The 71,303-nt window shown below is 41.4% G+C and overlaps 5 protein-coding genes across 5 annotated transcripts in view; 1 reads left to right on the forward strand and 4 right to left on the reverse strand.

Moving 5' to 3' along the window:
- Positions 1-4,549: 4,549 nt before the first annotated feature.
- On the reverse strand, positions 4,550-9,162 carry LOC311489154 (RNA-binding protein MEX3B). Its single transcript, XM_084546103.1, has 4 exons — positions 8,630-9,162; positions 7,512-8,088; positions 5,906-6,147; positions 4,550-5,801 (listed from the first exon to the last, which is right to left on the reverse strand). Exons 2-4 carry the CDS (start codon positions 8,020-8,022, stop codon positions 4,566-4,568), a joined length of 1,989 nt encoding a protein of 662 aa, XP_084402229.1. The 5' UTR covers positions 8,023-8,088; positions 8,630-9,162; the 3' UTR covers positions 4,550-4,565.
- Positions 9,163-10,427: 1,265 nt separating this feature from the next.
- On the reverse strand, positions 10,428-16,529 carry mbd3a (methyl-CpG binding domain protein 3a). The gene is made up of 7 exons (XM_084547419.1): positions 16,327-16,529; positions 14,982-15,138; positions 13,783-13,920; positions 13,557-13,647; positions 13,296-13,473; positions 11,267-11,422; positions 10,428-11,139 (listed from the first exon to the last, which is right to left on the reverse strand). Exons 1-6 carry the CDS (start codon positions 16,338-16,340, stop codon positions 11,272-11,274), a joined length of 729 nt encoding a protein of 242 aa, XP_084403545.1. The 5' UTR covers positions 16,341-16,529; the 3' UTR covers positions 10,428-11,139; positions 11,267-11,271.
- A 5,667-nt stretch (positions 16,530-22,196) lies between these two features.
- Positions 22,197-45,673, reverse strand: tcf3a (transcription factor 3a). The gene is made up of 20 exons (XM_084546253.1): positions 45,067-45,673; positions 41,811-41,907; positions 41,371-41,443; positions 35,824-35,897; positions 34,259-34,334; positions 33,564-33,604; positions 33,007-33,142; positions 32,572-32,621; positions 31,118-31,214; positions 30,647-30,783; positions 30,377-30,527; positions 30,224-30,279; positions 30,014-30,092; positions 27,670-27,746; positions 27,397-27,567; positions 27,171-27,267; positions 26,903-27,035; positions 26,025-26,263; positions 23,890-24,036; positions 22,197-23,771 (listed from the first exon to the last, which is right to left on the reverse strand). The coding sequence occupies exons 2-19, from the start codon at positions 41,862-41,864 to the stop codon at positions 23,897-23,899; spliced, it is 1,881 nt and encodes a 626-aa protein (XP_084402379.1). The 5' UTR covers positions 41,865-41,907; positions 45,067-45,673; the 3' UTR covers positions 22,197-23,771; positions 23,890-23,896.
- A 3,182-nt stretch (positions 45,674-48,855) lies between these two features.
- map2k2b (mitogen-activated protein kinase kinase 2b) lies at positions 48,856-54,436 on the reverse strand. Its single transcript, XM_084546789.1, has 11 exons — positions 53,468-54,436; positions 53,163-53,373; positions 52,864-53,010; positions 52,057-52,134; positions 51,757-51,808; positions 51,380-51,504; positions 50,876-51,089; positions 50,615-50,667; positions 50,437-50,498; positions 50,275-50,320; positions 48,856-50,158 (listed from the first exon to the last, which is right to left on the reverse strand). Exons 1-11 carry the CDS (start codon positions 53,554-53,556, stop codon positions 50,048-50,050), a joined length of 1,188 nt encoding a protein of 395 aa, XP_084402915.1. The 5' UTR covers positions 53,557-54,436; the 3' UTR covers positions 48,856-50,047.
- Positions 54,437-67,336: 12,900 nt separating this feature from the next.
- The window catches only part of onecut3b (one cut homeobox 3b), a gene marked incomplete at both ends in the record, with an annotated part of 9,877 nt that continues 5,910 nt past the window's right edge, over positions 67,337-71,303 (forward strand). The window contains one exon of the mRNA XM_084546118.1: positions 67,337-68,417. Coding sequence (XP_084402244.1) covers positions 67,337-68,417 — 1,081 coding nt within the window. The remainder of the gene's footprint in view (positions 68,418-71,303) is intronic.

A 71,303-nucleotide genomic window follows, 5' to 3' on the forward strand; every position in this document is an offset into this window, starting at 1 on the left:
GAGGGGAACACACACATGAGCACATTACGCAAGTTGAACCAGATGTTTTGGTTCCTCCGAGTGTCGAGAAGGTCGTAAAGTCTAACGACAACAAAATATCAGCGGGAGTTTAGGACACGTCGTGTTTATTTTTAAATTCTGGCTGAAAAAATGTTGGAAGCTGCGTGAACGCAATCAGTTCGGTTCTGTGTAAACTACACTCACTCGCCAGTTCATACGCTAGTGAAAACAAATTAATTCTATTATAACGGTCCTTCATGACTGTTATGCTCAGTTTATGTTGAAAGGTCGTAATTCAACTATATGATAATTTTCATGTAGTTTGTGGAACTGTTAAAGTGGACTGAATTAAACACTAAAGTGTTTCTGTTATTTAGCCCAGTGACTAAAATGAAGTTGTCAAAATAATAGAAACGTGCCGGTACAACACAATATAATTCAATAGTTCTACAAACCACAGCTTCCAAAATAGTCACGTTAGTCTCAAGTGTGCACCACCCACAGACGTTCGTAATTAAAACCTAAACTCCGCAGCAATCATTCACAACTGGAGAAGCCACTTAGATAAAACATCTTCAACAAGCCCACATGGGTTCATTTTAGATTTGTTACAACAGTGATACGACTGCCCTAAACATCCAAATATCAAGTTTGCTGGGATGTAAGACAGGAAGGAAGAGCAAATTCTCATTTTTGAGAAGCAGGACTCTTTAAATATTTGCCAGTTTTGGAATTATTAATAAAATATTACCTAATTAAATACTTGTCAATCCAGTATTTTCTTCAGTTTAAACAATAAGTCTAAAAATACCTCACTTTGTTGCCCAACTCAAGTCCCTAACTTAAAAGATATTCCATTTATTCTTTTGACAAACTAATGCATTACCTCTACAGCACTTAAAATATTTAAATTCATTCATTTCCAAGAAAGTTGGGACACCACTCTTCATCTGTGGTCTGGCAGGTGTAGGTGCAGGTGTGTCTCTCTACTGCCCCCGTGTGGTGAAGAAGCTGCACATTTCTCGCCCACCAATAAAGACGCCAGACACGAGCTCTAATTTTACAGTAAAAAAATGAAACCAAAAACAAGACTTTATTAAAGAAGCATAAAAAATAAAACTCTTGATACATTTCTCATAACCGCTAAGTCAGCTCAAATCATATGATTATACAATTTTTCCCGGCTCACGGTTAAAAGGTCCATAAACTTTCAAATAAAATATATTTCAATTTTAAAATTTCTTCAATAATTTTCTCATTTTGTTATAAATTGCTTATATGTAGTACACAGGAAATAAGGAAAATAAAAAAATGGAAAATAAAAATAAATTTGAAGTAATAAAAAGGGTCACATTATTGTCTGGGATATTTAGGTAAGCAAATAAATTGTAAAAAATAAAACGTGTAAAAAGTTTTTTTTTTTTTTTTTTTTTTTAAATCTTAAAAATTATTAGCTAATGCCAGGTGGCTTGAAGACATGCAGATGGTTAACTTACAAATAATGATACATGTTCTTTAGAAACTACACTTATTTTCAATTAAGTCTTTTTGCTTTTGAAAACAAGATCCCGATGATTGTATCCAGGGTATATACACACACAGGTCAGGCCTGAAACCTAGTTTGCCGACGTTTTACATTTTGGTTCTGCATACAAAGAGAATTAAAGCAAAAATAGGAGAGCAGAGGCTTGAGGGGAGTCTGACACCCCCTTTGTGGCGCGGCTCTCTTCGCATCCCCCCCTCTAATCACAAAAAAGGTCAGAGGTCACTGGCTAGCATGCCTCAGGAAACCCTGTTTTCAAACCTTTAGGAAGGAAATGGGGGAGGGGATAAGTTTGGCAAAAAAATAAAATTAAAAAAAGTAAAAATCAGCAGTCAATCTGCAACAAATTTGTACCTTTTAACAATTAAACTACTGTACATTAACCCTAACACTCTCTCAATGGCCAGAAACACACTGGTGCAGCACCAGGAAATTACTGTAGACCCATCTGGCAAATTCAACACATTTTATTCTTTAACACATGGACAGTTTAAAGAAGGGCTTTAAGATTGGCCTCAGCGGACACACACACACACCAGTCGGCTGTTCATTCAGACACATTCGCGGCCCTGCATCTGTTCCGAGTGTGCACGAGAAAAGACGGAGCGCGACGAGGGGGTGGGGGTTAGACGCGGTGGTCCCGCAGCGAGGGACGACAGAGGATGAGAACAGGGTTGTCGGATCTACAGTGCATTGGAGAAGTTAGTCTGAGAACTACATGGCCTCCCACCAACAACGCGTTTTCAGTAGGGAGTTGCACCAAAGCACCATACAGGTCCGTCTCGGGGAAAAAGACGACCGGTTCAGCTCCTGGGTAGGTGGAGTCAGTGCACTGCTGCGCTCAACCAGGACAGAAACTCTTCAGACACCTTAGCGGAGCTACTGCCTTCGTCACCATAGGTAGCAAACAAACAGTCGAAACAGCAAATAACATTAAAACTGACTGGAGCACCAAAGCACAGCAGCAACTGCCCGATTATTACCTCATTTAGAGTTACCCTTCATTGCTAGACATTAAAAACCCGTCCTGATCTGTGACAACGTCCGAGGAGGACCGACACACTGCGGAGCCCTGCACACCAACAGGATGTGAATGTAATGGCCGTGTAGGGACAACAAGGAGAAAAATCATAAGAAGCAAAACATTCTGCAGCTGCTGGGATTTGAACACAACGCGTGTCTGGAAGCCCTGGATGACCTAGCTACTAGCTGCCATAAAGGATACGTTGATTCTTCCTCCTGGGTGAGCCTGAAAAACGTGACCATGTGTCTGTGCAGTCAGAGGAAGCCCTTGAGAATTAGTTGTGGCGTCGTCTTTTTATGTTCAGTTATCATGGCTTGTCTCATTCTATGAGCTGATTCCACGCGTGTTCAAAAGGGCCGCCAACATCACACCGACCGACTCGTACGCAGAGCATTAACACTATAAGAGGCAGTTACTGCAAACTCACACTGGATTCAAATAAAAACAGGACACCACACTTTGCCAGGAGTACAGCGCTATATGGAAACGACAGTGTCATCTGAGAGAGTGCCATACAGCTTTGCTGTGAGAGAGGGGTGGAAGACCAAAACCTAACAAAAACAGTAAGAGCTGTTGCTTTTTTTTTTATTTATATATATATTTTTTTTTTTACGTTTTTACTTTTTAGAGGGGCTGGAGGGGTTTACAGTGCATGAAAAGAAACGGATCGATCGAGCCCCTCGTTATTGTTTCATGTGGGAGGAGCCGCCGTCTCTCCTTATTGGACTAAACATTCTCGTGTGACATCAGAAAAGCCCTGTCTTATCCTGGAGATCAAAATATGTCTGTAAGCCACACACTTGACAGTCAAGAGTCAAAAACTAGTAGAAAACACTAAGTGAGCGGGTCTAAGCGTAACAGACACGAGGTGTGAGAGGAGAAGTGTGGATGGATCAGAGCATCGCCTTCCTTTAAGACTGAGAGTGAAGGGTAGAAAGCAGACCTTCTCACGGTGACGACACAGTGATGATGTGAAGTATGAGTGGGCATTATTCACACACACACACACACACACACACACACACACACACACACACTGAAGAGAGAGATGTAAAGGGATTGTCAGGCAGCCAAACACACAGAGACACATTATTCAGTGTCACTGACGGCATGTTTCTCATTTACTAAAGGATAATTAATGTGAATCAATGCAACAGCCACATTTGTAATGTGGTGCAGACTCATCGGACCGGTTACTGAACTGAACCAAGAGGCATCGTCGTTTGGCTTACTTTCTGATGGCTAAATTTTATGTGGCAACAAGAAACAGGAATTGATCCTCCAGAGAGGTCCCTTGGGTGTATTGTTGATAGGTGCCTGACAACACGCCAACCGCTCCGAGCTAACAGAGAAAGAGGAACCTCGCCGCTTCGCGTCACAAACAACAGCATGAGTGAGAGCGGAGGAGGAAAAAGGGGGGAATTCATCGGAACAGGTTGCGTCCTGTCGAGAACATTAAAATCAGGAGTAGAAAAGTGCAGGCCTCATTGACAGCTTCATCGAAAAATATCTGTTAAGTACAAAAGTGTCAAAAGGAAAAGGCTGTGAGAGAGAAAGCAGGCAGAAATCTGAAGAAGCCAGAATGAAGAAATGTCGAGACAGACCGGCAGCCAGCCGTGTGGCCGCTCCGGGTCAAAATGAAGGCCTGAAGAGAGATAAGACACTAGTTTCCTTCCATAAGTTCACCACCCAGACACTGTCTGAGCGCCAAACGTCTGCAGACCAGTTTCAATTCACTTCACTCTGAAAATAAGTCATTGTCATTATTATTATTGTTATTATTAATCTCGACAGTTATCAGCAATAACATCCTTATAGTATCATCATCTCTATTAATGCATTTAATATGGTCCATCGTGTGTGTGTGTGTGTGTGTTTGTAGGTTATTAGTGTGATTCCTTCCATTGTCTCCGCCACAGCTGGTGCCCTACTCCAGTACCCTTCCGGACCCCCCCACCCTCCCTGTGTTTTGCCCCCCTCGCTCCCTTGCCTGAGGCATTAGGAGAAGATGCGGATGCACTGTGTGGTTGGAGTGTGACAGACGGGGCACTCTGGCTCAGCTGACTGACAGATTTGCCCGGCGCACTCCATGCAGAAAAGGTTGTGGCCACAAGGCACCAGGGCTGCCGTCACCTCGCTCTCGAAACACACAAAGCAGTCCCTGTTGACTCCGGGGCCAACGCCGACCAGACCTGCGACCCCAGGGCCGGAGCCACTTTTCAGCCGGCTCAGCATCCCAGAGCTGAGGCCCACGCCGCTGCCGCCTCCCTCGGAGTCAGTGGGCGAGCCGCCGGGAAGGGAGGAGGCCGAGCAGGAGGAGTAGCCAGTCGACGAACCGCCGGAGCTGGAGCTGGACGCTCCAGAAAAGGAGCCGCCTCCTGAATTTCCAGACTGGAGCCAGGAGAGAGTGCTGAGGGGGTCGCTCTGGGCACGACGAGCCAGTGGGTGATCCAGAGGGCCCACTCCCGTGTCCTGAGGCAGGGTTGGAGACAATCGTGGAGTGATGGCGCCACCACTGAGGCCACTGCTGTTGCGACGCAGAGGCTGCTGCTGCTGCTGCTGCTGCTGGGAGGAGCCGGCCGTCTTATTGCCTGATCCACCGTTGACGAAAGGTGCCCAGATGTTGGAAGCAGTGAACTCGAAGCCCAGTTCCTCTGAGGAAGGCAGCCCTGGGGTAGAGTCGCCCCCAAAAGTGAATCCTCCTCCAGCGCTGCTGGAGCCTGTGCTAAAAGGGCTAGTGGGGCTACCTCCCTCGTTGGCCTTCCGGGTGGTGTTGAAGTTGTCTGAGCTCATCCCGCCATTGTGCGTGTGGTAGGCGACTGAGGAGGACATCTTCCGGTTGGACGAGTGGTGCACGGACATGGGAATAGGAGGAGGAGGTGGGGAGGGCGGAGGAGGAGGGGGAGCAGAATGGTGGTTTGAAGCCCTGGACCACAGAGAGGCCCCCAGCCCTCCGCTCAAGGCGCCCAGGCCTTCTAGACTGACATCAGTGCCGTTGGTGTGGAAGTCATTGTCACCCTGCAGGTCTACAAAGGTTCCCGTCCGCAGAGTGATGTGAGTCTCGATCTCCTCTCTGGCTCTGTCCACGTTCTCTGGCATCCCGGTCACCTCAAACACTGGGTCTTTTTCTCGACTGGGCGTCACGATGTAGGTGTGAGTCTGCTGCTGGATGCGTTTGATCGTAGCTCCCTTAGGTCCAACAACCAACCCGACTACTCTGTAGGGAACTCTCACCTGGGTCAATGATAAGAGAAGATGTTTTAGTCAGAAATGTTATCTTTGCTACTTGCTAGAGTAGAACTAAACATAACCTGACTAAGACACAGGGGTCCCTGTACCTGGATGGTGGTCTGTCCTGGTAGGTGTGGTGGTCCGGGCAGAGAGCCTCCTCCCCCGGGGCCTCCAGCTTTGCAGCGCGATGCCCGGATCATAGAGAAATGCTCAGCCGCAGATACAATTTCACGCTTGGCCATCTCCACGTCCTCCCGGCGCCCTGTCACGATGAACACCGGGTCCTCGCCTCTGACTGGAGTCTTTATGTAGGTGTTTGTTTTGGCGCGCAGGGCCTTGATCTTACAACCTGGAAGATTCAGAAGCACAAAGACGTCACAAATTCACTTCAGATACACCAATCCTACAATTATACAATAATAATTAAATCCACTTAAACCCTCAAGATGCTGCACGCTGCTCCAAGTGCCCTCACATAGCATTAGAATAAATTTTATTAATATATATTTTTGTGTAATATTTATTTTTGTATATGTGTACATAAAAACATGGCATATAAAGCTGGTTACATTATTCTGTTCTGACCGAAACTGTAAATTTATGTAACTGTTTCTAAATACATGGAGATCATAATGATCTGACATGTTTGTCTACTGCTTCATAGTGAATCCTCAACAACAAACAGCTCGTAATCGGGACAGGTCAAAGCTCCAGGTGTTTATTGATGTGCCGTTTACATTTTTTTCCATAATCATAACAACACATCAGTGGAGGCAGTGACGGCAGACGTGCAGGATCTTTGTGGAGGCCATGTGAAGCCCCAACATTAAGTGAAAGCCTGCTGCACTGCCTCTGTCATCTCCTGCTCCACAGCGTGCTCTGCTCCTTTAAATGAGGACGCTTGGTTCTCGGCGACCAATAGGACGCACGGAGCGTGATGTCATTCTGGGAAGCAGAAAGCATGGCTTTTTCAAACAAAGAGAACAATGCCGTAACGCTGCCGCGGCTGCGACGGGGAAACCAGACCCACAACATGAGCATAAATTAAGTCTGGGACTCGGGCGGATAAAAAATAAAGGCGAGAAATGGGTGTAAATGGAGCGCGGCGGCTCTCTGGGCGAGCGGCAGCATCGGCAGACAGAGCTGGGTGCAGGGCGTAACACCGCCCAGTCCCGTGTTTGTGCGCCTGCTGCCCCGTTTCAGCCTAAAAATCTGCTCCGCAAAGCCGCTGATAAACAACAGTAAACGCCGACACGAGTCAGAGGCTCGACCTCTTTACTCAAAGATGCCACTTCTGATCTGGGACGAATAAAATCGGCACCTCTCGCTGTATTTCCTTTGTTTGGTGCAGGCTGCTAGACATGTCCAGACTCCCGACAATCTGCCGCTTTGTCTGACCCTCTCCCTCCCCTCCCCCTCTCTCCCTCCCACTCATCAACCACACTCTCTCTCTCTGTCGAGGCATTGACTATATACTAATAAAAACACCTAAATACAGCAGGTACCCCGTTTTAAGGGAGTATCCGCATTATGCTGCCATTAAAGAGACAAACAGCGGGCGCAGCAGGACCAGAGCACCAGACAGTTAAAGTTCAGGGACCCTCCTCTCACCAGGCAGCCACCCAAACAAAGAACAACTGGGCTGCACGCTGCCCCCAAAACAAGCTCCCCATAAACACCTCATAACTCATTACTCCCAGCAGCATCCCTTACCTTGTCTCCCCACTATCTCGGCCACATGCTCAGAGCTGGGCACGGGCACACATTCAGTCATGTTGACACTTCTTTTCCTGTTGCAGAGGACGGTGCTTTGTTCCCCGTGGAGCATGGAGTGTGAGCCGGCCATGTGGTAGCCGCCCGAGCCGTAGTACTCCGGGGATGGAGAGCAGGACGTCGGCGAGTCCCGGGACCCGCTGGGATGCTCCATCATCTGTAGATCCACGTAGCCCCCTCCACCCACGCCGTTGCAGCCGTCGGAGCCCGGCCCCTGGGTCCCATCCAGAGTGTCCACAAGCCCGCTGCCTCCGTTACCGCCGCCGCCCCCACAGTCCACCTTCTCCAGGGCCATGAGTGACAGCTGGTCCAGGGCAAAGCGGAGCGCCTCTTGGTGGTCCTCTTCCCGGGACTCTTGGTCCGTCTCTCGGGGCAAACCTATCCCGTTGTGCTGGCTGCTGATCACCACGTCGTGGTCCATAATCTCGGGGTGGAATAAAGGGCTAGGCATAGTGTCTCCGTGGATCTCACATCAGACCACGGATGCCTGTTTTGTTGGGAGTGAGCTCACCCTCTGCTGTAAAAACAACAACAAAAAAAATAATAGAAAAACAAGAAAAAAAAGTCAACAATTTGTATTTAATTAAACAAAAACGTGAGTGTGTATGATCAGCGTGGGGACACTGATCACAAAACACCACCAGCATGTATTAATAGTGTGGATCTGAGCGCCTTGCTTTGTCTGTTGTTGCTCCTTGTCTGACAACTGAAACCAGGAGGAGGATTGTTTTGTCGGGATAAAGCATGTCCGCCTTCATTACCACCCAATAAAGTATTTCCCAGCGATTATAACAAGAACCTGTGTGGTGCTGACTTCATACACACCCGGGCGTGTTGATTTAAATAAAAACAGGTAAATAAAGTGAGGAATATAAGGTGTTGTTAGCCTCAACAAGCAAGGCTAACAGGCTAGCTCCACACAGTCGGCACTCAGTCACGTTGCCGACCCCTTTGTTTGGGAGCACCGCGGTTAGCCGCTTAGCTCCGCTCTGACAGTCCCAACTTGTGCCGTGTTTATTTTCAAAAATTAAACAAGAGCGGAAAACACACAAACTTACTTTATTTGGCCTTTTCTCGACGAGCTCCTCTCTTCGCTTGTCGCCTGGTTCTTGAGGGAAAGAAGAAGAAGCAGCCAGCAGGAGGAGGAGGAGGAGGAGGAGGTGGTGGTGGTGGTGGAGGAGGAGGAGAGCTAGCGGGCTAGCTAACTAGCAAGCTAAACGGGGGGGCGTAGGAGAGAAGGAAAAAAAAAAAAACGTTTTAAAATCGAAAAGAGGGTCCGTGTTGTTTTTTTCTACTCAAGTAGAGTCAAAGCATTTTCACGGGAGTGTCAGTGGGTCTTCATTGTCCGCGTCGTCAGGGAAACCGTAGCCGAAACCCAAGGTTAGCGGGTACCTTTTAGTTAAAAAAACAGTGATTCTCGGCTCTCTGCTGCTGCTGCCTGACCCCGGTCGGTCCGCCGCCTTTGTCTCGCCAGGCGCACGCCGCTCCGTCTCCCGCACACGGCACTGACGTCACCCGCGACACAACAATGGGTTCAAAGGCCACATGCAGCAGGAGAGGAGGACAGCGTCAAGCCTCTGACACTGTTATTGTGTCTGTCAGTCTGCAGGACCCCCCCGTCTTATTTCATCCTTTAATGCATGTATTTTTTTTTTTTTTTTTGTGTATCCTGAATTTTAATGGCACAAAATATGTGGTCATGGTTGGGTGTGTTCATCATGGCTACCAATGAGGTGTTTGGGGGGGAGGTCCAACTATGAGTGATGCTTGTGCACCGTCTGCAAGCGTTTGTTTTGTTTTTCTTGGTTATTGAAATATCTCAAATCGTCTAAATGCTCTACACATACCTTATCTTGCGCTACACCCAAACAGAAAGCATTTAAACGACAGGTTGCTATGTTCTTAAATTTATATAATGACAATGCTCATGAGCCTATGTGTGCAATCACTTGCCAGCTCATTAGGGACACCTTAACTAGGTTAAGGTATTCTGGCAGGTAGATGTTGATTCAGCTGTGTTTTCATTTTAGAGGCTGTGGTTTGTAGAAGTATTGAATTCTATTGTGTTGCACTGACACGTCTCTTATTATTTTGACAACCCCATTATATTCAGCAGGCTAGGCTTAATAACAGAAACACATTACCGTGTTTAAATCAAAACAGTCTAGAGGCACCACAAACTACATGCTCCAAAATGATCACACAGTTGAATTACCACCTTTCTCACACCATTTTATCATAAACTGAATATTTCAACAGTCATGAAGCTAAGATTTAGGACTGATCTCTTTAGATGTTCCTCCCATCCATGGCTATTAAGATTCCTTGCAGGCTTTCAGTGCAGGCATCTTAACATTTAGTTTTAAAAACAGGGCAGGGTGCATGTTCTCCCTGTGCCTGCGTGGGTTCTCTCCGGCTTCCTCCCATCATCCAGAGACATGCTCATTAGGTTCACTGGTGATTCTAAATTAGGTAGGTGTGCATGTGAGTGTGAATGGTTGTCTGTCTCTCTGTGTTAGCCCTGAGATAGACTGGGGACCTGTGCCGGGTGTACCCCACCTCTCGTCTGATGACAACTGGGATAGGCTCCAGCCCCCCCATGACCCTTCACAGGACAAGCGGTTACAGAAGATGAATGAATGAATGAATGAAACTGGACAGGGTCATTTTGGTTTGACAAGTGTTTAGCTGTTTATATTCCCTTAATCTAGAAGACTATTAATTTTGACTCGCATACTGTAGGATCTCCTTACAGCCAGCGTATATATAATAGGAACAATAACTTTGACTATGAACTCTATCAATGTACATGTTTGTAAAAAAATGAAAGAATAAAGGCACACGCAACACCATGAATCACAAAAAGAGCTGCATTTATTTGACGATGGTACACAAACAAGAATCTTGTAATGAGGTACGGTACATCAGCATTGTATTTTTTGTGTTTCTCTCCAATGTAGTTGGTAAAACAATAACGACAATTCTTTTGTCAATTTAAACACAATGACTTCAAAACCATGTAAACTCAAGTTACTGTAAGAAGAAATATGAAACTGTAAAACCATAACTCGTTCAGTAATTTACAGCCACAGGAGTGCTGTGTGAGTGTAAAAAAAAAAAAAAATACTGCAAATTACTACGTTTCCAAACATATAACACACCAACTACTGTGTCAGTAAAATATAAAACAACAGGTTCTGATACAACAATTCAAAATGAACGCACTCCGCAACACCAACTTATACATTATAACACACGTCATTCACATACACAAGGTTTGAGTTTTCAACATTGAGCTTAACCAGCTGTTAACTAAATGTAACACTGCATTGTATGGAGCACCATCCACAGCTGTCAGACATTAGTCGAGGTAAAAATGAGAATGGAAACTCAAAGCACCCTTTCAGGATTACACATGTAAAAAAATAAAGACTACTGTCTTTGTTTAGGTTAACAAATTTTGCAGAGTATCTGCATTTAAAGTCTGTTCGAGTGTATACAAATCTTCATGGAGTCATTTAATTGAATATTTGAAAGATTTTACAGACAAACTTCATGTCAAGCGAGCCTGTGGGAGAGACGATAAAGAGATGACTGTGACATAATAAACTGAAGTACATTTATAATCCAGTAACTAATGATTTTGTGAGGAAAGCAAACAGAAGTTCATCTATACTTGAATCACTTCAGTGTACCTTGGCTATGATTGCTCCTCGTCCACCTGCTCGACCTTCTCCTCTACTTTGTCGGCCGCTGCGCCTGCAGCCGAGTCCTCTATGTGAGCCAGCATGTCGGCCATAAGAGCTTCCTCAAGCCGCCTCCTCACATTCTGCACCAGGTCCTCCTGCTTCCTAAGGGGCACAAAGGGAGAAACACTATAACTAATGGTATGACGTCTTTTGTCGCTTGACTGTTGCTTTTTCTTAATCATCTTCACGCGGAGAAACACAAAGTCATGTCTTCTGATGGCCACAGATACTTCAAGCAATTAAAAGTCAGGTCAAAGTCTACTTTATTGTAACTTCTGCCATATGTGCAGCACATACAGAGGATTGAAATCGTAGTAAGACACGTGGTGCAACAAGTTAAACATTAAACTAGAAATATCTCAGATAAAAAAGAAGTCAATAAATAAATAAATATAACAACTAAGGAACATAACAGGTTGAAGTGAGTCCAGTGTTGCATAAAGTGACTGCTGACTGCTGAGTTTGATCAACCACAGAACTTGAAGCCATTTCACAATCAGTACAAATGACAACTTTATATACACCGACCAAGCGTAACATTATGAGCACCTTCCTAATATTGTAGGTCTCCCTTGTGCCTTTAAAACAGTTGTGACTCATCAGAGAATGGACATGGGCCTTCTGAGGGTGTCCTGTGGTGTATCTCAACAGAATGTTGTTAGTGGGGGCCTTTGGGTCCTATGGGTTGAGGTTTAAAGAACCCTGCACAATGTTTTGAGGGCCAAAGCACTATTGTTTTGGGAAATGACCTGTACTCATTTGGTTCGATCAGGCACTGTTATGGTCCTTTAACAGATTCAAGAACATCATAAGACATCGTCAATACATCCATGTGCACGACCAAGGAGCTGTGTACATAGTCCACATAACATTTTGCTGTTTATGCAGAAAACTGTGATCTGAGCCGTCTCCTTAGACTTTAAACTCTGGTCTTGCGCAGTTCTGTGTCTGAAGGCTTGCAGTTTAGACAGTGATGGAGGACTGAAGCTGCTGTGCTGCTTCCTTTATGTGGCCAGTGTTGAATAAAAAGACATAACAGTTCACTCTGGACCACTGTCTTCTGAGAATAAAAAGCCCAGGAGCTATTCAAGTTAACTGCACATTAACAGTTTGGTGTCCCTTCTTCTTTTTATATACTATATATGGAAATGTTTTCTCAAATTCTGTGTAGTCTTATTCAATTACACAAAACTTACAGACCGCTTTAGTATGACCCACAAGATTTCGCAAGAGATTTTTTTTTTTGGTGTGTGTGTGGGTGTGTGTGTGTGTATGTGTAAGAGCCTGTGTTTTTTTTTTTTTTTTTTTAATCAGTCCATCATTAAATAACTGTAATGAAGCTAATATTGCATTTAGCGAAAATTAGCAGCAGTCTTTGCAGTGGCATTATATGGACAAATGTATGTAAGATTAAATAAAGTATTAGCGTACTGAATTGTCTTAACTAGTCTTTTCCTCCAGGTTTTGACCAACTCTCTCAAAATAATTTTAAATCTCTATGGTCTAAGAAAATCAAGGGCACAAATACTGGATTTTAAACGGTGGCAGTACCTGTGAACACAAATAGCTTCACATGCTACGAGTTGTCTGAGACGTTTTCTCCGTCAGGTTAAATTCAGTACAGAACAGGCGAGCGACTGGTGTGTGTGTGTAGTGGGCTTGGGTGGAGGCGGCTTTGGGGAGGGGAAGGCGGGAGGGAGGGGAGGGATGTGTTCGGGAGCAATAGGAAAAACACAACGCAAGCCTAACGTTGTTTGAGACGTGTAAACATATTTCTGATTCCTTATGAGACCATGGAGGAGTAAATTAGACCCTTGCGGGCCGCCATGGTATTAACATTGTATGGGAAACCCTTACATGCATGCACCACGCTCAACTTAAGAGCTGATTCACACCTTTAATGGCTAGTAAGAGACAAACGTATCTCTGATACTACAGCGTCAGCGACAAAGCTACAGAGGTGTAACTATCTTACCTGATGTCGTCATCGGTCACCACGAAGGCTTTGCAGAGAGGCTGTGTCGTGTTGAGCCAGACTCCAGGGTTTTTCTCCACCGCAGCAGTAAGCTGTCCGGTGATGGGTGCAGGGCTGGTGTGAAGGGCGCTGGCGATCGCAGACAGCAGCGTTTTGTCTGAACACACAGGCCCAACACCTGATGAGAGACAATAAGGGCACCACGGGTCAGCTCGTGTAGAAAATCCTTTACTTGAACTATAGATGGTAGACATGTTTTACCCTGTAAGCCTTTGGGAAGATCCATAGTTTTCACCAGTTCCTCTGCTATATCAAATGCATTTAATCCGCTCAACTTCCTCTCCCAGAACAACTAACAAGAGAAGCAAAACAAAGAAGGGGAAGATTCTTGTTAATTTTTTTTTGGGCACAATTTCCCCAAACTGAACATGTGATATATCTTTATATTGCTCAAATGCTAAATATTTTACTGATGATGCTGGCTTACTTGTTTTGGTTGGTCCACAGCCTTCTGAGGGTCCGTCTTCACCTTGTTGTTGGGATGATTTGTCACCTTGGTGACTGGCTGCTTGAAGATGGATGCCGTCTGTCGAACTGGTAGTGTTGTATTCAAGTCAGGCTTGGCCTTTAGGAGAGACAACATCATGAGTGATTGGGCAAAATCATAACCACCCTTTCATCAGTTTTCTACAGTGTGTGAATGTGTGAATGGGGGACATAATAATGAAGTGGATTATTAATAGAAGAATAGTTAGAAGAACAGAAGAATCGTCTCTTTAAGTTTAACGACAGAGAGAAAAGGCTGTAATGATGCCAATTTTGCTCCGCACTGACTACTCCTTGTCGTAAAGTCTTTGGTCAATCATAAAAAAGTGTCTGCGGGGGAGGTTTATGAGTCAATGAGGCAAGAATGAGGTCGATGACAACTCTGAAATATCTACTACACTCAAATTTTAAGACATAACATCATCTGTTTACAATCACCTAGGAAATTATATTACTGTTCAAATTCAAACTAAACTAGCGTTAAGAATCTAAATGTATTACTAATCACAGTAAACTTTTACTATGTAGGTCAAAGTGAATGAACAAACGAGTGATTCAGACTGTTTGCATAACACACGTTGCCAAGGCGATTCATTAGTCGTAGTTTTATGGCAAATGCCGCGCGGCTGCTGGATATCTCATGATATTTTAATGGTTAATGCTGGAGGGCATGTCAGAAACTATGTGTAGCACACAATGTGGAAGAAGGTCACACAGTGTGATGAGACCCAGTCTGAGTTTTTGGTCCATTTAATTAAACTAACTGCATTGGGTTCAAAACAAGGGCTTGAGTGTGTGGCTAAGGCCGTCCAGAACTTAATTAATCAAGAATATTTGGCAGATCTTCATGAATTTAACAGAGCTTCAGCAGGTTTATAGGGAAGACTATGAACAAAATTCAGTGTCTACGTATAAAGCAAATTCAGATCAAAGACACGAGACTGAAATTAATCTTCCCTTCAACATTAAAACCTCAAAAGGTCTAATTAAATGGCAGATTAATGAATAAATCTAAGTGAGACGAATATCTCTTACATGCATCGCAGATAAATTAATTTTACCGTGTCCTGAAATCACTGAAAGAGCAACATATTAATTCTCTTCAAGCACCACACAAAAAAAACAAAAAAACAATCTTACCCTGATGTGATGGTTGTTGTCGTAGAGATTCTTGTGCCTGCTGCGCTGCACGTTGTTCAGGAGTGAGCGTCCAGCCCGTGAGTGGCTTGCATTCACATCAGTGTGGAGGCTGCTGCGGAATATCTGGGGCTTGCTGAGGATACGCTTAACAGGCAGACTGGAGAGGACGACACAAAAAACTCATCAGTGGAGGCATTAAATTACAAACATTAAATTAAATTACAAACAGAGAACAAATAAAACTCTTTACGTGACAATGTTGTGCTTAGATATAGCTATAGTCACCTAACTAGATAGATAGATAGATAGTTTCTTTATTAATCCCAAACTGGGAAATTTCTGTAGGATAATCTTTGCTGATCTCACAGCAGGGAATAGTATAGAAACACAAAATCAGTAGAAATTGCAGTAGCAAGGACATGCCGGTGTGCTTGGTCACTAACTTCAACATAAATGCCAGGACCCAGGTTTACCAGAGGAACACGGCATAGCAATGAGATCAACTGTCACGTTACCTGTTGGTGGTTTTAATGTTGTGGCTGATCTGTGTATGTGGACAGTTCTCAGTGGCCAAGCTGACACTGTTGCACGGTATACCAACACACATTCATTTAATGAATAAAATAAAAGGTAAGCTGTCCCTTCCCAATAAGACGTCAGTCACAATCAGTCTTTATTGACGTGATCAGTCTCTGATAGATTTATTACGTATCCGTGCTGGGCCAGTTCCATTAAGTGTCACAGTAAGACACACCTGTGAACCAACACACACACACACACACATGCTTGACTTCACCTAAGTGGAACGCAGCCATCATTAACGCACCTATGATTTTCGTGGGGTCAAAATGTCTGACGTAAATACAGCTCTAAATCTAATTAACAGGCTCCTACTCGAGCCTGCCAGAAAGTATGTGGATTTAAGTGACTTGTAAGAATAGAAATGAGTGGTGGGTTGAATGTGAGCGAACATATTCTCCGTCTTTTAGTCCAGGAAACGTGTAAGCGGGGGGTTTCATAGGTGTATGCGGAGCGGCCCAGCGCACCTCAAGTCAAGCGTGTGTAAACAATGAAAGTTAGCTAGCTAATCAAGCTAGCAGCGACACCGGGACGTCACCGTCCCACAAACTACCGTACAAACGATTAGTTCTCATGGCTGCGAGTTCCCAAACGTAATGAAATCAAAGCAATACAAACAATTTGTTTAGCCACGGCGGCAGCATTGTAACTAAACGTCCTGTTCATTTGCTAATGAGTGTTTCCTAACTGCAAATCGCATGTATGCATGCGTGCATTTCCTCATCATTACAACAACTCCTTCCGCCACACATTTAAAAAGTCCCACCTCTTTCTTTCCATGGTCCCGGTTGCCTCGACCTGCTCGCCGGTGGTTCTGGCTCATAAAAGACGATAAGCCAGCAGCTACCTGTTTATTATTGCAGTCATGAATTTTCAGTCCGATTAGCTGTCGATGCCCAATGTCTGTCTGTCTGTCTGTCTCACTGTCAGGACCTTTACGACTGTAGATCACTCCGCCCCCAGCCTCGTAACATTAATGAGCACTGTAATCCATGCGCCGCGCTCCGGGAAACTAGTCCGAGAAGTAGTATTTCCATTTTGTTCTGATAAACTGACCAGTACCGGTACTTTTAAAACTTTATTCATCTACCTCGAAAGGTGACTTCTGGCATGATAAACATGATTTAATTAAACTTATTATATAAACTGCGTAAAAGTAGATTACTGTAGTTTGGAGCAGCTACATTAAATTGATGCTTTAACTTTCGTGTATCATTTATTCATGACAGCTTCAAAGCAGCATTAAGCACAAAAAGTACTTGAGATAATTTATAGATATTCATTCAGTTTTTCTGCATTAAGCCATGCACTTTTTATATAACTTTCCCCCAGTATTAATACTGCTAACAGAGTCACTGCATTACTACTCTTCACAGGTTTGTGGTAATCCCATAATGCTGTGGTAACATTTACTTGGTATAATATGATGAACACAAGTCAAAGAAGAATCCTCACCATTTAAAATCAAGTCATGCTCAGACTTTCCACTTTATTTAACCATTCAGGCATTTGTTTTCATCAGTGTCTGCTGCCTGTATTTTTAATTATGGGATAGATGCACTACTATCAAATAACTATGTCCATTGTGATTCTGATGCAAGCTGGAGCCATATTCCCACTGATTCAGGCTCAAGAGACTTTAATCTGATTTGAGGAGGCTGACAATATTTAAACCACTGCAAGAAAAACAATTACACAGGACCATGATACATCTCACATACTTTACTTCTCCTCTTCGGAACAGAATCAAGAATCAGGTTTGACCCACGGAACAGATGATTACAATAAATACATGTCCTCTAAATAAGCAGGAAAGGAAAAGAAATGTACATTTATGATCCGTTTTCTTTTTCTTCCATTCTCACTGGGAGAGGAACGTTGAAATGCCGAACCCCGGTACATTTCAGTGGATGTTGGTGGCGAACAGTTCAATGTTGACTGAGCTGCTGGGTCAAGATGTTGAGGTCCAGTTTCCCCGTCATGCAGTTGGAGCGTGGTGCAAGGTACTGGCTGCAGCAGTCCACATTCATCATGTAGGTCTTTGTGTGAAAGAAAAAAAAAAAACAAGACAGGGCCGACCTGGAAGATAAAAAGTTGTTTTAAGATTAAGCACCATTCAAATTCAACCAAGACTCTGTGTGGCCTTATTCACGTATATGTATAGGTATAAACAAAATACTTTCAGAGGTCAAAGCTTTTTCAGGTTGACTCATTACAGGATGCTACATATAGTCTTAAAATAGGTCACTGTCCTTGATTCTGGTCTCACGGCACCTCTAAACTGTCTAGTCTCTGATTTTTTACCATTTCCACAGTATGCCTACAGCATGCACATACTGTATATGAATACAAAGCATGACATACTTGTTTCATTAGTGTTGTGCTGAGGTGAACTCTTAAAATCATTAAAACTTTCAACTCAGTAATCCCTTTTTAGAAAAGCTAATAATTTAATTTAAAATAGGACAAAGAAACACATCACTAAAACTGAGGAATTTGAATCCAGCTGATGTTTCAAACAAGTTCAGACAGGAGCATGTTTTCCTCAGAGTTACATAACCTTTCTCTAAGAACTCTTTGGGAAGCGAGGAGCTCAACTATTCTTATTTTGAAAGTTGAAATGCTTTCACATTCTTGCTTCATGTAATATTTCAGCTGCCCAACAGTCTGGGGTCTCCTCTGTTGTACTTTTTGGTTTCGTACTGCAACAAATGTCTTCAGTGGGTGACATGTCTGGACTGCAGGCAGGACTACATTCTACTACAGAGCCATGCTGTTGTATTGCAGAATACGGTTTGGCATTATGTGCCTGAAATTGCGTTTCAGCTGCATTTGTGGACAAAGAAACACGCTGTGTTCACTGGAAATGTTTTTCAGAAGCATTTGAGTCCATGCAGTGACTTCCACAATATAAGCGTTGCCTTTTTTTTATTTTTTTTATGTAGTGATGCCAGAGAGCCTGGATGTCACAGTCTCAGCCTTGTCCAGTGCACGCAGATATACTCAGAATCATTTAACCGCATTATGGACCATAGATATCAGAGATGTTTCACAATAAACTACCCTGGTTATGTACATTCAAGTAAAAAAAAAAAATATGGTAGTATAGCAATATGACATTTATGTGTGTTTAATACTACAGACAGCTAGAATACATTTTATGTTAGGAAGCAGAAAATCATGTAAGAGTTAGTCTCGACTTTCTATGATCCTTACCTCACATGCAGAAAGGATAATATTTAAAGACAAAGAAAACTTGAAAAAGCTTCAGCTGTGAAGGATATCAAGTAAGATGCTTTGCCTTTATTCTTAAACTCTTTGATCATGCAGTCTTTCACAGCACAGTAGTGAACTCATCCTCAAATTTACCATTTAGCCTCTCCGTGGCGCCCTCTTTAGACCCAGTCATGGCCATTAACCTGATCCTCTGTGAGATTATAAGATCTTTTTCCCCCGCTGTTTTGTTAAATTTTTTGTGTTGGTGGTAGCCAATTCAAAATGAGTATATAATTTTTTTAAAGACAACGACATTTCTACAATTCACCACCAGATTTGCCGTCTGCGTAGTATTTTCAGTGAAATGCGGAGGGTTATGGGATTTTGTTTTTATTTACATTTACACAGCCTTTCCAGATGTATATTACAGTACCAATGTGAACAAAGGCATCAACATAGTGAGTGGATGTAGTCATGACTGCCTGACTAAAAGTCAAACAAAGTGTAAAAGAAACTCCGACTGTAAACGAGTATAATGCTTGGCCTTTCCTCGGACTAACCTGTCTCCCTCTATTCATCCTTCTTGAATTTGCCGTTGATGTAGGGGACGTAATCCAAAATCACCCGCCAGTCTGTGAAGTGGACCAGAGCTACACCTCCGGTTGTGCCCCAGATAGCCAGAGTAGGGATCCTGTGTGGAAGAGAAAACATTCAAGACTTGTCCATTTTCCTTTCATTCAGCGTCCAGATGGACTTTTCAATTAACCACTTCAGCTTGTTAAAAACAAATATTCATTCTACGATTTAAGTGTTGGGTAAAAACATAGATCTGAGTGCTGTTAGAGGTCAAACTGTTCTTTGCAGAATAGAGATACTAAACATTAAGAACTTGCTGACTAAGAGAGGAATGTTGAACCAATCTGAATATGACATGACTTACATAAGTACATTTAAATTATAATAAAAATGTATGGGTCACTTGTCCTTTTCCATTTCAGATTAATTAGATTTCCAGACTATGTAAACATTTAGCAACAGTAATTTTGATACTAAACCATACTCTCGAAACAGAAATGTTTAATGCAATAATTATCCGTTTTATGTGCAATGACATCAAATGTTATCCAGTGAGATCAGGTAGTTAGCTTGCTAGCTAGTTGTTTACCATGTACTCTAATAGGTAACAATGATGAGAAATTTACACTTTTTCTGGAGTGGAAAAATAAGATTAACAAATAAAAAGGTAACACGAACTCTGTTTGAAACATAAAACGTTTAATATTAGGTATCTCCAGCCAATAGTTAAGCTAACAGGTAGCTAAAGCCAGCATGTCCCTCCAACTTTGACCTCGGTTAGGCTAACAGCTAATGTTAGCTAAGGACACACTGAGATTGTGTTAACGAAAGGTCTGAATTCTTTCCACATTTTACCAGCGATATGGTATTAAAAAATCTTACCATGACTTGAAAATGGACACATACTTCTGTCCGATCACTTTACTGATCATTTTGGCTGAAATATGCCCTTCTAGCGGAGGACGAGCAGCTTTACAAAGCTGAGAAGAGCTTCCGAGTTTCCTTGGCGAGCTACACTTAGTGCGCATGTGCACGGAGCACTTCCGGTTATTAGTAAAGTAAAAGCTCATTAACAACAAATGAAAGATGGAGAAACAGCATAGCAAAACGTACGTGAGGAGGAAGTATTGGTAAGAAAGTGGCGATTCATTTGATGAGTGAAACACAATTAAAAGAAATTAACGGAAATTAATCTTTTGTCCAGCGGCCCTGTTGTAAATTAACTTGCTTGCTTTTATATAGTGTATTTTCCTGCACAGATGCATCATTGTTAATATAGCACCTACTAATAAGTACAGCCTTCCAACAAAGCTATGTTGATGGGTTTCTAGAAGTGTTTTTATTTTATTATGTCTTCGATAGTACAATGAAGTGGCCATGTGTCATTAATACAGTGGACTTTCAGCTCTTTGGTGTCCCCTAGCGGCCCAGCTAAGACATGGCAAAATACAGACAGCCCCTAAAACCACCTCGGCAATGCACGCTCACAATGTCTTCTTCCTGTCAAACACGCGTTTTCCTTTGATGCTGGAGCTTCACAGTTCAGAGTGGTGGATGCTGAACAATAAAATACTGTTTAAAAAGGTCAAGTTTGTTTGAACACGTAAAATCTGAAGCAGGATTTGGGATTTAGTCAGGAAACCATTTGTGGACTAAACTGAATAAACTTTGAGATTGGGCTTCCTCACAATGTAGGAGACATCTTGTATCCTGGAATTAAATAACAGAAATAAAAAGACATCTTTATAGATTGAGGGAAAGGTGTCAATCTTAAGAACATCAAAGCGGGTAATTCATTTGTAAAAGGAGAAATCATATCACACACACACTACCATTTTATACATGTTTTAACACATTTGAAGGGGACATTTGTGTAGATCCTCATTTCATCCTGTGAAAGAAATACACTACAAAAGGCAGGTTTGTTATTAAAAATGGCACATTTATTGCTACATTACTGTTATATACACAACAGTTCTTGATATCTACTTTATATATAAAAAATAGGAAACTGGAGGCACTTTGAGGACATAGCCTACATAGATGTTGTCCCCAAACATGTGTGAAGACAGAGAGATAGATCGCCTGTCATGGAGGACAGAACAAAAACTTTCAGGTGCATGTTTTGATACAAGGTTACTGCACAATATCTTTCATGTTCAGAAATAAAAGTCTTCAGTTGAAATTTTCCATATCAGAGAGAGTGAGAGACCTTTTTTTTTTTTTTTCCTGGGGAAAACCTGGAGTAGAGAATATGATATTAGGGGCCAGTCCACTGGGCAACATTTGCGATTAAATGATAAATACTGTTACATATCGATATCAGCTGATGACGATGAAGCTGATAAGGACATATCATACAGCTGTACATACGTAGCGATGCGCATGGAACAAAATTATATTGAACAAAATCAGAAAATAAAAGATTTTAAGTAGTTTTCAGCATCAACGTTGTTATTAGTCAACTTACATCTCATGACACACACTGAAGCGGTCGGCGTCACAGAGTGTAATTCTTCATTTTCTGAGACACTGACAGATGTTACTGACGTATATATGCTTTTACACATCTGTATTATAAAAGGTACAACCTAGAATTCCTTAAATGCAACATCATCCACCATGTAGCAAAGAAGTATTCAGGCACTGGTAAGTAACCATTATCAAAACTCCCAAAGTCAGGAAAGTGACTAAGGCCACCCTTGTTGATTCAGTTTATGCTTCACGTCATAATGAAACAGTGAATTATGTTGCAGATTGTGCAGACCACCCCTCCTGCCTCTTCCTCAAAGTAATCAACCAGCTCATTGTAGCTGGACATTAGGGAAAGGAGAGGGGGGTGTGCTAAAGAAAAAAAAACATTTAATTTCATTCAACTCATGTAAGAAAAACTGTCACTATCACCAGAACAATCCAATTATAATTGGCCCGACAGGTTTGTGTTGAAACAGCGATGACTTTCAAAAAGACCAATATCACAACATGTGATGTTACAGCCAGAGAATTTAGTCATTTTTAACATTTTTGAGCACCTGGCACCAAATAAAACACCTCACTTTGTTCCTGGAATCTAAACTGAATCGTCTTACATTTAAACAATGTAAACAAAAAGAAACAAGAACAAAACTCTTACAACTATCTTACAAAGTAAAAAACAAAATAAAAAAGCAATGATAAATCCATTCTACAAAAGGAAGATCCTTATAACAGGCTCCAAAATTGTTCCAAAGGGTGGGGGTGGGGGGGATCAACAAAAACACCAAACGCTCAACACAGAGCAACCAAAACAAGTCAGTCAATGGCAAAAGAGTAAATTCTCCAAAAGGTAGCAGTTAACACTCGTGATCCCTTTCAATACTCTGTTATTTCTGTCTGATAGTAAAGTCATTTACTTCAATACAAATTGTTCTGAGACTTACATGAATTAAGTTCACTGTGCTGTAACAGCGTCTTTATGTATGATTGGATCTGGTTGTATTTGAGTCACTGACCACACGGCTGAGACTCAGAGCGACTGAGCCGGACGACAGCCTCCCAGAGGAAGGGTCGGGATGTCAGTGTGTGCATTTGATTTCAAAATCACTGTGGATCCTGGATTGAGTCACGTGTCTGTGTCCGTGGTGGGTCTCTCTCCGGCAGTCTTTCCATTCCACTTGCATGGCAGTGACAATAACAGATGTACAGGACTTTGAGAGGTAAGACTGAGATCCACGATTACAAAGAAGCAAAAACTAACCCACTACATATGTGAGTCAGTGACCGTGGCACCAACTCAGCCACTGAAATAAATGTGAGAAATACAGCCTGAATTACCAGCATTTCAAAAAGAGGAGTCAGCTGTCTGCCTGCCCAGACAATGGCTGAATGTCTCCAAACCTTACCTCTGTACTTCAGTCATCATATGATGGTTGTTATTAACCAAACACTATGTATTAGGCCTGTTTCAGACATGATTAAACAGGGTTTGTTCAATCATAATATCAATCCTCCGTCTTGAAGAATGTAAGACCTCCTTTTCTGATGGGAATGCCAATAATAATCCAACGATACAAATCCTACCTTTGCCCACATGAGCAATTGATCCAAAAGTGTTATTTGATCCAAACAAGTTTTGCTCCCAACATGTAAAGCAATTTTTTAAAATGTCTTACAAAAACATTATCATAAGAAGTTCCTTATGTCCAATTCCCAACGTCTGCAGACCAGCGTCCTCCTTTCAAGGTACTGATCAATAAATCTTTCTTCTCTTTTTGTATCAGTGTGCTTGTTGTATTCATCGTCAGGAATGTGGCCACCTGCTTTGTCAGTAATGAGGTGTGTGTGCGCGCGTGTTTTCCAAAAGTTGATTGACACACACTGAGATGCATGACAATGATAGATTAAGGCCACGTGTTCTAAGGGCTGTACAATCAACAGGAACTGGAGAAAGAAGGAAAAGAAGTAATTAATATCCTTCCATAAAATAAGATTAAAACAATGCTGATCACATTATCCTCCAGGAATCATAAACCCTGCTGCACAGATTCTGTAGACTGACCTGAGAATTACATATGGCTCACAGGGTTGTGTCCATCGCCTCCTAGAGCGGGGTGACCCCCACCAAGCTGCATCTGGGGGTCCACGCCCGACACTTTCTCCTCCTCTCTCCTCTTAAGGCAGGCTGCCTTTGGGTTCAAATTACGCTCTTTGAAAAAAACATAAAAGTGAGATATTAAAAACAACAAAAATGTGACAAAATGAATCCAAAAAGGGTTTGTGAGTTATGAACATACAAGAGGTTAGGCTGTTGAAGAGGACTAAAACAAGAAAAAGGAGAAGCAAGACAGGAGAATGAAAAGCGGAGTGACAGCTGCAGGTGTTTGGCAGTAAAGCAGGGATATACTTCCTCCTGTTCTCCTTTTTCTTATGTGATAAAGGCAAATAGAAAGCCAGAATGGATGCTACAAAGTCAATAGGAACGGAAGAGAGTTTCCTATGCGTAAATGACTGGTAACCTTTGTCCAGGTTACCAGTCGGCTGGCTGTTGAATCAGACCTTCTTGTATTTGCTGACCTACCTCGCACCTGCTTCTCCAGGCCTAGTATGACCTGGACGGCCTGTTGCAGGATGACAAGCTTGGTCTGGGCCTTGTCGCTCTGCAGGTGGACCTGACACATTCTGCCCAGCTCTCTGAAGGCTTCATTAATGTCACGAACTCGCACTCTCTCCCTAGCGTTGTTAGCAAGGCGGCGCTCTCGCTCCCTCTGCTCCTTCTCCTCAGCGGTCAGGTTCTCATCAGTCACAGAGACAAGGCTGTAGCCAGGAGGAGAAGCGGGGGTTGGAGGGGCTGGTTAACAAACCCAAATCACAACCCTAACTGAACCTAGGCTGGATGTTCTCACTAAAAGCTGCAGTTACACTGGTTCAAACCAATAATATTGCTCTCAGGTTCTCACATTTTCCAGTCAGAATCCTTGTTCTTTGGAAAATATCTGATATTTTAAATACATCAGTGTTGACGCAAACTTCAATCGATTAAGAGGATCTCAGTGGAGCGGGGCTGTGTCGCAGGAGAATAAGCGCAGGAGTGTGCATTCTCATCTAGTCAAATTTAAAATGGTCTGGGCTGAGGAAGCCCAATGCTGAAGCAACCAGCATGACCAGGACTAAAACATTAAGTCTAAACAACCAACCAAGATATTTTCATTGGTCATTTGGGTCCAGGATGGAAGTTGAGGGGATACAGTGACTGTCTAGCAGAATGAGAGAAGTTACGACAAGTGAGACAGAAGGTGAGAGAGAGAGAGAGAGGGAGAGAGAAAGAGAGGAAGCAACACCCTCTGCCAAATGCAGAAACACAGAAAAAGGCACAGAGAAAACACAGGAGAGACTGGAGGCTTCACATTAAATACATCAGTAGCGGATGTATTTATCTGAATGTCAGGAAGAGTAGGTCGCTGTTGTAATCTGTAAAAGGAAAACGAAAGAGGACGGGGGGATTGAATGGTGAAATGGACTGCTTGATACAGGACTGCAAATTTGAAGGCTTAAAAGGCTGGAACATGCAGCACGAAGACACCGCTACACAGACGAAGGCAGGTGAATACACAGAGGATAACAGGAAGCTCTGCTTTTATGCAAAAAAATATGCTATGAGTAGAAGGTTATAATACGGACACTGAAATGAGGCATTTGAAATTAAAATGGTTTTATAGTATAATAAAAGAATAATGAGCGAACAGCGAGAAAGGCAAATAAAGGTGTTAATCGAGTCCAAAGGTGAGGCTGACAGACATGTAGGCATTTTCACAGTGGAAACAGGCAGCTAGTTGTAAGTGAGGCAACATGTAGCGCTTTAGAACAAATAGCAGTCCTGTATGTGTTACCAGATGTTTTAAGATGAACTGGAGAATGGGCATATCTTAAAACAGCCACACAGATTAACTTCTTAATCCCATGTCCTTCACCATTTTAAGACAGACTCCACGAAGTAAAATCACCCATATTACACAGGTAAAGTTGATTTACCAATGTAAGTGGACTACAAAGAAGTACCACAGTTAAGTCATATCATCCACAAGTATTTAATGATCTGAATAGTAGGACATGACAGAAGCTGTAAACTGTGTGGGAGTTTTACTTTGTAAAGAGGCCCTTCCCCTCCACTTCCTTCCTCCCTGGACACCCACTGACCTCGGACTTGCTGCTCCAGGTTGAGTATAACGTTAACGGCCTGTTGCAGTATGATCAATTTGGTTTGTGGTTTCTCATTGCTCATATGGAGCTGAACCATGCGGCCCAGCTCCTTAAAAGCCTCGTTGATGTCCCGAACACGTAGACGTTCACGGGCGTTGTTCGCCATCCTCCGCACTTTCTCCCGCTCAACCTTAATCTCCACTGGTAGATCTTCATCGTCTTCCTCATCATCCAGACTAGTGAAGATGAGGAGGGAAGGAAACAACAGTATGGGTACAGTTCACTTGTTGTATGCACAGTATGCCCCAATCTTCTAACGATAACAACAACCCAGACTAATTAGAGCGAAAGCCAGTTGCAAGTAGCTTCGCTTTTTTGCACAAACCAACCCTTGGATCTCACACAGGAACTGAATCTGCAGCATTTCTACCACATCTGAAGAATTGTTAAATTTAAGCAATACATTACTAAAAAGTAACTGCTTCCTAGGTAAGTCTTTGTCCTGGCAAGAAGACAATCAGGTGATATAATTGTCTATAATCCTGCATTTCCACTTTTACTTTAATTTAACAAAGTACTTTTAAAAACAGAGATGTAACAGCTTCATTCCAATTATTCCTACTTAACAGACAAGGAGTCGTTTAATATTTCAATAAAAGGAGATTTTGAAATTATGTAAAATCACTAATTGCTTTTAGGAACATTCAAGTGTTAAAAAAGCTTAAAATAAGCTGCAATATACAAAATATCCATGGCATTCAATGGTAATGTCTAACAAATAATTTCCTGATACAGATACCGATTACAGTTCAGGATGACATTTAATGAACTCTTACGCATTAGTACATGTAATATTAAAAAAAGATTTTGGAAACCTTGTTCGAAGGTGGGCCTTCAGGTCTTTTCTCTCGTCTTCTGACTTGTCTGTAAGGGAGCAGTTCTCATCGTCCTCCTTGTCCTCTCGTTTGATAGCAGCACCACTGGAGCGACTTGCGTTACCAGGCTGGCCTATATACAGAGTTCATAAACAAATTTTATTGCATTTATTACATTTTATAGAACACAAAAAAAGTCTCATGGTGACAAAGTATTAACATTCTTTTAGATACGCAAAATAAAGAATTAACATGAACACAACGTCACCTGAAAAGCCTTCAGGCTGAGAGCCTGACGCCGGCCCATGATGCAAAAGTCCTCCACTAGAGGGCAGACCAACGGAGTCCTCATGGTGACCGGACACCTTTAGGAGAACAAGTTTGTAATAGAATTGATACAACTGCAGCAAAACAGGTAATACCAGTCGTGCGGTTTACTTTTACTTTTACATGAAAGATCAGTATTTTGTGCAAGGCTTATCCATAAAGCTCACCAGTCCAGACATACGACTGGCCAGTCCAAGTGCTGCACTGTTGAAGGCCGACGGTAATCCCAAGCCAGAAGAGAGTAGATTGTGCATTTCAGCAAGTCCTGGCCCCCCATGTCCACTGGCGTGACGCTGGAGAACATTGATGGCTTCTTCCAGACGGTCCTCCATTTTACTCTGCAACAAAGAGCAAAGAACAATGAATGATGAACAAGGTGATGGATAAATGAGTGTAGCTCTCTGATCTTTCACATAAAAAAATTAGACAAACTGACTCACCAAAGACTGAATTCCACCCTCAAAGTTAGGTGACGGTGTAGCCTGGCCAGAAGACCGATTCCACTGGGAGGCAGAGCCTTGACAAAAGGAGGAGGATCCCAAGATTTAGTCCGAAAATTTGCCAGAAAATTTGTACTGGATTAGCCAGGGAAAGCAAATGGTCAGCTTTTTATTTCTAACTCACTAACAGAAATGATTGAAGCAACTGAGGTTACTGTATCTGACATGCTAATGACTGACACCATAAAATGTACTGTAGGTTAACTAATGTCATTCTCTTAAACAAAAGCAGCTGGTGAGGCTGAGGTTTTACAAGAAATGACAGTTTGACGTAAAGATTTTACAGCACAGCAGAGTGAACAGACACACATAACCCTAATCCAAGACACAAGATGGTCGCCCTGTATTAGTCTCTGACAGGCAGATATTTTTCAACAGACAAATGTTTGTAGATGTATCCGTGCTATGCTCTGGAAGAATAAATAAACAGGCATGGTTGAGGTCTGAATACTCAGACAAAGGTCAGACAAAGGCTGTCGCACACAACCCACTTAAGCTGAATTCTCTTTTAAATCAAATGACAGGAAATGCAGAACGGCCATCTCCTATGGGACCCAGTTACACTCATCTACAGTTTGGAGAAGTCTGGTCAGCAGTAGTCTTTAAAGAAGCCAAAAAGCTATGGCAAAAAAAGCCTGTTACACAATCGTGCTCTGGACTTATAAGTTAAAATAATGTATTATTTGGCTCAAACAGAAAGCAGTCTGTTTGCACAACAGCTGATGAGTGCTACTAGAGTGAGTGTCTACAGGCATTCTGTGGACAGAGCAGAAAATTTGGCTTGATCTTTACCAAACTCATTATACAGGATGAAAATGACCCTAAACAAGAGTCATAAAGAATCATCTTCAGCCAAAAGAAGAACAAAGAGTCCTGGAGCAGACGGTTTAGCACCTGCAGAGCCTTGACGTCAACATCATCAAGTCAATCTGGGATAACCAGGAGAGACAGCCTAAATCCAACTTTGGCAAATTCTCCAAGACACCTCAACCTGCCAGTAAAATATATCAAAAATCTGTTTGTGATGAGAACTGGAACCGTTTTAGAAGGTGGTCACGTCATACACTGATTTGGTTTACTGATCTCTGTAACATATTAACAGATTCACAGCATGGCTTTTGAAAAATATTTACATAATTTCACACATGCTTAAAATCTTTTCAAAGCTCAGTGTATGAACATAAAGCACTAGATAAAAGACTGATTTGACATTGTTAACATGAGAAACTATTGTTTCATACAAACTACATGGGGACATGAATCAAATGAAGAAGATACAGACACATTTGTGAAGAAAAATATTTCACAGTCCAACAGTTTCATCACTGTGGTAATCCTCCAGTCTTGTGGTGGCAGTATTTGACGTAGTAAGTGTGTGATGAGCTCACACGTGGACTCAAATAGGGAAGTGACTCCACCCTCTTTTTATTTTTACTGTATTTTCCCTTCCTCTCTCATAAGTTATATTTGGGTGGTGTGTGTGTGTGTGTGTGGGGGGGGGGGGGGGGGGGGGCGTGCGCGTGTGTGCGTGTGTGTGTGTGAAAGATCAAGTGAAGGTTAAGTGTGTGGATGCATATCACTATATTTACAGCAAGCCCAGAGAAAAATATCATTGTTTGTGCTGATTTTAAAAATTGCTGCAAGGTTTAATGAAGACAATGAAACAATGACAGACGTTTCAATAGAAACACGGACATAAAAGCAACGTTTAGTACCCTTTAGGAGAATAGGTGACACACTTCTTACGACTAAGTTGCAGCCAAATCAGATGACCTAAATGTCAAGATAGTCTTGCATGCCAAACTTATCTCGGTACTATGTTTGTACAGTGCCAGCACAAGAAAAAGTTTTGAGTGAACTCATTGACCCAGGGGAAAAAAAAAACCTTCAATCATAGAAAAAGGATTTCTGTTACACCTGTCAATGTATCTAATTAGATTGGTAGTTGGGAACTCCACATCACCTGAGTCCAACAGATGGGAAGATAAATGCAAGGCAGTGTACTCATCAGGATGTAGTTAACACACAAGAAAGATCCCTCAACACACAGAAATATAGAATTATAATGTTATGTATTACTTCCACTATTAACCCAATAGATGGAGCTACACTGTCACTCCCAGCTAGGCTGAGTCAGACTGAAAACAATAGATTTTTCAAAGATTTTATCGCCCGTCCACAGAAAAACACAGGAAAGACTGTGGGTTGAACAAACAACATTAAACACTAAATGGCCAGCTGACCTTGAGGCCTCAGGAAAAAATGACTACAGCTATTCACTCACCTGATACAGCCTGAGGAGAGCCAGACGGAGTGGAAGGGGACGGAGGGAAAGTGTTGCTGTTTGTGTCTGAGGGATAGATCTGGACACAGAATTTTTTTTATTTAATTTTTTTTTTTTAAATTAACATGCAACCTATTCATCTATATTCTTCATGCTACATAATGACAATCGTATACAGAATAATATGTACAGTATTTTATTACTACTTACAGATGCCAGTGCTTTTCCAATCTCACCCGAACTGCCAGGTACAGGGGCTCGATTAGCTTGACAAAAGGAAAATGAAGAATTTCAGTTAGAGTTCAGCTATGTAACAACGTTGGAAGGAAACATATTCAGCACAAATCGGGAAGAAGGATTTACCCATAATGGTTTCAGAGCCAGTCATGGGGGGTGTGTGGCTGGGGACACCAAAGCTGTTAGAACCAGAGTGGAAGCCAGCAGGATGAGCCCCGTTCACTTCACTGCCATGCAGGGGGTAGTTTTGGGGGGAGAGGGGCAGTGGCTGCCGTTTCTTGGAAGCAAAGACAACAAATAATTTGAATTGAGAACTTGACAAAAGGCTTCGGTGATGCATTGGTCGAATGTGTGTTGATGTTGTCAAGAAATCTTAAGTGTGAAGGCAGAGCTCACCAGTCTGTCTTGGGGGTTGATGGCAGTGAAGGGACCATGCTGGCTCAGATGAGGAGAGTTGCCCAGCATGGCAGAATAACCAGGCTGAACCATCGACCCGGCAGAGCCCCATGGATCGGAGGGCGGGTGGAGGCCTTCTGTCAGGGGACATCCAGCAGAGGAGGGGGGAAGCAAGAAGAGCGGGGGATAACCAGCCACAGGAGATGAGAGGACAATGAAGGCCACATATGAGACATGTCACATTACTGTGATGACTTCATTCAGCCATGATGCACCATTCAAGTCCCCGCCATCCCAGGGTGCTCACTTAACATGCAACTACAGCAACTACGGTTCACCTGGAAATCCATGAGGTGTGATTCATCCTTACATAGACAAGGATTTAACTAAATTGCCTTGGTCGGACCGAACTTAACAACTCAACACAATAAACAAGGGGAGAGCCTGAAGGGAAATCTTGTTTCAACTGACCTTGCATGTAGAACTGTGAGTAGACGTTTCCTGCCTTTGAGGCTGAGTAACCAGCATTGTCCCGGTGAAAATCCTCTCCTGAGGGTGATACATAAACCTACACAAAAAAGACAAAAACATGACTCAAAATACTCTGCACAGAGTCTGATAAAACTACACAAGTCAGTTTCCTATACAATGAATCAAAATGTTGCATGAATGCCATGTTGTGCCTTTACATGGAACTTTTCCTTGGATCCTTTGAGCTTAGCTCGGTGGGTGACCAAATATATATTTTATAAGTAGTATCTAGGTCTGGCTGACTAGAATTTTTAAACCAACAACAGAACATACGTGATTAAACACATCTCTTAAAATGATGGGTTTCTTCCCAAGCTGGAATCTATATTTACAATCCGATTTTACTACGTAACTGAATAAACAGACTATTGCAACATTTCTGCAGATTCAAGCAGAGAACAGTTTCGATGTGCTGTGGGCTTTTAGTGTCTAACATTTCAGTGAGAATTTTACATATTAACATGCTGAGAATGGTTAACGGATACATAATTCAATCACTCTAACAAAGTAAGATGTGACCATATAATAGGAGCTGCAGTTACACTTGGTATATGTTAGAATAGGTACAAAAAAAATACTGTTCTGAACCACCACATCTTTCTCAGTCAATACTATTCTAGATGGAAATCAAGAATCAAACTGTGTCTGAAGAAGTCAAATCCAAATGGACTAAAGTTTTCTTCTGTAATTTGATCAAACTGAGAAAAAGGAGAGGAAAAAGAGTGGAGAAGAGAAGAGGGAACGGAGAGATGCACTCCTAATTACTGAACCATCTGCCGAATCCTGGCCGGCAGCCAACTCCACTGGCAGCTGGGATAGAGGGATGGGGGAGGGAGAGAGAGAGAAAGGAGGGAGGGGGGGCTGTTGTTCATGGTGGTGGAGGGGGAAAGAGAGGGAGGTGGTGTGAGGTAGTGGGGATGAGGGTGGGGAGGGGGGGTAGAAAAAAATACGGAAATAAGGTGCCCAGAGAGTGAGAGTGGGAGGGAAAAAAATGAGGAGGAGTAGGAACCATCAAACCCCAGTATGACTTCTCTTTAGGGATCTAACGAGGATTCTTGGCAGAGGGGAAGAAATGTGGCCATAAAGTAAAAGGCCCACAAATACAACACACTATAAATACATACTGCAAATGAGTGACTGGGTGAATGAGTGGCTTTTTCCCCCTGTAGCTTTTTTTTTTTTTTTTTTACTTTGGTGTTGCAGATGCACAGCTGTACGAGTTGGAAGTGTATGTATTGCAACTATTATACTGCTCTGCGAGCCAGGGAGAGGCTTCAGATGCCAAATGGAATGTGAAGAGGGGTGTAAAACATAAAAACATGGGCTCCCTTGGCCTGAATGCAAGGCCTGAGACACATTACGGAGGTGAAGCATTTCTGGATGTTAGTACTCACAGAGGAGGGCAGGCCAGGGGGCACCTTCCTGATCTTTTTTGGCTGTGATTCTGCAGGGAGGGACACAGAAGGAAACCATGTAAGCCTGCTTACATTAAAAAAAATAACTTACATCAGCTTTACAATTATCAGCAAAGAGATTCTTCTGAAGTTCTACTCAAAGAATGTATCCATCTGTCTTTGTGACTGCTCATTAATGCCTAATCAAAAGATAATCAGGCAGACGATATTAAATGGCTATTCTCACTGAGAACTCAGTGTTTTCCCTTTCTCTTAAAAAGAAGAAGTGAGACTTTTTAAAACCACAGGAGAACTGATGGCACAAACTTAAATATAAATCAGAACAAAGGAAACTGCGTGAGGCAAAATGTGTGACGACAGATTTATCTTATTACTTTTCCACATTGTGACTGAAAGAATGATTTGTAATCTTACCAACAGGGTCCTGTGAGGGTCTCCTGCGAGGGTTGCTCCCCTCATAGGAGGCATAAAACTGGGAGTTGGACTTCACGCCAGATGGGGAGAGGGCATCAGGACTGGGCATGGGCATCTCACTGGGCATAAAGCCCGGCTACAGAAATGTTCAAAGGGAAAAAATGAACCACACGCTCAAAAACGGATTGTTAAAAGTAAAACAATTAAATTATAAGATTGGTCAAGAAACAAAAAAAATGACCAAGAAAAGGTATGACGCAGCAACAAAACATACAGAGCTCAACATTAAGGCTTGTATGGGGCAAATGAATTGTTTTCCGGGGTAACTACAAGATCAAATATGAATCACATCCCACATTAATAATTCCTGTTTATTAAATTCTGTATAGCGACCTAAATACGTACTGAAAACTTATAAAATTCATAAAATGAATCATTTATATGTTGACACAGGTTGGATGCTTTTAGCCATTTGTTCGTCTGAATTCTGCACAACGTGAAATAAGTAAATTTGTCATTTTTACATGCATGTCAAAAGGTTAAGTTTAACATTTTACCTGTGATCCAAATGATGAGTATGGTCCTCGTTCAGCCTTCCCTGTTAGGAGAAAGAAATACATTGTAAAATCAGGTTATCACCATGAAAACTGGGCTTTTATGCCAATATTAAATCACGATCTGGTCATTCTCCACTGGGTGCCTCCCATCTGTTATGTGAGTATATAGGATGATGTGTGGTATTTATGGCTGTGGACAGCAAAAACACAACAAATTGACCCATTATAAATGGTTCAGGGGCATTAGTGCCCAACTTCAGCCCCCTCCCCTGACAGTTAAACAGAGGAGAGCTATAGGCCACTGTAATCCCAAGGGAGAGCCTTGTTTGTGCATGGGTGCCCTTTATACCCCCAACCCCTCCCACACTGAACACACAAACAAACCCCTCCTCCACATCCTCCCTGATTACCCTACTCCCTTCTTCCATAAATGTGGTTTCCCCTAAACTGGTACATTAGTGTTTAACCTATGAATGGCTGCTCTCCCAAACAAACATTTCATTGTTCTGATTCAGTCACACAGTCCATTGATATAAACTTGTGTACTTCAGCCAGTACGTTCCTCTATCATTACGTCCTGTTATTAGCAACACTGGCCCCAAATTTCCCCGATTCTCTTTGGTTTGTAAAAAAGCTGATGTGAAAGTTGTGGTGTCTATGCTTCAACAGCTTGGTTCAATTTAAGCATGTCTTACCTACAATCCCTGATCCATACATGGGGGCAGAAGGCATGCCCTCTTGCTCACTGTAAAGACGTTCTTCTGCGTAACTCTGAGGGAAAGAAAGCATAATCCGCAGGGACATAAATATAATCAAATAAATAAACATCAAAGCAACTATGTAAGAAAATAAACTCTTCAGTGTTCATGTGAGTGGACCAATAGCGATTATCTAACTTGGACATGAGGCCCTGTGCCAGACCTAGTTTTAAGAACAGCTGTTTTGGGATGAAAGAGTGGAATTCTTCAGTAGCTAGATTTACTATAGTAGCACTAGTAGAGCAATATAGAAACCTATAAATCACAAACACAAGTTATTCTTACTTTGCATGTGGTTTATATGGAAAAATGTGTTTACTATAGGAAAATGACATTTCAAATATGGATGGAGGGGCATTTTTCTCATTCATTGGTTTCCATCAAACAGTTTATATAGGAATTATCAAATAAACGTAAAAATACTTGTGAAAAAATTAACAAAATGTACAAAACACTGTAAAAAAAAAATTCTCTAGGCTTGGCTGAAAAGAAATCTGAAGTGCAAAGGAAACCGTATATAGATTAGCATCAATTGCTCCACTGTGGAGACAAAGAATGGCAGGAGGCAAAAATATCACATAGCTGACAACTAAGAGGAGCATTCCTGAAATAAATACATAAGCATAAATAAAAAATTCCACCAAGTTTACCATATGGCATTCCACTGAGATTTTAGTGGCATCTTTTTTTTTTTTTTTTATCTCATTATGCTATATTCTTCTGTACTGGTTTACTGGCACATGACTAGAATATATTCGTTTTTATTTTCTTTTCCAGATTTTTGGAAAATTACGTTACAATTTACACTACATTTGGAAATAAACTGAGTGCCACAATTAAGCTGTGAGAAAGACTTAACAATGGGATTCTTCAGATTTGTAGCCAGTCGATAACAATATGACTATACAACATAAGTTGTTCATTTGTTTTTATATAAGTTGTGAAAATAAAGGTCCCATCTATAATGTCAGTCCTATAAAGTTTTTCCTGGAATTGTACCTCCTAGACATTTAGGAAGAAACATGGCTGGCTTTGGCCCGCCAATGCCTTTATTACACTAAAATATATGGTAATTAAAATGGTTTTGAAAAATTTTCCAAATAGCAATAGCAATAACAGGCAATTTGGCTGCATGTTAGTTAAATTAGTATGAATCTTGACTGGAACATAAAAGATTCTTGAGCAAACAAGTGAACTAACATTACCCGGTGACATACAAACCAAGTATTGATAAGATGGTGATAAATCATAGCTCCCTCTTTATAGACAATCATCACTAAACTGTATAATGACTATTTTCTAGTGCACACCTAAAATCTCAGCTGTATGAACCTAAGGGATCCGTGGAACAACGTCAAGTGTAGAATACTTTTTCATACTAGTATGTCAGACACTGTGTGTGAAAGGTGCACATATTGTTCAACAGCAACAACATGACATCTGTTCAACAGCACGACATCTGCAGGTCTGGTTTTAATGTAGAAAGTTAGAATAAACCGTACCCTTCCCTGGTTGAAAGATGGACTGTTCTGTTCTCCTGGTCCCCAGGGACCGGACCCGCTCCTCTCATCTATACCTGGAAGACAAAGAAGTGAGTAATTTCTATTAACCACTAAATGACAACACATTCTTAACACAGATTTATGCCTTGGCTTTGCAGGAAATATCTAACTTGAGAGAACGGTGACCTGCTTTAATACAGGTTTTTCAGGCTGCTCAAAGTAACATCCATTGAAGAGCTTCACTTCACAGCTCAGAGAGACAGCATAGTGACAGTGCTGTCACATAGCGTGGATATGAGCTGTAGGAAGTTTGAATAATTAACACCCAGTATGAGGCTCCCAGAATCACCCTCGACATTCTTCATTCTCCCACTCTACTCCTTTACATTTTCCATGGCAACAGTCATTCATAGCCCATCTATTCTCTCACATTTGGACTACAAGTTTGCCTTAACACAGACTCAGGTCTCAATCTGACGTAGCTGACACGCGTTATCCCTGGCCAGAGTACTGCAGCTTTCAAATAGGTGAATGTGTGATTTCAAGGATTGGTGAAGCAGAAATTCTTGCCCGTCCCCTTTCTCTCAATCTCCTCTCGTACTGCAAAACAGCATCTCTGGGGGAAAGCTGAAGCTTAATTGCATGCTGATTTGCATAATTGTGCATATTAATGAAGCTCGGCTCTATGAATATTCATATTTTTGTTTTGTTGTCTAATTAAAAAACGAAGGGGGGAGAGGGGATGGGGGTGGAGGCGGGCTAGAATCATGACAGGATCAGCAGTAGAACAGAATGATGGGTCCACAGCGCTGAGAGCTGCTAGATTGCCGTGACAACAGTGATCTATACGCGCGACACCAGCAGAATAAGAGATGAAGTAGACAATGTCTTATAGCCTCTCTATGGTTGACTGTCACTCTCCATGTCAATCAAAGATGATAAAGAAAATGCATGAAACACTTGTATCTGCTGTAAGTCATCAGTACCCGAGCTCCAGACGAGAAAAGGCCTCAGTTCAAGATTTTGTATTTAATGCTTCATTACGCTTTTGTGCATATCAAGTGCATGTAAACTAACAAGATAAAAAAAAAGTTAATTTCATTTCGAATATTCAAGGAGCTTAAAATACAAAAATCTAATTTAAATGGGTCCATTTCATTGATCACAATTGGGTACACCTTTCATAAAACATACTCCACAACCCCTTTTTCACTGTGTGACAGATGTTTCCTATGATTTTGTGAACAAATATAATGGAATCTAAGGATAACGTGGAAAAATAAAGGGAGGATTAACATATGGATATATTTTAATGGTAAAAGAGAAAGTAGACAAAATATTAGAGGTCTTCCTGAATAACTTACTACTGTATATTAAGTCAAACATACTCTCTAAATAACTGATACTAAAGAAATAAACACACAAATGAAACACAAATTAACTGTGGCTTTAACCACAGAATTAAAACAATAGAAAGAAGGACACACTGTCTGAAAGGGCCTAAAATCCACGTAGCTGCAGTTCAACAGAAACAGATATAAAAAAAACAGGCTGCCTAGTCATCTGCTGATTTCCATCATCTTTGTCTCCTTGAGTTGTGCGTGTGTGATAACTGAGGAATTTCATGTGGATAGACTAATATGTGTCCTTGCCGTTTGTAAAATTACATTCATGAACATATTTAAATCTGTAACTGACCACAGACTATGACTTTAACACAAGTTCCTTGTTTCTGACTAGCATTCAGACCCATGTTCTTTTTAATGCATTACATTGTTTTTCACCGTATTACTCCTTCATACTATTTGCATCCATTTCCATAGTTTTTGCTTCTGTCCCAGGATCTGTGTGCAGTTCATAATGTGGTGTTACGCAGATGACACTGCTGTTACAGTAAGAATCATCATCAGCCTGTTCAAAACATACCGTTCAAAATGGGCTGAGTGCAGCTTCCTTTACAACCGTAAATACAACCAAATGAGCAAACAACTGAATGCGTCACTGAGAGGCATCTCACTGACAGCGTGCACACCGTATTCTTTAAAACAGTGCAATAGCACTAATTTACAAACCACACTTATTTGGATCGGTCCAATCGCAGCTTTATTTGAGGAAAAGGTGTGACTGAAATGTGATACAGAAAACCACTCAAAATATGATGAAAACTTTGAGCGTGAGGAAGATCATATCAATGGCTGTCAAGACAAGTGAACTACACAACACCGAAATACATTTCTAAAAAGAAATGAAACAAACTTGATTAACTCCAAGGCTCTTTTTACAGAACAAAATTTCATTAACACAATGAGAAAGGCCACAATGACGAGAAAACCATGAGTAGGCACGATTCAGACAGACTACCACAAGTGGAACGAGAAAATAAAGAGAAGGGTGAGTAACATCAGACAAATTCTCTGGAGAACACCAATGCACTTCTCCTCCCAGCATGCAACGCCCCTTTAAGCATGGCTAGTCTATAATTACACAGGAAGAGATACTGGAAACAGACAGCCAGCCTGAGTCATAAGCTTCATGAGCAAAACCCAGGCACATACATTGACCAAACTTGCAGACATGTCTTCGTTTTTACAGGAACGCTGCCCCGGGCACCTATAACCGATTGTGTTGTTTGTCTACACAACTTCTTCCTTCCCTTGGCAAAGTGAGTCACACAGACACAAAGCATGATGTCAGATAAAATCTCAAGAGAGTCAACACTGTTAATGAAATACTGAACAATGTACAATAACACGGGTCTGGCTGTTTTAACCTGTGAGTCACCAGAGACTTCTCAAAGCCAACAACATGTGACCCTAACTCACTAACATAGCACAGCTTGGATAACATTTGAAATTCTCCCTCTCTATGACGGCTTTAAAAAGCAAATCTACCTCAACATCCTTTAGCTTCTAAAATTCCCTAACACATCTGTTTGAAAACATTTCATGCAAATTATTTTACCTCCTCCCCTTCTGCATTTCTACCCATACCAAAGGTTAAAAATACATGTTAGGATTTTCAGTTTCCATGTACCAAAAAATGAAAGTGCACTGAAAAATGTGTAGTGAAAGGGACTGAAGAGACATAAGACCAGAGCGAACATATCATCATCACTGAAGGCTCTCAAAGGGAGGGCTCCCCACAGCCACACATGTTAAATCTCCACATACCCAAAACCTCAACCATACTGGGAAAAAGGCATCTAACTGACTCTATACGGAAAACATGTAGCAGCTGCTCCACGAAAAGGCACACTTTGACCAAGTCTGGTTCTTTAGAAGGAATCATATGACTGCATATCTTCAAGAAAAACAGTGAGGATTTCATTACCAGCTTCACTGCGTATAGACCAATATGAACTGCAAGATCATATGCGTTTTCATCTTAAATTATTCCTTAAACCACCGTACTACCTGTATATGTAGCAGGTTTACTTGACTGAGGACAACAGTACAGCCCTGTGCTAGGAGGAATGGTTTAATATTTTAGAGAATTGACTTTCTTTATTTTCACACAGGAAAGGACAGACAGCGATGTGGCAAAAAAAAGAACAGATGGAATTTTAAAGCAATTCATTTAGTTTTAGTGATGACAGATGAAAAAGCTTTTGTTGACACATAGTAGGCAGGTACCAAGCTGAACAAATATCAACTCTGATGTGAAGCAATTGAGGCAGCAACCAATGGGAGCAACTGATACAGGTGACTGACATATGACACAAACACAGATTTCCCTAAACATTTACTGCTAGGAAAAATATTTATGACTTCGGTTCCTAGCACCAAATTCACGGTGCTGATTGCGGACTTGGAAAGTCAGGTGAACCCAGATGGAGCAGCAGCGTTGTTAACAGTATTTCCTTTCAAATAGAGAGCGGTTATGGCAAGAAGAGCTAGTTCTTGGCAGTCCATAATGTCACTTTATGTTCTGCTTCTTTCACTCAGAAACATTTGGGGTGGGAAATATACAAGAGCGTTACCAAGGCAACCGGAGCCTGAAACGTCCACCAACAACCAACTGTCATCTAAAAAGAGACGGTCGATGAGCAAATGGCTACAGCGGACAAGGCTTGAGACTAAAACGCAAAAGGACAAATAATTTAGTTATTTCTTGATAAATCATCTACAATCTAAGCCCAGCAGAGTTTATTCCTACAGCACAGGTTGACTAATACTGTGTCAGAGCTGATGGGTCTGAAGCTGTTTAACAGAAACCTTTTAAAAGGTTTTGTTAGGCATATTTTAGAAGTTTGGAAAACTCTCCCCTCTTCTTCCAGTCCTGATACTAAGCTACATCCAACTTCACAAAATAGACTGAGATGGAAATTAACATTTCATATTATTACTAATATGCCTGTATGCAAATTTACTTCCCTCTCCACATGTACCACTGATCCTTATTCTGCTAAAGTATGAACAAATACACTTAGAATATACTGAGTGTATGAATGGACAGAAGAAGATGTAGACGGCAAAATTTGTATTCTTCTGTGTAAAGGAGTAAAGTCCAAATTTAAAACTATAAAAGGAAGATTGTTGAATTTCACTGAATGCATTTTGGGTGACTGAAGAACGATGCCACGAGCAGCCGTTGGATTGATAACATCTAGGTCTCTCTTTTGTAAGCACACACCTTGCCAATACAAAAGAACATGTAAGTGGCCCTCAAGTGAATAGATGAAATAGAGCCCCCCGTACCCCACCCAGCCACTGAATGCCTTGTTCTTTCATCTTAGCCTTGAATATCCTGTTTCGTTTCTATTGCCAGCTGAAAGACGTACTGCACTTCCAGAAATACAAGGACGTCAGGGGGAGGCTCATGCAGAGCAAGTGGATTTGGTACAGTAGGAATAGAGGTGGACACATGTTTAAAATGTATAGAATATGACAGTTTTATAAAGGCACCATTAGCACCACAAAAAAGATGGAAACTGATCTTGAGTATTTCTGAGACTGTTCGCTGACAGTAAGCTTCATGCTTGTCTTAAAACTGACTGTAAAGCTGATGATTAGGATGGATAATAGCTGCAGGTGAAAATGAGTTATGTGGAGGAGAAAAGTAGGGTGCGAGATTGCAGGACGAGGGAATACACTTTTTCACAGAGTAAGCAGAGGAGATTAATTGGGCTGTTCCCAAAACCCCCACCCTCTGCCTTTGTCCTTAAGTGATTGAATGGCAACAGCTGAGAAGGTGAGGGAAGGGACACCTGCAAGGCGAGGATGAGGAAGCGTAGGGGAGAGATGACGCTTGATCTGCATAACATTAAATAAGATGGCAATCATTCCAGAGGTTTTATCCAATAATCTGAAACCCAATTCATGAGAAAAGGAGGGCAACAGGAACAATAGCGAGACATGAGAAAACCACACACTGCCTTTTTTAAGGTGAGGAAAAAAAATAAGGTCACTATTTCTCACCAGCTTTAAGTGAGGGGGAAAAAAGAAAATGTGTTTTGTGTTTTTATTGATATCTTAATAAAAGAAACCCAAGTAAATGAGTAAAGGCAAACACAGCAAAATTATAAAAAGTTATTTTGGTGGGTCTTACCTGAACCTCCAAACTGACTGCTGGCGAGCGTAGTCGGCCGGTTCTTACCATTTGAAACTGGAGGCTCAAACATCTGAAATGAGAGGAATTGGACTGTGAACCAACCAATGGAATTAAGTCTAAGATTAATTTTTTTTTTTTACTTGTAGCCTCCACATTTCTGCAAACGTAGATTAAGTGATAATTCAACCTATCCTATCCAGTGGGCACGAAGCAAACTGAGCATAACTGCTTTGAGTGATTACTAATATGAATGTTACAGAACAACAACAACAGCCTCATAAAAAAAAAAAAGGTGGCTGATGTGCTGTGCTGTAACCACAGATGCCATTCAATCATATTTCAAACTACTTGAAAACCATTCAAGAAAGTCAAAGTACTCTGGGAGCAAAAACGAAGTTTACTAGAGAAATTCAAGCAAATCTTCAGAGAAATCTTACCGCGCTAAAATCCAGCAAGTCGTTGAGCTCCTTGTCCGTTTCCACTGCAGCCATTCTCTGCTGCTGTTCACTTGGCCCTTTCAGTCTCAGCAAGCGACTACAAAAAGAGGTCACGAGAGTTTTGGGTTTATTTTGCCTTTTTGTAAGATGGTGCACCTCAATTCTGATAATGTGACACTGTTTTAAATGGACTATTAATCTCTTCCATGATATCTAATCAAAACTAAGTAGAATGATACGGTATAAATATAAAAACACTACTTATCTTCATACAATTAACAACACAAAGTTAATCACTGGTTTACTTGTACAATTATGGTATTATTTTCACAACGTTGTTCATCATTCCCATTACCTGCTAATATATCAGGAAAAAATCAATGTCCGACATCTTGGTGGCAGATATTGTCACAACTAGTAATGAAAAACTGATGAGGAAGAAGGTTGAGGTTGTATTTAAAATCTGGCTTCTGTTTTAGTCAGCAAATTTAGACACAATAAACAAAATCTACAGCTGCATCACCAAGTAAAATCTTCTGAGCAATCTGAGTTAATTTGCAGAAGATACACAAACATGACCTACACCACCACTCTGCATTTCAGGGAGTGTTATTCAGGCTGCAAAATTGGAGCGCTTACAGTACGTGTACATCATAAGACTGAATTACCATTCAACTGGCACATCCTTGCCTGTAACAAGCAGCACACTGGCCAAATAATGATGAATTCAACCAGTTCTAAGAGTTTCCTTGGTTGCCCACATCTAACGAGGGTGACCATGGTTCAGCCACAGGCCACAGTGCACTGGTTGTTAGACAGGCCCAGGGCTCAAGCTGCTTCCTCCACCTCAAAACCCAACTTGCTCAAACAGCTCTTTTCACAGAAATTTAGAGAGTGATAACATGACATGCTGGACTCTAAAATAGGCAATGTATAAACCAGATTGTATCAAAGCAAATGCAGGCCATGTGTGGAAAAACATCTTTAAAAAAAAGCATGATTTTTTACGCGAAGTGCGCAAACCAGCATCAGTCGCAATAAAAACACCACTTAAATCCGGTGTTTATTCAGAGAGTGGTGCTGTAAAACAAATATACATTACATTTCTTTCAGCTGCTGCAAGCCAGGGCCGCTTTTTCCCTTAGCTTATGATATAACATCATTATTTTTGAGACATGGCGCTTTACAGAATATGTAGTGTTTTAAAAATCTATGTGGCTGTACATGATTTCCATTACATGTGTAAATGTATACAAGGTAATCAAACAATAAGAGTGCAAGCAATGTTTTCTGGAGTATCATTTGATGTCTTGAATCTTGTTCAGTAATCAACAAAAAAAGACAAACGTTGAAATCTATTTCAAAAAGAGAACACATGTCTATCACCAACAATGACATGAAAGTCACATATCTGGAAAGTTTTCACAATTTAAATACACTGTAACCACTAACTATAACCTCAAAAGGAGTTCAGCACTGAATCAACACCTGATCATTTTTACGGCATGTGTTTGCTTTTTAGTCTATAATAACACACTGGAAAATGGGAAAGCTGTATCATTTTGAATACTGGCATATACTCATATGGTTGTGAAAACAAATGCAATCTAATATAACAGTCTTGCACTAAATCTTAGCTTTAGGTTTTGTGCATTTGTTTAAAATAACAGCAAGAGATCTACCTGTGTTTTCATGTTGGAGGCCGGGTTGTGTAGTACAATTGAGTTGTCCTTGGTTGTACTGACACATGTTCGTAATATTTTGAAACACTTTGTGTTTAATTCAATCCAGTTCAATGGTACCACAAAACTACATCCTCCAAAATGGTTATGCAGTTTAATTGCAACCTTTCCTCCGCCATACGCGGAATATTATAACACTCATGAAGGGGGTTTTGGTGCAGGATGTTACATTAGAAAGCATTTGTATTCCCTAGTGTACCAAATAAACTGGCCAGTCGGTTGTATATCATTTTACTTTTATATAAATAACAGCAATTCTGTTTTCACTTTGTTAAAAATCTAGGAAAACCATGATAAAATGGTACAAATATTTACTAATACAAACACAAAGCCAGCTGTACCCCATTCTTAAGGCATGTAAGGATGCAAACACTGGATTGAGTCTAACGTAAACGCATTGTAAATAGTGTTACAACAGCTAATAGCAAACACAATTTTTAAAAAGGTGCTATTATCTAAAAAGGATAACTGCAAATACTTAAACTACTACTTAGAATTTCTGCCTCTGAGAGAGCTGAGGTCAAAATGGGGGATAAGTGCTTGGCCCCTCCTAACAAATGGAAGTTGCTTGTCTTGAACACCCCCCACCTTTGGCCTACGCGTTTGGAGAAAAGTTTCACGGCATAAAAAGCTTTACAACAGCTCATACCTGGCAGGCTGTGACCGACATCCTGTGTTTTAATGGCTCGACGGTGGGTTTAAAATCCTGCGGGACGTTTAAAAGGACCTAAAAAACCTGTTGCCTGCTGCCTCACGTCGAGCAGCAAAATGAGACGCCGAAGAAAACAAAAGACTCGGGCCACCAAAGTTTCAGTTGAGTGGTCAAAACGCGACTAAATACAAATAAAGGCCCATATGTTTTACAATAATTGCCAAAAAAGTGGTTAAGATTGTATGAGGTTGTGAAATAAAAGCTACAGTACAATTGCTTGTTTTTTTTTTTTATGGGTAACGGTAAAAACCGTTGACGGGGGGTTAAAATTGTAGCAAAACCACCCTATTTTAACAATGTAATTTAATATAACTGCACAAATTACAGGTTTACGCCCAATTTACTGTGACAAAGACTATATTAATGAAATTAAATGTTAACAGGAAGAGAAATACATCGGCATTTTAGCCCCGGCTCGTAATGTTATAAAGAAATAAACAGCCGTTACATGGCTAACGTTCAAACATTCATATACATAACGCGTACATGCTAGTGCTACAGACAGTAAAATCCCGGGGGAGCTAACTCAGTCTGGTAATATGCTAATGTGCCGTAACGTTATAGCCCATTGAAGTGAACAAAGAAGTCTTTTCCATCACACACAAGCTACTATTACTCAGTAATAACACTGCAAGCTCGCCGAGGCCGAAGGGACGAAAATCCAACACCCCGCTTTTCCCGGCGGTGGCACTCCGTACAACTTGAACGAGGCGCTAAAAACTTGATTATTACTGCGCTAACAACGTGACAAACAACTACCGTTTGACGTGCATGTGCTGCTTATAAATTCGACCGCATTTACCTGGAATCAGTAATGTGGCATCCAACGGGGAGAAACGAAGGACTGGCGAAGAGAGAAAAACAAAGTTAGGGATAGGATCCTTCCCCCCGTGGTCCGGACTGAGGGCTTGGTGAAGATGAGCAAAGACAAAAAAAAAAAAAAAAAAAAAAAAAAAAAAAAAATGAGCCGCTCCTCTGCCGCTTCGTCTCACTGCTATCTTCGTCACGAAGCTGAAAATACGGCTTTCGCACGAATCATAACTCTTATGTTACTCCGTTTCCTTTTTCTTAGAGAAACTGTAACCATTTCATTTTCCAAGTAGACATTTTAACAGCCTCCACATTGTCGGTTCCAATGGAATATCACTCCGCAGCACAGCCTACGGGAGGACATGGACGCTGAGACATCAGCGGTGTCCAATTTCAACTAAAACGAGGAAACCGACCGCTGCATGTTTCGCCAGATTCCGTGCTGTTGCGGCGATTGTCGCGAAAGGCACAAAATGTCAACGTTTCGCAACCGCGACCGAAAAATACAATGTCCCGAGCAGCAATTTGCGGGGATCTATGTTGAGTGGCGGATGAGGACAGCGGAAAGCCCAACAGACTGGAGCAGCGGTAGATGGAACGATAATATCTGGGGGAGGACCAATGGGATCCGACGAAAATTTGATTGGCATGTGGGACGGCCATATGTGTTCAACATCAACCTCTAGGGCAGTCTCACTTTGCCTATGTTTTTTTCTCTCTCTTTTTTTTTTTTTGGCATTTTAATTTGTCAAACATTGCATGAGAGCTACAAAAAATGTCAGAGAAGAGAGTCCGTGTTCATCTGCGTTAAACAAGGATAATACTGAAAGAAAGTTTCTCTTCATTGGCGACTGGTTTGAGTTCATGGCAAAAAGACACCAGATAAGAGGTGACCTTGCTGTGAACAAATCCCTCATCAAACTACAGTCATCACAACAAACTAGATGTATGATCATATTTATAATCTTACAATATTAAATTGATTCAAGAGCTAAATCATTGTGAAAAACTATATAAACATACTAGAGAAATAGTTATATTTCCCTAACCCTGTTTGTAATAATTACAATCTTGCAATATTTTATCTTGCTTTCATTATCTTTCCAGCTTCAGCTTGGTGGGGAGGTGAAAAAATGCCTCCTTTCGTGTAGAGTGCAAAAGTGGAGAAAAGCAATGGTGGGGCTACTTCCTTTTGTCAAACAGAAATCAAAAGTTTGCAGCCCAAGGTGGTGTCTGATTCTCCAAAATGGCATGGCTGGTGTCGTATATGAGCAGTACCTTGGTGGTTAAATAAACCAGACTGCAGTTTGTGCTACCTTTGTTTTGAGACTTTCTAGAGAAAACCTCAACTGGTTCAAGGGAAAACAACCTAAGTAACATCTGTGCTGGCCTTTACGAGAAAACTCAGCCATCCACTTTGTGGTTCACACATACACATGCACAGCATGCATTGCACATATGCAACCCAAGCACACACCTGTATGTGATTAACAGGGGGACTGGTTATCATGCTATCCTTTTAGAACCAAACGATCATCAAAAGCTTTGCCTTTATAAAATCCTAATTGCAGCATACACACGCATGACGTTTTCATTTAGAGAATATCTCTTCTCGTTTTTTTCCCCTCAAACTAAAAGCATAAAGATTTACCACAGAATTGTTTACTTAGCCACAGGAAAAACAGTCTATTCTTAGACTCGCATTGTTAAAGGCAGATGCACTTCAGTGAGTTTAGGGTACAACTCGGCTGTGGATTTTTGCACCAGCGTACAGAGCATTCAGTGAGAGTGAGCACATCAACCTCATTATGACAAAACTAGTTTCATGTCACAGATTCGACGTCGAGCTCCTACATTACACCTGGGGAAAGGTGGCGTATGTTTTCGCATGGAAGTGATCGTATCACTGCTCTACACAAAACATCAAACATTGTTTGGTTTGTTGCCTTTTGAAAAGTAGAACGAACGGGATTGAGGCAAAACAACATCAAGGTTGTGTGGTAGGGTGCAAGACAGAAACAAAGGCTATATTTAGAGTGGAACTCCATTTTCCTAACCCCAAAGTGTGTACCCTCCTCTCCACCCACTCTTTCTTGGGCTCTCTCTTCTTCTAGACACAAGCTCTAAGGCTTTGTAAGTGGGTTACCCCCATATAGCCACCCACGCATCATGTACAGTATCAAAACCTGGGGCATCCTGTTATGACTTCTGGTTTCCTGTTTCCTGTAAAAAATACAGCCCCCCCCCCCTCTCTCTCTCAAACACACACATTTATGTACTCCATCACTCCTCATACACCCAAACACAGCAGGGCTGGGATCAGCTGCTAACACCCCACTCCAAATATACCGAGTGTTTGTACTTACAATCCTGGCTCAAGTTTTTGAGAATATACTCAAAAATCAAACAGCCAGTTAGATTCAGAAAATTAGACTGCACCACATTTTACCTTTTAGCATTTTAGTGTATTTTGTTTTTTTACTGCAATACTGCAAAAAATATATGTTCTTGTTTGTATCTGCAATATTGTAAAATACACAAAGCTGCAGCACTGTGTGAGGAAGCCATTACGGTGCACAGTGACACTAGCATCTGTCTCAAGCCATTCTTCACATCTAATTTGTTTTTATTTCATGTGTACACCTTCTCATTTCACACGCCAGAGAGGAAGATGTACAAGTGTCAAGGGACCACTGAAACAGCAATAACAGCAGTGTGTGTGCTCGTGTGTGAACTGAAATAATATGAAAATAACACCGTTTGTGGCACACAACATGGAGCCACTCGGCACGTCCCCCGCCAAGATAACCTGAGCATCTCTCTCACCAGGGGTCAGCCACATCACTCGTAATGAGCAGAAAGCTTTCTACCTTCCCACGGTGGCTCTAGCCTGCCGTGCCGAATGCTCGGTGACAGTGTGCCCCGTTAATGTTCTTGGCACAAATTCACACACTTTAGGTTGAGATATTTTCTGGTGCTGAAGACAGAATTTCAATGTTAAATGCATTTTACTCAGATGGGTTTGTCATCTCTTTTGTATATGGCGCAAGTCAAAACGCAGCAGTGTTCAGAACCTTTACAATAATGAAAGTGTAATTTGTTCCGTTCAAACAGGCCTCATGCCAGACAGACCGCTCACTCACTCTTTTCCTCATTTTTGTAAGAAAACAAGAAAAGCACAATAGCACCGTGTTCTTTTTCCTCATTTTTGTCCCATCATCCCCTCCCCCTTTCTTGCAGATTGGAATTCATTAGCAATCAAAGAGCCACTGACAAACGCCCAATCTTAATTACCCTCTCATTTGCATATTTGCATATTAATGACTGCAGACTTTGCTGTTTTTCTGCTGCAGTAGTCCCCCTCCCATCAACACTGCTCACACTTAGCCAACCCGCATACTGCAACACGGCCGTTCTCTAAGGTCTCACACTTTGAGCCTCAAGTCAACAGACATTTAGTGGAAGATATTTTATAATAACTCCAGGCATAAAACCAAACATTGCATTTAAAAGGAGGACTCGTGTATTTCAACAGTACTTACCAGCCTGCTCTCGCTTTCTTTGAATGCTGTGTATCTGTTAACGTGGCTGCAGCAGTGTTCACACAATACACCTCTCAGCCTAGGCATGTTTTGATATCTGAGTTTGGTAACATACTTTAGTTTCTAAATTGTACCAGACTTCCTCAGTGCCATGTACCTAGTATGCTGCCACCTTCTGGTGAGACCGCTGCAAGACAAAGAAGTGATTATCTGGCAAATGAAGACATCATGCTCACATGTAACAATACATATCATTTATTGACAATTAGGATTTTATAAAGACAATGCTTTTGACAAATTGTCCATAAAAACATCTATGCATTTAAACCGTTGGCGACAGGAAGAAGTTCACAAAAAAGACAAAACAAACCAGCAAAATGCCCTAACACGGGATGCACGTGCTAAATCCATGTCCTGTTATTTGTTGTTTTACTTTGTTTTAGTTGTTTTCAGTGAAGCAGCTTGCTCAAGAGATAAAAGTGATTCTGTAAAAGGTGGTACAGATCTGGTCATGAAGGCCGCCTAATCTGAAGCTATGTGTTCCAGAGTTAAATGAGAATGATTTTAAGTTACAGACGGATGTTTCAGGTTGTAACATTTATTATTATTCTTTTTGGCTTCGACATGAGGATCATTCTACAACGTTTTTAACTTTGGGCTTCACCTCAAGACATCAATAAATGTCAATACATGCAAGAAACTCAGCAGACAAAATCAGCCCATGCTGACGCAGACACACACAACTCAACCGGTGGAGTAAGATAAGCTCATTCTGACATTTTGTATTTTGCTTAACAAATATAAATTTTTCTATCATTTGTAGACAAATACAGATGTCTGACCATGTTTGTAATAACTTGGATTGACACACTAAGCCTGTAAGCCTCAAAGTATTTCAAAGAAATTCAGCCAAGAAAACTGAAAAGAAGAAATAGAAAAAAAACACGTTACAAATACTCTAAATATATTCCTTTCCTTTTAAGAACGTCTCTTCCAGTTTTACACAGCATGTGCAGTATCACCGCAGGTTGTTGGTGTGAAAATGAAAAGTAATCTATTGGAAGTGAGGCAGCCACACAAGGGAAAATAGTGCAGCAGTAGCCAAGACTATAGGTACGTGATTGAATGGCCCAAAACCCTAAACTGAACTTAACACAAATTAGTAATGATCTGTTATCCACACTGCCAACATAAAATCTGAGGAATTGATTTAAGAGGAAAATAATCACGATTTACAGACTCTCTATGGACTTACTTTCCAGCAAGGATGCCAAGTTTAAATAGAGTATCTGTCCAAGAATATGATCTGCTGGCTAAGAAGTCAACAGAGCTGATTTGGGGGGAGAATGTGGAAACAATGGATATACAGTATATCTGATTACGTTTTTTAGGCAGCAGCTTGTTTATGATTTTCTTTGTTTGTGTGTATGTTCAGTCCGCAGTGCGTGTGGGAGTGCTAGGTTGGTTCAGACCCATAGTTTTACAAAGCCATCCAGCAAAGTCTACCTCCTCCACCTCAGACCGCTTGATGAACGTATGGTTCTGCAACAGAACACAATCACATATAAACAAAACGTTAAAAACTTCCATGAATTAACTACGCACAGTTTGCGGTGGCTTACTAAAATTAGTTTAATTGCAGCACCATGGACACTTACCATCAACATTTTCAAGTCAGCCCTGTCTGCTGGGTTTTTTATGAGACTGTGGACAAAAAAAGGAGAGAGGAAACTTTAAGGTGACTCTTGCATTACATGTTTACGTTACTTCTGGTGGAAAGGTCTAATGAGCAATAATTTCAGGTTAAAATACTGACTCACCACTTTGTTACAAAATCCTGAAAATCACAGGTGAATACACCGTAGGGTAGTCTGGGTGGGGGCTGAAACACAGACAAAAGGTGAATGACGATGTCAAATCGTCACCGTCAGAAAGAAGTACATTCATGGTTCAAAACATGAAGTAAACACTCCTTTGGATAACTTCTTAGATTCTTACCTCGTTGACTATGTAGTCTAGTAGTTCAAAGATGGCCATTACAGGACCATGACCTGGGGAAGAGGCCAAGATTAATTCTGTTTAATATTATATACAGCAACAAGTGAGAACATAAAAAGTTTCAGTCAAAAGCACTAAACATTCCTGAGTAGCATCCACCCATCACAGGGAAGGTAATCAGAGCATGAAGTTGAATCTGGAGCTATATGCAAAGTTGCCTAGTGCAGCCTAAAACCCCTTATACGCGTTTGTGTTGCTCACCACTGACAGGTCTACCCGGTGGTCTGGGTCTAGGTGAAGTGCTGTGTGTCTCTCCTTCCGTCTCATCGAGGATGGGTCGTCCAAATATGGCCTCCAGCTCCTTAGCATCTGGAGGGGGGATGGGGAAGCGTCCGACAGACAGCTCTACGAGGGACAGGCCCATACTCCACACATCTGACTGGACAGAGTAGTGCGTTCCCTGCAGTCTTTCAGGCTACAGGGCAAAAAATAAACAACACACGAAAAAGTCATTAATTCAACACATACAAAGAAATGATCCTCACTGTTAAAACATTGAAGAGTGTAAAATACAAATTTGAAGTATTAACATCAATGGATTAGACTATCCTTGAAAGTTAACATTAGAAAATAGTCACTGTATGAAAATAACTGAATGAAAGTAAGTAACAGTGATGGATAACACAAAAGTCAACTTAAGTAGCCAGGCAACAAAGTAATGTGGAGGAAATAAACTGAGTCAGTCATTTCAAATGATCAACTCACCGACATGTAGGATCTTGTTCCAACAAATGAGTTGGCCATCGAGTCTATGAGCTGCCCACTCACACCAAAGTCACACAACTTGATCTCACCCCGTGAATTCACCAGTATGTTTGAAGGCTTCACATCTGGGGGTAAAAGAATGTGTTATGAAAACGTTACCTGACAGGGCATCAATAATGAACACGGTCAAACAGGACTGCCTCTACCCAGACAGTGTACTTACTACTTTGTATCTTTAGTGTGTGTCCAATTTAAATAGGGAGATGCACAGACTTGAACTAAATGAATTGTGCTTTGCTATTCTACACCTATTCTTCATTATGCCTTACAGATGAAACTCAAAAGTATCAATCATCTACTTCATAAAAATGTGATACCTCTATGCATGATTTGGTGTTTTTCTCTTAGGTAGGCAAGGCCTCTTAAAACCTGTTTCAAAATGGGGAAAAAAAAAAATCACAAAGTCAATAATCACAAATTATAATGTAAGCGAGAAACAAACATGAAACCTGTCCAGACCCATGGCGTGTGAGTGTATGGTTTCCTTTTAGCTCAATACAGGAAACCGAAAGAGAGATCGTGTGACTACTGAATAACAAAATTTCTTTATCTAAACAAAACAGTTTAATACTAATCGTCACATCATATAACACTAATGTGGATAACCACACACTTACAGCAATGCTGACTTTGCCCAGAATCTCCTCTGGAATCCGCTTTGCTTCTTTCAGCACCTGGTCCAGAGATCCACCATCCTGGACACGAGAGCAAGGAGGACATATTTCAAGTTACAAGTATGGTAGAGGACATGTTATGCTTTTTGGGGTTTCCCTTCCCTCTATTTCTGTGTCATACAGCTTTTTTCATGCCTGTACATTCAGTTACACAAAGTCCATGCCAGAGGGAATCACAGTGCTAGGCTGCCTTGTTTGCAATCTAGCAATCTTATCTTCCGTCATGCTAGACTGAATAAAGCAGAATCATATCTCGAAGCCTGAAGTAACATCTCGTCAACAACATACACAAACAGAGATCAGATCAGCGTGCAGGGCTTCTAGATTAGACAGACTACAAGATAACCTCCTCTTGAATCAAACAGATACTGCAAACTGGACTGTTGTCACTCAGGGGGACTAATGTATCCAGCTATCACCTACATTACTCTTTCATTTAAAACACCCTTTTTATGCATGTTGTAACAACTCAGTCTCCACAGCACATTCATTTTACACGTCATGCATCGCTTACTAACCCACTTACAACAAGTAAACACTGCATACACCTTACGTTTTACACACATGTAACTGATTTGAATTAAATTCTAATGCAATGATTGATTTCGGGATTTTATGAAACACTATGTAATTATCAAGCATGGATATATAACATAGAGGTTCAAAAAGAGATTATGTCTTTGAGGGGGATCAATGTGCCAACACACTGCTTTCAATATTTTCTACAGTCACGTTCTCCACATCTCTTACCATGTGTTCCATGCAGATGCTGATCTCTCCATCGTTGTAAAAAGCTCCATAGAAACCCACAATGTAGGGGGAGTTACACTCGTGCAGCACCTGAAGCTCTCTGATGATCTGGTTTCTGATTGCAGGTTTAATCTCTAGGTGAATAAGCTAAACACAAGACAGACGTTAGAGTGTGTATTAATGTGTGTCCAGTAACTAACAGATAAATAACGAATTAATTGTATTCCAACGTTCAGTGTAGTTTTGCAGTTTTACCAAATAATAAATATTATTAATGTAATAGTGTACTTGGACCTCACTTTTCTGGCCATGATTATGCCTGAAGGTTTGTGGCACTCTTTGTTGACTACGCCTCCATTGCCTGCGCCCAGCTCACAGATTCGACGGAAGTCATCGTCTTTCAGTTCGCCGACTTTGGCCTTCTGGGTGAGGAAAGCTTCTAACCTTTTCTTCTGCTGCTCATCCAGGTCCAGCTCCTCCAATATTTTCTTAAGCGCTTCTAAATTAGCCCTGAGAAAATGGATACGATTTGACTAACCCGTCTTACAGCCTGTTCAAAAATATAGATTTTGCGTGTATTAATTTGGTCAGATGGAGAACTTACTCAGAGGAAACATCTGTGTTGATGGAGCTGGATAATCCATCGCCAGTAGGAGCTATGTTTAAGGGCACTGGTCTCTTTTTAGGAGCCATGTTTACTCATGAATTAACTATGATCTGAGATCTGGGTTACACTTTTCTGTGAGCTATGAATGATAATCTACTAAGCTTAACAGCCTCCAGGTAGAGGGATCTGATTTGGAAATGTTTGACAGGGTAATTTTTATTAGTGATTAGCATTCAACGTTCATCATATACATGCTATCAGCTTTATTTTAACGTTTCCTGTCAGTTTAACCATTATTAGGACAGTTAGCATAGGTAAACATGACCTAACTTGAGCATACAATTCAACACCCCTCTCTTTACTTAAATTATCATCATCTGATTCACGACACAAGGAGTAAAACATCAAATTAGGAATACAAATAAAGTAGAATAAGGTTAAACTTAGCCACTATGCTAACGTTAGCCAGGTTAGAGGCTTTAAGTGACCAGACGTAACCGTAAATTAAACCTGGTTAGTACGATAATTAACATTATGGTCACTTCACTGATGCAAACTGAATATTAATGTACACTGAACTAGCTACAACCTAAAGGCAAACAGTATGTTTTTAAAACTAGGGCCATAACTAGCAGCATCCCACGTTAGCTAGCGAGCTAACTTCATCTGCTAGCTGTTGCTTGTTGGATGATAGTAGCACACTGAACGCTAACTGGTTGCAAGCGACTGTTTTACTTTACGTACACTTCCAGTGCTCACTTGTTTAAGCCAAAAACGGCAGCTTAAAGGGGTGTTTATCGCTGCTCCTTCTTTCAGCTAGCAGGTGTGTGGTTGCCAAAGACAGACAGGGTCCCACTGTATCAGCTGCAGAAGGGGATGGGGGCGCGGCGCAGTCAAGAGCTCAGCAGCCCCGGACACTGCCTGGTGTGACTGTTGTCAATCTCGCGATAACTCAGACACTGACGGTACAGTAATCGGGATTTTGTAATGGAAGTACAGTATTATGAACAACACTGCTCTCACATGAGAAAATAATTATTTGACAATTATTTGCAAAAAAAAAAAAAAAATAAATAAATAAATTTATTCTTTTTAGTTCTCAGACATTTTCCCGACAAAAGATACAGAAATGGATGCTATAAAATTTGTCAGCTTCAAAAATTACAGTGTAGCACAATACACTCCTGTAGTAAATCCTATATTTATTGTTAAAGTTCTGATTTTGTTTTTAGTTTCACCTCAGAAAATTACTGAATTATTACGTGGGATAACACAATATTATTTTAACAGCAGTACAAGCTGTGACAGCATGGACTTTTTGTGACCCCTGGGAAGTCACCTGCTTCGCTCGACAGGCTAAACCCAGCCATGGAGTTACATCAACACACGTGTATGAAGATTCCTTATTCCTAATATCTCTTCCCCTTATTGCCTTTATGACATTATTTCTCCCTTGTCAACAATGAATGCTCTGAATGTAGAAGACTAATTAAAGTGACATTCAAAGTTCAAGACAATAAAATCTCTTATCAAACACATTGTCCTAAAATAGGTCGTTATTCATCTCATTTAACCAAACACCATTCTATCATGTAGTTGTACAACTCTGTGCTTGTAAATGGTAATAGACACTATAATCTATTTTCCATATTTTCCAAGTAAGTGCAGCAGACACGTGCATGTCCTACCTAACTCACTTAAAAAAAAGAAAAGAAAAACTACATCCACTCAACACAGTGGTTGGAAAAAGTTTAAACCCAAAAATATATTCTGTGTTTGAAAAGACATAAGAAGCTCAGCCAGTCTTTCTTAAACTACATCAATGTCTTGCCAGCACATCATGAGCCACAGCAGGGCTGCTGAGTGTTTGTCTGCAGTCCTTCAACTCTTGCTGTATAACTTCCTTTCAGCAGGTGGCCCTCTTGCTCACTTCTTTACCACCTTGTGCACCTTGTGCAGTAAAGCAGCAGCTTAACGACACAAACAGACAGGAGAAAACAAAGACATAATGCACAGTCAGTTTTACAATCTACTCGTTCATGATGGTCCCCAGCCCTAACTCTGAAAATGCAGCTCAGAAGGCAAGCAGTAATTTTAAAACACAACTACACACAAAGTGGCATACCGTCTGGTGAGTCTGACATGTCTTAGTAAGAAAAGCAGTGGTGTGTATGGTAAATCAATTATGATTGTTAATATAGTTAAATTATTCTGCTTATTTGTGCAGCTGTGGAGTTGATCCTTAAGCCCACGTTCCTGAACACAGTGGACGTCAGCCCAACCCATCTTTTTTGCCACGGTCAACACCTGGAACATGAAATGAATGTGTCAGGCAAAAACAGACAAGGGAGACACAGCTTTACATATACACAGTAAACTCCTGACTATATATTGTATACAGACATTCATTTTGGTGCTAGTGTTGTGTGTGTGTGCAGGTTTTTTTTTTTTTTTTGTACTGGCAAAATAATATCTAATTGATTCATGCATTGTTGTTTTTTTTTGTGGATAATCAAATAAAGTTACAAACCAGTTTCATTAACTAGAAGCTGTACTTATCATTTATGCATTAGGCAATATAAATTTAGAACGACAGCCTTAATTCAAATTGTTAAAATGTTAATTTAAATAGGAGGCATGCACTCACTGAGCACTTTATTATTAACACTGCGCATTTGATTGTGGTATATTTCGCTTTGATTGCATCACATAATTTCTGCAGATTCGTCAGCTGCACAGTCTTCCTTTGAGCCTCCCGGTCACATCTCAGTTAGGTTCCACTGAACTCATTAGCCTGTTAATGTAACAAGTATCAAATGACTTCTGTTTTGTGGCAGGGTGAATCATGGAAGAAGCAGTTAGAAGATGGTAAATTGTGGACATAAAAGGGTTCATGTGGTCGACTTTGCCTACAGCGTGATTACATTATTCTGACATGAGTGGAGCCTAAGCCATCTGCCTCATGATTGGAGGCAGCAATGCTAAAAAGACTGGCTATGTCGGTGGCTTTAATGTCAGCCTAAACCAGTCTGGACACTTGTATTGCTTGCTCAAGGTTTCAGGATCTGGCTTCTGTAAAGCGTCTTGAGAATATTTGACTTGTTATTGATACTATATAAGTTAAATTGAATTGAAACGAACTCGCTCATCAGCAAGGTTTTCTGTCCAAATGTTCTGGATCTCGGCAGCAACCGATGGTGAGGCCGTGATGAAAAAAAAATAAAATAGAAATACAGACTTTTGAGTAAACCTGTGACGATATGCAGAAAGATAAAAATAATGGAGCCTGTGGATATTTACCATTACATCAGACATGGTGTTTGATTTTATTTTAGTGCTAGCACCACAGTCATCGGTGAAAATCAGTTGTCACCAAAACAAACAAAGAAAAAATGGCATTTTTAAAATTAGAGATAAAACAATTCATTGATTAACAGCTGAGCTGAACATTCGGACATTATTCAGCAGTTATTTGGATCATTTATTAACCACGTAATTAATTTTCCATACTAAAATCTCAAACATTTTCTGGTCCCAGATTTTCCATATAACATATAATGAAATAAAATAAAGACATGTCTTTAAGCAATAATTAAATAATTTAATAAACATACAAATATCTCATTGGCACAGTTAACTGGCAAAGTTAATTATCAGATTCACTGATAATGGAAATAATTCTTAGTCACAACCCTAGTCATGCTTAAAATGTAAAAACTGTTCTGTAGTCACCCTGAATGATCTTAAATCAAACAGCTTGATGAGCAAAATCAAACATATTTAATTTCAACATGCATATATAAACATGTATTACCACATGCATTTTAAAAACCCAGCTAGACTAAACAAAATTCTTGTGATTCAGTATTTCTCAGCAGCTCGGGCTGAGACCACCAACTCATGATGCAGTGCAGTGGTATGTCTAAAGGGGTGGAACTCACCCACAATGTCTGACAGCTCCACGCAAAATTATCCAGATGTTAGGCGGAGTAAGGCACTGCCCACATGCCGACGGCCAGAGCCCCCACTAATTAGTCACAGGCTAGAGTAGTGAGACACGGTAACACTGAGCCATTTTTTATCGCTGAGATCAAACTGTGAGGTAACAATATTTCAGACGCCTTTACTTTTTGGACACAGAGCCACCCGGCACACCACGTTTGAAACTGCTCAAGCATCCCTGCACACGAAGGCTCTGCAGTAACGGATGTGTGAGCTGGACGTTTCTGAAAACTCTGCTTTCTCTGTCAATATAGCATGCATGAGGTATTTATAGCTTTGGTTGACCACAATAACCATGACCGCTGATTAGATATCCAGATGCAGTTTTTCACAGCAGTCAGTTTGCAAGACAAATAGAGAGAAAACAGAAGAGATAACATTAAAAACAAAGCCATGTGGGGAAAGACCAAGGAATAATAACAGTTATATTTGGGATATACCACTAACATTACACAGAAACACAGTAGTTGTGTGCACAACAACCACAAGATGGTGCAACACAGCATGCGTGCTGGTACAAAAGATAAGCAGCTGCTAGATTTTAAATTTCTGATAAAGTAAGGGATGGAAAGAGTGTTCAGAAACTGTACTTGATAAAATAGCAGTGCTATAATGAAAAATAATATATTATATTCAAATCATTGTTTAGAAGAACATAAAGTATCAACAAGAAAAGTGTTTATTCTGCAAAAAAGGCCCATATTAATATATACACGTTATTACTAGATATGATAATAATGATATTATGGAATATGGATTCATTAGTGCGTCGGCAGCATTTTACTGTTTTAGGCAGAGTTACTTTTATTAACTCAAAGTCATATTTTACTTCAAATCATCGCAATAAATATTTGAATGATCTTGAAATTCTTTGCTTTTACAAATTTCATTTTATATTTTTAAGTCTTGAATATCTTTTGTTCTTTGAGCCTTAATCATTTAAATGAATCCAGCAGAGAAGTTTAGATTATTTCTACCAACATAAACACTTTAGAAATACAACTGTGTCTGTTATACTTGTAATGGGGGAATATTGAATTTTGCTAAGCGGTAAAATCATTTTTGTTAAATCAGTTAATTAAAAATATTAAATCTGTGGGGCTGTAGTCTTCACTGCAGTACAGCAGTTTGATTCCAGCCTCCGCCCGCTGCATGCCGTCCCCTCTCGCTCACCCATCACTTCCTGTCTCTCTATACTGCTACCTAACAAATAAAGGTGTAAAGGACCTAAAAAATAACCTAATGTCTAGTAAACAGAAATATACAGCTGGGTAAAAAGTCAATATTTCCATTGCAGAATGCTGACAATAAGTAGGCCTATAATTTAAAAGAGTCGAGAAGTAAACTAGTAAAGCAGTTGGTGTAAAAAATGCCATCATTGCAACAACTAGTACAGCCAAAGAAAACCTGAGAAGAATCTAAATATCTGAAGGCAGCTTAAACAAGTGCCATCCCATCACTGGTCAGTGCATCGGCAGCGAGACCTCTCCACCTGAACGACGCACTTTGCCATTCTTTCGGCCAGTTCCGTTGCCATGGCAATACCTCTCTGGCCAGTGCTTGGAGATGCCCTCTGACCCCTGGAGAGATGGCCTTTGGCCGTAGGGTCATCGCGCAGGGTGAAGGGGTCAGCTCTTGCTGGAAGACAGTAAAAGCACTTCACTGATTGGCTATGATTTGCCCTTTCCATACCCTCATCTATGTAATTGGCATATTGACCAACTGGCCCTTTGCACATTGTTAGCAGCACTTCCAGCTTGCACAGAATAGGCTACTGTGCAGCATGAACGCTGCTATTTTTGATATTTATGCGCCTGGGGATTATTTTAAAGGTTTTGTTTCTGAAAACCTGAAAACCTCAGCTACGTTCTCCATCTTGCCTCCTCTGCTGATGCTTTCTGAGTCACAGATGTGAAGATAGAGGATTTAAATTAACTGATGGAGAACTTTGGAGATTTTGTCAACGAGTTCGGCACTTTAAAACCACTGATAAGTAGCTGCTGGCTAACGACGGGGAAACCCCTTCATCCATGAGGAGCAGTTACTTGGCCTCATCCCTCTTCTCCTCTCCCTCCTGATGATCTATGCCTCCCAGGCCCATCACTTGTCAATATCTCCACATTAATTTGAGAGAGAGACACTGTGTGGGGGCAGGGCTCTGTGGGAGAAGGGGGGGGGAGCGGTGGCACACGGGAGACAAGGACACGAGAAGGAGAGAGGCAGGCGGAGGAGGCGAAACGAGAGGAAAATGAGGAAACGGAAGCGGGATGAAGGATGGGAGAGCAGAGCGTGGGTGAGAACGAGGCTGCACAAAGAGGCTGTGTTTCGCCCATCATTCTTACACACAGCCTCCCTCAAATATCAAAAGCGTTCTCCATTTGTCCAAATGAGCCCTGCAGTCAGCAGGATCCGTAATGATAATGGCTGTTTGAGAACCAAGCCCCAATGCAAGAAGGATCCATCATTGTCCGCCATCAAAGCCTCCAAGCCTCGGCAAAGTAAAGCGCAGTACAACTGTGATTCATGACGGGAAGAGAGCTGTGATTTTATTTCGATGCACACACATCACGCACCTGCAACAAAAAAAAAAAATAAATAAAAAATCCAGACTCCGTTCCAGATGCTTTGACCCCACCTGCTGCCGTGAAAGGCTTCGGGTACATAAAAATAACGTCTTGCTCAATAACCATCCACTCCTCCGCTGCCGTCCTGTGGACTCTTGTGTGGCATTTCCGAAGGCAGAGTGACCCTTCACCTCTGACCCCATCCTGCACGGCCCGCAACACACCAGGGAGCGACAAACCCCGTAACATCCTGACCCCTTTCTTGGTGACACACTCGCACACAAAGACACCTGCAGAGGCATACACAGACACAGTGTCATCCTTTTGTGTCAAGTGAGTTCATCAGCTCGGGCCTAATAGCTTCTTTTTTTTTTTTATAATTTTCTCACAGTCTTCATTTCTCAGACTCCAATTACTGCTGCCGTGAGGAGGCCCGAGGGACTCTTTGTCAACACCTCACATTATTTTACCAAGATCTTGTTTTGTTTTGCTCTTCAGTTCTCCAAAGAGAGAGCACGCCGTGCACCGGTGGCGCACAAATTGGATATAATTTTTGCATTGAAATCCAAAAATTAAGCTCAGATAGGCAGCTTTGTTTCTTTTCTGCCTTTGTTTGCGTTCATATTTGTCACCCATTTCCTAATAGACTTATTGCAGAACATTTTAAAAGGCTTCAGGGCGAGTATCGAGTGAGGCTTGCTCCAGTGAATATTTCAGCCTAGAGGAATTCTTTGAAGTAATGGTCTGCTAAGTAACTTCTCTGCATTGAGCTCGATAGTTCCTCCGCTCTACTTACAGAAATGATTTTTCTTTTCCATGCAGCCACAGTTGAGAAATAGTCTGCGCCGTGCTTGTTTGAAATCAAGAAACATTTGCAACATTTGGAAAACGCACAGGTGTGTACTATTCTTCATGCGCGCGGCCAGGAAGGGTTTCCACGTTTTCCAGCTCTCCTGCAGTCTAATGGGTTATTTGTCATCTGCAGAGTAAAGGATTTTTAAAAGTCAAGCCAGGACCGACTCCCTCCCTATCCTTTCTCTCACCCTCCCTCTCTTTCCCACTACCCCCCTGACACTTGCAATGGGCGATCGATAGGTTATTGATCAACTCTCTCTATCGCCAACCCACCAGACTAATCACCTTAACACCAGCCCAACTCTCTCTCTCTCTCTCTCTCTCTCTCTCTTTCCCCTCTGCTCGTCTTTTTCCCTGTTGCTCTCAGTTCCCGTCTCTCGCTCTGTTGCTCTGTGTCACTCTCAAAGTAAACACTGCTTTTTTCCACATTTAGAGCTCAAAGCCAGCTTGATGAGTGTTTTCCACTCTGATGCAAACACACATAATCTTTAAATGATCCCAATATTAAAATAATTCTCTGTCGTTTTCCGGCTGCCAGTGACTCCCAAGCATAATCTACACATTAGATAAGAGGGAAATATTTACCATTGTGGCACGAGCTCTTCATCCACCTCCTATTTTTCTCACTCCTTCTCGTTGCTCCATGCTTCCATCTCTCTCTGTCTGTCTTTGTTCGAGGCAAAAATCAATGGAGTGTATGAAGCCGGCATATTTCTTTAGCTTCCTGCTAGAGGAGACCTGAGGGAAACGGACATTGAGAAGGCGGTTCACAGTAAACGTGTTCATTTCTGCTTGCCTTTTGTTTTAGTTTTAGATCATTTTTTTTTTAAAAGCATGGGAAGTTGAGTTGGTGAACATCGGTGAGAGTTTTGGAACAAAATCTCTCGTATTTTCTCTGAAAGTTTAGAAAAGTTGAAATGAAAGATGTGTTTTTTTTTATTAGGAGTGGTTTGTCTGGATGTTTTGTATCTGGCTTGAACAGTTTTGACTTTCCCACGCAGAGCCACCGTAAAGCTAAAGAAAAATAGTACGGTTTCACTTTGCTGACATTGCAGAACCTTTGCAGTCTATTTTATGTTTAAGCCAATTCATCTCACAAGGTATTACAATCTGTGCCGCATATACTGTACTTCAATACGAATTAGGGCAAAACTTGACATATACACAAAACTAATTTTAATTGTTTTCCAAATCTGACGTGAAATCTCCTTGTGGAAAAAATTCTCCTGGTCAGCAATACATTACTAAAAGAGGAAAACTGTTTTATTCCTTTCAGTTCAGAAGAAAAAAAAAGTTTGCAGTGTTTAAGATTGTTTTATTTTTGCCTTTCTGGAGCCGCCTTTCGATCTGGGACAAGCAAATGAAATTCAATGTGTCGCTTTTGGGTACAGGAAGCAGGAGGTTCTCCTGTGGCATGGTTCCTTTGCCTCTGTATCGTGAAGATAAGACTTTCCCTTCTAAGCCTCGAGCTGCACCAACTGACGCAATGAGAAGCAGATAATCCCCGGAGGAGGATCGCGGTGACCTATGACCTTTGGATATGAAATGATGTTTTCCTCAGTGTATTCAGGTTGAAATGACAAATGCGGACTACCCTGGAATTTGCGATCTAGTAGCTGTTTCATGAAAAGGAGCCGACCGTCGATGTCAAAGGGAGATTTCAAATACTTTTAATTTATTTTTCAGTCGGTTCACATCTAAGCGTTTTACTCACTGACTGCTACAAATACAAACCACAGAAACAACATGGCTGTGTGATACTTAGACAAACACGAGGCAAACGCACACACACACGCGCGCACACACACACACATCTCACAGGAGAATTGATTGACTATTCTGTCTCAATACATCTCTCCTTCTGTTACTTAGCAACCGGTGCCTGAGAGGATATGGATGCGGGAGAAGTTGTACTCCTGTGCATTTCCGGTTGATAAAGAGATATGATTAATGAAAATGTCACCATTACTGTGTTGTGAGATCCTGGAAAAAAAAATGGCTGGATTCTGTGACTGTTTTATTATTAATGCACACACACAGATGTAAAGTTAGTGTGCAGTCTCTTTCTTAAGTATTGTACACCATACGATGCACAGACAAATCTGTTTTGTGCTAGTATTGATTAAAAGAAAGCACACATTCATGTCCTATACTCTGTGTATTTTAGTATTTTATGATCAAAGACACTGTTGAGATAATATATTTAACTCTCTTTAACATAGTTTTGTTTCTGTTTTAACAAGGCTGATTTGTTTTCTGTCATCCTAAATAAACTGATGATAGAGCGCGTCATTTATTTTTCACTTTTAAAGCTGGATTGTTCCTCCTCCCAAAGATGAATTAAATGCATTTAACTACCACCGCAGCAGAGGCTGGGTTTAGAAAATGTGCAGACTGCAGCAATGTAAATGTTCAATACAAAACGCGGATAATAAATCTATAATATATTTAGTTTCAGGTCTTAAAACACTTGAGGTTTTATTGGTTTTTGTACTGATGCACTTTCAATTGGCTGCGTTTTCCTTATTAAAACAGCTTGTTTCATGCGGTGTGCAGTGTATGAGACAACATCTGTGGGTTGTCAACTTCACTTTCCTCAATATTTATATGGAAATAACTGACTGACACAGTATTTGTTATAGAGGAATTTACAGCAAAAAGAAATATTACAAAACAAAATGAAAAAAAAGTCTTACTATTGCAAAACAGTTTGATTTATTTACAACACTGTGTGTAGGAAGTGTGTAGGCCAGCGTTAGGATTTTCTTTCCTCCGATACTGGACATTCCTCAGTCAATGTTCCTGACAGCACAAGACCTAAAGAAAACTCAAAGATATTTGTTTCTATTTGCAGCCAAGCATGTCGGCCGTCTGCTTTATAGCCACCGTGGATAGATTTTTAGCTGTGCCTTGGTCATTTAACAGAAAGAGAGAGAAAAAAAATCAGATCAATATATTTTTATTTTATTTTGGATAAGATGCAAACAGTTTAATTCGTGGAGTTGACGACTTCTTCTGGGTTAAAACCTTCATTTCTAGAGACGCTTGCTGTGTTTGCACATAAATAAACTGCAGTGTCGATGCATGCAAGGTGCTTCAAACAAGAGGTAACACTTTGGCTGCTTCGGCTGCAGACTGAGATTACATTCCCTCGGTTTCATTTGCCTTTTTTTTTGTATAACATATTTCTTTATTAAAGAGCCCCCCCCCCCCCCCCCCCCACACACACACACACACACACACACACCCCACACACACACACACACTTTGCCATAACTGTGCAGTCTTTCTCAGCACAGGCCTGCATGATAAGCTTCCTCTTCACAGTGTGACTGAGAATTTATAAATATATTAAATGAACTATATAAGCTATAAACAATTTGCACATCAAATTAAAAATTACTTAACTCTAAATATATAATATGATCTCATGTAGTTACAGTATATGTAGCTGCTACAGGTAAGATTTTGCAGCAAATTTCAGGTCAAATTTAGATTTAGATTTCCAGGCATTATTTTATTATAGGAAGCAATGCAGTGCACATGTTGTCCTAATATAACTAAAAAGTGTTACCCAAAATATACACACACATGTTTTTAAATATATATATATATATAATGCTACAATAAGTTGTTTAACGACTCATTCCACAGTAAAACCTTTTTGCAGAAAATTATATAACAATTTGAAGACTGAATATTGACGCAAAAACATGCAGGCTATTGATGATTAATTTAAAACTACATATAATATATTTATCTTTTTTATCACCTAAAATAAAAGTGGACCAAATAAAAAAATCGAAATGACCTCTCGTCAATGTCAGGACCTAAATTACAGGCCGACGCGGATATCATTATTAACCTTATTGAAAAGAGGAAGCAGCCCTTTATGGCCTTTTGCTGCACAGATAATAAAACAAGGCGGCTGACATTTATTTATTTATTTATTTATTTTTTCCTAACATATTTCTGGTGTCAGACGTGCATGTGCCACAGGTCAAAGCCTGCAACGATCTCAAACAAATGCCTCGGTGTTTAGGAAACAGAGCCGAGTGAGGGTGAAGTGATCGATGATCAATGTATCGAACCCTGAGATCAATGAGAGAACTTCAGGGAAAACAGCCGCTTAACCACGGAGCTTTATGAAAACCGGAAATAGCCGTCTGCATGGATGGACTTTTCGGTTTCATTTATCGAGTCAAATTATTGTCCGATCAAACCTAGTGAGTGATTAAAATGAGAAATTAAGGTAAAAAAAAAAACAAAACATAAAACAAGTAAAACAAAAACCAGCAACAATAAGGTGTGACTTTGTTTTTTATCTTGCAGGTTTAGTTCAGGTAGAGTGGAGGCCTGCAACTCACAGAGGGTAAAATATACGTACCCCCCCCAAAATGTGTGTGTATCTGTGTGTTTCATGTGTTGTGAGTTGGGATAAATTCTAAAAATGTAATTTTATTTTCATAAACATTTAGTTTTATTATCACAAATTTTTATTTATTTTTTTAAATAAAAAAAAAAAAAAAAAGAAAGAAAATAAATTCTTTGCAACTACATCCGAAAGCAAATAATAAAGAAAAAATAATTCGGAATGGACTCTAGATTGCATAAGATTCAAGTAAAATAATAATAATCTGTATTTAGTTTTATTTTGTATAGACAGTCCATCGTCACCACTGAATTATATTTCAAGTACCTTTATATTCCGTTATAAACAAACCACAATACGAGTGGAAATAACGTCTTCTGCTTCATCTTTCTTTTCGATCTGTGATTTCTTAATGAATTTCTGGACAGCAAATCAAACCACAGAGAACAATATGAAAATCCATAGAAAAAAATAAAATAAACAGGCAAACGCAGTGACACAGCAAACTGGCTCTATGGTTTTAAAGCTTCTAATTTTTCCTTGATTTTCCACACACACACACAAACACACACACTGCTGGACAGTCAGACAAAACGGGCAGCATCTGCATATCGGCCTTGGTTGAATGAAGCGGATGGTACAAGCATCAATCACCGGCACCGAGCCCAGAGCCGATCTGATCCTCCTTATTCCCTTTAGTTAGAGAGCACTGCCAGCATGGACAGCTAACAATGAAGACCTGTCTGCAAGCAAATGTAGTTCAATGCACGAATGACGATAAAAGGGACAAATATTGCATTATTGGCTATCATTATTATTTGTATTATGATTATTATTATTATTATTAGAGGTAGTAGTGGTATAGGCTACAATGATGTTTAAAAAGTTCTTAAAGATTCTGTAGCTTCACATTTTAGTAATCCAAAAGATTAAATATTGATTTCATATTAAATGACAATGGACTAGTTTATAGTTAAAGAAAATAAAGTGTGATTTATTTATTTGTTTGTTTATTAAAGCACGAAATTATAATTGATGTCAAACTGAGTTTTGTGTCAAGTCTGCAACACCACTTTAAATGAATAAAAAAAAAGTGTGTCCCACTGTGGACATATTATAATTTCTATCTATGCGCGTGTATGAATCGAGGCCACTCATTGTTTTCTGGAGGTGAAACCACAAGCTGAACTTGGCACAAACCAAACCAGCGGGCTGCTCTCTCATTGGTCTGCACCGCTGGGATCCTAACTTTGTGACCTCCTTCACCCCCCTCCCAACCCTCTAACCGGCCTGCGCCACATCATTAATCTCTGTCAGTCAATACTTCGATCAGGTTTATCACTAAGCGCATAAATGCAAAACCATACAGTCCGTGGGAAAACAAAGTTTATCTGTAAGGAACTCCTGCGTCCGGAAACAGATAGGGACTGGCTTTTACGCACATTCCGCGTCAGGACATCACCTGTCCGCTTTTGCCAGACGTGCACAGGTACAGGTGGGACATGCACAAATATAAAACTCATGTGACTATACACAATATCTACACCTAAAAAATAACAACACACCTGCATGCAGATTAAGTTAAAACTCTTAAAACCAATTTAAAAAGCTTGAGTTCCATCAGCCGCTTTTTTTTATCCCAGTGAGGGAGACAGTTAAGAAAACTCTGCTCGTGCCCGCCCCACATTTTAAATACACAGATGCGCGCTCCCATCTCTCTGACACGCGGCTCAACCTGCTCTTAGTGGAAGCGCTGTTGGACCAGAGATGAGATATAGCCCTGGAGAGCTCCCAGACACATGAATGTATGAAGCGCCACGACGCCGCGCAGTCTCTCGGTGCTGTACCTGCCTCGGAATAACAGAACTTCTCTTCACCACGCCGGACTGATCGGATCATTTAAATCAATGGATTGGAGCTCAAACTGGTTGGTCATTTTATTGCTCCGCGAGGGCTAGAGGGTAAGAAAGAGCGCGCGTCTCTCAGTGAGAGAGTATCAAGAGGGAGAGACAGAGGGAGAGACAGGGGGAGAGGGTGGGAGGGTGGGACAAGGGAACATATATCCTTTCAGTTATGGAGCTCACCATGGAGAACCTTCACAGCGTCTCTTCGCACTCCCAGGCGGGGGACCTCATGAGCTCTCCGCACGCTCGGCCGTCGCCGTCCCCCAGCTCCACTCCCCGGAATCTGGTATCGCACGCTCCCGGCGCGCGGTCAGCCATGGTGTCCGGCATGGCCTCGCTTCTGGAGGGGTCCGGCGGGGACTACCGGACAGACCCGTCCGCGTTGACCGGACACCTCCACCCGTCCATCAGCATGTGCGAGACCGGGATGAGCCTTAGTAACACGTACACCACGCTGACCCCCCTGCAGCACCTACCTCCCATATCCACCGTCACGGATAAGTTTCACCACCCGCACTCACACCACCACGCTGCCGCGCATCAGCGACTCTCCGCCGGGAATGTCAGTGGAAGCTTCACGTTGATGCGGGACGACCACCGGGGGCTCACCTCCATGGGCAATCTGTACAGTCACTACCCCAAAGAGATGTCCGTGTCCGGCATGGGGCACGGCTCGCTCTCCCCGCTGTCCAGCGGGCTGGGCTCTCTGCACAACTCCCAGCAGTCGCTTTCAGCCTACGGCCCCAGCGCGCACCTCTCAACCGACGCCAAGATGATCTCTCCGGTGTCAGGGTTTGACTCCCACGCATCCATGCTGTCCCGAAGTGACCAAGAGCACCTGGCCAGGAGTTTAGGGGGGCACGGCCATGGCATGATCTCCAACCTCAACGGCATGCACCATCACCCGCACAGTCACATCCACTCCCAGGCAAACGGCGCGGTGATGCTGGGGGACCGCGAGAGGCACGGCCACGGAGCCAGCCAGGGAGTATCAGGGTCAGGCATCCAGGCGGAGGAAATCAACACAAAGGAGGTGGCTCAGAGGATAACGGCCGAGTTAAAGCGGTACTCCATCCCGCAGGCCATCTTCGCCCAGAGGATCTTAAGTCGGTCGCAGGGCACCCTCTCAGACCTGCTGCGGAACCCCAAACCCTGGAGTAAGCTCAAGTCAGGCCGGGAAACCTTCAGGAGGATGTGGAAGTGGCTCCAGGAACCCGAGTTTCAGCGCATGTCTGCTCTCAGGCTGGCCGGTAAGATCCAGTCATTTCAGTATTAATATTTCACATTAAAACTGACCAATCTTATTTTATGTTAGCCCAATCACCTTTCAGCGTTATTCCCCGAAATTAAAGCAAGACACCTAAAAACCACGCGCAGGCCTAAAAGATTCAGCACCACGGACAGTTCAAGACAAAGCCCGCAGACAACATGGGCTTCACCACTTAAATTAAAAGTATCCAGGTGTCCTAAAACACAAAACAAATACAGACTGTGCACATAAAGAGAAGGAATCTATTATTTGTGGTTAATTAATATCGACAGAAACCAGTTTGATTGCTTTGTGTACGTTTGCGTTTACGCACGTTGTAAAACAAAATTTGCAGGTCTGAATTTGCGACGGACGTAAAAAAGCAAATCGCCATTGATTCACAATAAACCTCGAAAATAGTTGCCCTCGCACAGTTCCCGTTTCTGTGCCCGACACGCAGCGGTGACGCCAGGGCCACTGGGCCAACTAGTTGCGCGGGAGAAGCGGGGTGACCCCAGGCTGCCTGATCAATACGCCAGTTCCCACTCTCCCTTTTAAATGTGGCACGCGGATCAATACTCGTATCGGAGCTGAAAGACGCAATAACCGCACGGTCTCTCCGGCTTTTCATTTAGTACGCTGTAGTAAAAGCTCTAAATTTAGAACACGGACAGGTACGGTCGCTCAGACTCATCACGCTGGCGTGAGCCTTGCACGCAGGACGGACGAGGTTTTAGATTGCGCAGCCAGGTGGATTAAATGCAACCACGAGTGTCATCCTCATTCCATTTAAATATAATAATAATAATAATAAAAAAAAACAACTTTAGATTTTCATAACTACGGATAAAAACTTTAAGTCCAACCCAGCATGTGTGAACCCCAGATCTATTTCAAGGCAGCTGCACGGACTGTTCTGATGAAATATTGATTGCAACTGGGGCGGGGATTGGTAACATGGACCAGTATATAAACAAGGAAATATAGAGTCTATGGAGTTTTTGAAGCTTAAAATCAGAGGCAGAGAAAATGAATAGAGTATTTGTCTTAGTACATATCTAAATTGTACATTCCTCTTACGATTCCTCCATTGTTTGGTTTCAATAACTCAGGAGAGCATAAATCAAAAAACACAACTTGCACACTATGATAAAATATAACAGTTCTATCTCTTGACTTCAGCTTTGATAATGCAGTTCAGTGCAGAATAGATAGATAGATAGATAGATAGATAGATAGATAGATAGGATAGATAGATAGATAGATAGATGAGGATTAGTAGCTGAGGCTGTGAGTGTCATTAATAGTGTTGCTCTGTCCTTTCAGTGTTTGCCTGGCTTTGCACATAGGAGATCAATAAGACCGTTTCCCCTTCCCAACCCCCTTCTCTCCCACTCACTGGCGCTCTCCCTCTCTGTTTCTCTCTCTCCCTCTCTGCAGCACATGACAATAATATCACTAATCTTTCGCTGGTTAACCTAGCAACAGGCAGGCAGGTTGTTTGGCTTCAGAACAAAACAAAACTTAAAAAAAAAAAAAAAAAAAAACACTGCCTGGAGGACGAGGAGAGGATGAATGAGCAGCTGTTTCACAAACTCAAACAATGCTCAGGGCCATTTTCCATCCTCCCTGCTCTCTCTCTGTCTCTCTAACCAGAGCCATCTCTTAATGCCCATCAAACATCAAACCCGTGCCATGAAAGATTAATATCAGGTCTGCCGTTTCTCATATTTTCTGAGGAATCCAAATGGACCAAATTGGAGTGTACAAAACTTCAGTCGACTCGGCTTAAGTGCAAAAGCGAGAAAAGCAAAACTGACATGTGGAAAAAGAGCTGCAGGAGCTGGGAGATGCCATTGATTGAGTGAGGGCAGGCAGGTTTGGGCTTTGTGTGAACAGGCAGATAGAGGCAGGGTAGTGAAAGGATCAATACGGACCTTAATAATTGATAAGTATAAGGGAGACAGAGGCGAGAGAGGAAGAAAGAGAGAGGAAGAGAGTGGTGGTGTTAGCGCTTGTAACAGCATCATCTAGGTAAGCAAAGTCAGATCTGTGGTTAACAGCTGAGGACCACACATCAGCCTTCCTGCCTAAACGCCCCGGTAGAGGGAGTGTAAGTGGTTTTGAAAAATGCTGTTTACACCCCAAACATCCTGAGAAACGTCAATAACGCAGGCCTAACACCAACAAGGATGGTGTAGACTTCCAGTGCAGAAAACTCAGATCAGAACATATTTATGAAGCCAGAAAAGAAGACTGTTGGATGGATTTTTAACAAAAGAGCCGCAAAATTCCAGGTGAAATCATGACAGGGAGGCTGATTTTTTATTTTTTTTCCACGCGGACACCTAAAGATCAGAGCCTGAGAGCGTCTCACGGCAGACAAAGGGCATCAGATGAACCTGCCGCCTATGGAGACGTAGTAATGACTGCTTTCTGCTCATGTCAGCGAATCTTCAAAGCAATCCAAGGTTGTGATGTCATTTGATTTTAAAGGTTGCTATGCTTTATGGGGTTTGTAATGCGTCTTTATGGCGGCCTGCAAGCACATTTCATTGAGTGCATGTGCGTACTTGCATGCGTGTGTGTCTGTGGGAAGTGCTTCCACGCGCACACGTGTGTGTGTGTGTGTGTGACTGGGTTATAGAGTGTGTCTGCACTATACATTGTTCAGGCTTATCTGACTCGCTCTGAATCGGTATTGATTTCCTCTCTTCTGCTCTCCTCGGCTCTCTCATATTCTCTCTCTCTCTCTCCTTCCCTCCCTGCCTGCCTGCCTGCCTTCCCCCTGCCTCCCCTTTCTTTCTCTTCTGGCTGTGTACCAGCATCGGCAAAGCAGACCCTTTGCCTTGCAGCCTTAATTTGTTTCTGCTCTCTGGTCATCTCT

This window comes from Chelon labrosus (assembly GCF_963514085.1).
Source record: "Chelon labrosus genome assembly, chromosome: 6".
Taxonomy (NCBI): domain Eukaryota; kingdom Metazoa; phylum Chordata; class Actinopteri; order Mugiliformes; family Mugilidae; genus Chelon; species Chelon labrosus.

Excerpts from the sequence above, each read along its gene's own strand:
- map2k2b (XM_084546789.1), bottom strand. The coding sequence starts at position 53,556 with ATGGCTCCTAAAAAGAGACCAGTGCCCTTAAACATAGCTCCTACTGGC. Across the intron at positions 50,499-50,614 it reads TAGACTACATAGTCAACGAG|CCCCCACCCAGACTACCCTA; the intron begins GTAAGAATCTAA and ends TCTGTGTTTCAG. Across the intron at positions 50,159-50,274 it reads CTGACTTGAAAATGTTGATG|AACCATACGTTCATCAAGCG; the intron begins GTAAGTGTCCAT and ends GTTCTGTTGCAG.
- tcf3a (XM_084546253.1), bottom strand. The coding sequence starts at position 41,864 with ATGGCTGCAGTGGAAACGGACAAGGAGCTCAACGACTTGCTGGATTTT. Across the intron at positions 27,568-27,669 it reads AGGGTGGAATTCAGTCTTTG|AGTAAAATGGAGGACCGTCT; the intron begins GTGAGTCAGTTT and ends TCTTTGTTGCAG. Across the intron at positions 26,264-26,902 it reads AAGGCCCACCTTCGAACAAG|TCTGGATGATGAGGAAGACG; the intron begins GTTTCCAAAATC and ends CATCTTCACTAG.
- LOC311489154 (XM_084546103.1), bottom strand. The coding sequence starts at position 8,022 with ATGCCTAGCCCTTTATTCCACCCCGAGATTATGGACCACGACGTGGTG. Across the intron at positions 6,148-7,511 it reads CGAGATAGTGGGGAGACAAG|GTTGTAAGATCAAGGCCCTG; the intron begins GTAAGGGATGCT and ends TGAATCTTCCAG. Across the intron at positions 5,802-5,905 it reads CAGGACAGACCACCATCCAG|GTGAGAGTTCCCTACAGAGT; the intron begins GTACAGGGACCC and ends TCATTGACCCAG.
- mbd3a (XM_084547419.1), bottom strand. Across the intron at positions 13,474-13,556 it reads TCTTCCCAAAGGCTTACAGG|GTGTTGGGCCTGTGTGTTCA; the intron begins GTAAAACATGTC and ends GTCTCTCATCAG. Across the intron at positions 11,423-13,295 it reads GTGACCGATGACGACATCAG|GAAGCAGGAGGACCTGGTGC; the intron begins GTAAGATAGTTA and ends TGTGCCCCTTAG.